The 70671-nt window shown below is 34.1% G+C and overlaps 8 protein-coding genes, 1 long non-coding RNA gene and 3 other non-coding genes across 13 annotated transcripts in view; 8 read left to right on the top strand and 4 right to left on the bottom strand.

The window, feature by feature from the left end:
• Nucleotides 1-15214: 15214 nt before the first annotated feature.
• On the bottom strand, nucleotides 15215-16051 carry LOC141684717 (uncharacterized). The gene is made up of 2 exons (XM_074489815.1): nucleotides 15649-16051; nucleotides 15215-15501 (listed from the first exon to the last, which is right to left on the bottom strand). The coding sequence occupies exons 1-2, from the start codon at nucleotides 16049-16051 to the stop codon at nucleotides 15215-15217; spliced, it is 690 nt and encodes a 229-aa protein (XP_074345916.1).
• Nucleotides 16052-20746: 4695 nt separating this feature from the next.
• LOC141706781 (protein RADIALIS-like 3) lies at nucleotides 20747-22829 on the top strand. Its single transcript, XM_074509609.1, has 2 exons — nucleotides 20747-21615; nucleotides 22639-22829. The coding sequence occupies exons 1-2, from the start codon at nucleotides 21338-21340 to the stop codon at nucleotides 22661-22663; spliced, it is 303 nt and encodes a 100-aa protein (XP_074365710.1). The 5' UTR covers nucleotides 20747-21337; the 3' UTR covers nucleotides 22664-22829.
• Nucleotides 22830-24034: 1205 nt separating this feature from the next.
• Nucleotides 24035-24107, bottom strand: TRNAA-AGC (transfer RNA alanine (anticodon AGC)). Its single transcript has one exon. It is a non-coding gene; the product is annotated as a tRNA-Ala (tRNA).
• A 582-nt stretch (nucleotides 24108-24689) lies between these two features.
• On the top strand, nucleotides 24690-24778 carry TRNAY-GUA (transfer RNA tyrosine (anticodon GUA)). Its single transcript is given in 2 exon segments — nucleotides 24690-24726; nucleotides 24743-24778. It is a non-coding gene; the product is annotated as a tRNA-Tyr (tRNA).
• Nucleotides 24779-25167: 389 nt separating this feature from the next.
• On the top strand, nucleotides 25168-30392 carry LOC141705731 (sugar transporter ERD6-like 6). The gene is given in 18 exon segments (XM_074508620.1): nucleotides 25168-25453; nucleotides 26024-26086; nucleotides 26172-26261; nucleotides 26382-26441; nucleotides 26748-26813; nucleotides 26895-26960; nucleotides 27064-27151; nucleotides 27483-27547; nucleotides 27629-27721; nucleotides 27905-27985; nucleotides 28243-28327; nucleotides 28708-28754; nucleotides 28870-28932; nucleotides 29009-29068; nucleotides 29228-29293; nucleotides 29372-29431; nucleotides 29637-29751; nucleotides 29987-30392. Coding segments are annotated over 18 exon segments (1536 nt in total). The 5' UTR covers nucleotides 25168-25198; the 3' UTR covers nucleotides 30100-30392.
• Nucleotides 30393-31113: 721 nt separating this feature from the next.
• On the top strand, nucleotides 31114-31186 carry TRNAA-UGC (transfer RNA alanine (anticodon UGC)). Its single transcript has one exon. It is a non-coding gene; the product is annotated as a tRNA-Ala (tRNA).
• Nucleotides 31187-31215: 29 nt separating this feature from the next.
• On the top strand, nucleotides 31216-34129 carry LOC141706783 (uncharacterized). Its single transcript, XM_074509611.1, has 6 exons — nucleotides 31216-31476; nucleotides 32012-32119; nucleotides 32233-32363; nucleotides 32716-32816; nucleotides 33089-33148; nucleotides 33857-34129. Exons 1-6 carry the CDS (start codon nucleotides 31266-31268, stop codon nucleotides 33939-33941), a joined length of 696 nt encoding a protein of 231 aa, XP_074365712.1. The 5' UTR covers nucleotides 31216-31265; the 3' UTR covers nucleotides 33942-34129.
• Nucleotides 34130-34874: 745 nt separating this feature from the next.
• Nucleotides 34875-36843, bottom strand: LOC141706782 (uncharacterized). Its single transcript, XM_074509610.1, has 2 exons — nucleotides 36315-36843; nucleotides 34875-35558 (listed from the first exon to the last, which is right to left on the bottom strand). Exons 1-2 carry the CDS (start codon nucleotides 36682-36684, stop codon nucleotides 34930-34932), a joined length of 999 nt encoding a protein of 332 aa, XP_074365711.1. The 5' UTR covers nucleotides 36685-36843; the 3' UTR covers nucleotides 34875-34929.
• Nucleotides 35556-36663, top strand: LOC141706784 (uncharacterized). Its single transcript, XR_012568887.1, has 2 exons — nucleotides 35556-36169; nucleotides 36245-36663. It is a non-coding gene; the product is annotated as an uncharacterized LOC141706784 (long non-coding RNA).
• A 4243-nt stretch (nucleotides 36844-41086) lies between the features above and the next one.
• LOC141706785 (DUF21 domain-containing protein At1g47330) lies at nucleotides 41087-50828 on the top strand. Of its 2 annotated transcripts, none has more exons than XM_074509612.1 (12): nucleotides 41087-41465; nucleotides 42976-43052; nucleotides 43132-43215; nucleotides 43336-43449; nucleotides 43792-43878; nucleotides 44056-44195; nucleotides 44281-44368; nucleotides 45954-46027; nucleotides 46941-47062; nucleotides 49458-49681; nucleotides 50143-50189; nucleotides 50517-50828. In XM_074509612.1, the coding sequence occupies exons 1-12, from the start codon at nucleotides 41288-41290 to the stop codon at nucleotides 50596-50598; spliced, it is 1317 nt and encodes a 438-aa protein (XP_074365713.1). In that variant the 5' UTR covers nucleotides 41087-41287; the 3' UTR covers nucleotides 50599-50828. The 2 variants fall into 2 exon arrangements, with proteins under 2 accessions (XP_074365713.1, XP_074365714.1); XM_074509613.1 differs by having other exon boundaries at nucleotides 41329-41465; nucleotides 42960-43052.
• A 1670-nt stretch (nucleotides 50829-52498) lies between these two features.
• Nucleotides 52499-57385, top strand: LOC141706786 (putative methyltransferase PMT28). Its single transcript, XM_074509614.1, has 8 exons — nucleotides 52499-53620; nucleotides 53725-53874; nucleotides 54306-54576; nucleotides 54671-54763; nucleotides 55287-55461; nucleotides 56186-56428; nucleotides 56578-56772; nucleotides 56956-57385. The coding sequence occupies exons 1-8, from the start codon at nucleotides 52865-52867 to the stop codon at nucleotides 57152-57154; spliced, it is 2082 nt and encodes a 693-aa protein (XP_074365715.1). The 5' UTR covers nucleotides 52499-52864; the 3' UTR covers nucleotides 57155-57385.
• Nucleotides 57386-66173: 8788 nt separating this feature from the next.
• LOC141706787 (glucose-6-phosphate isomerase, cytosolic) overlaps nucleotides 66174-70671 on the bottom strand; it is a 10527-nt gene continuing 6029 nt past the window's right edge. Inside the window, exons 15-24 of the mRNA XM_074509615.1 lie at nucleotides 70664-70671; nucleotides 70346-70399; nucleotides 70136-70264; nucleotides 69657-69720; nucleotides 69441-69514; nucleotides 68474-68527; nucleotides 68317-68385; nucleotides 67800-67889; nucleotides 67535-67639; nucleotides 66174-66696 (exon numbers count right to left, since the gene is read on the bottom strand). The exon at nucleotides 70664-70671 is cut by the window's right edge and continues 49 nt beyond it. Of these exons, the coding sequence (XP_074365716.1) occupies nucleotides 66643-66696; nucleotides 67535-67639; nucleotides 67800-67889; nucleotides 68317-68385; nucleotides 68474-68527; nucleotides 69441-69514; nucleotides 69657-69720; nucleotides 70136-70264; nucleotides 70346-70399; nucleotides 70664-70671 (701 nt within the window). The 3' untranslated portion in view covers nucleotides 66174-66642. The remainder of the gene's footprint in view (nucleotides 66697-67534; nucleotides 67640-67799; nucleotides 67890-68316; nucleotides 68386-68473; nucleotides 68528-69440; nucleotides 69515-69656; nucleotides 69721-70135; nucleotides 70265-70345; nucleotides 70400-70663) is intronic.

Below are 70671 nucleotides of genomic sequence, written 5' to 3' on the forward strand. Positions count from 1 at the left end.
CTTGCACCTTTTGACTTAGGTAACTTTGAGTCAACCTTGGTCTCAGATGTAGATGGTTGAAGTGTAGGGTTAGTCACAGAATTATTTAGCACATTTGGTTGAATTTGATAAGGCATGGATTGTGCAAACATGTTATTCCACATAGGCATGTTGTATGGCATTTGAGGCATACTAAATGCAGCAAAATAAGGATTATTAACATATGACATGTTTGCAAAATGTGCATGAGGATTCTGTTGAGACAGAACAGGCATGGCATGCAATGGTGACATAGACATGTTAGGCATGGAAGAAGTTAAAGGCATGAGAGCATTCTTAACAGATTTGCAGTTAGCAGATAGATGATTAACACTACTACAATGCACACAACTTTTCCTAGGGGCATACTTATCAGGTGTGTAATTGTTATGTTTGTTAATCCCTACCTTCCCATTTCTATTGGATTTTTTTTTTGGTTTCCTTTTTATCCTCAACCAACTTAAGCATATTCTTCAACTGATCTAAAGTCATGTGTCTTATATTCACCTTACTAGCATCTTTGGATGTGCTAGCTTCTTCTTTGACAAAGTTCTTGGAAGTTGAACCAAACTTCTTACTGAGATTTTTCAAATTATCCTTTTTAGAATCATTTGCATGTTTCAACTGATGAGCCTTCAACGGATGCTCCTTTTCTTCCTTCAACGGATGACTTTCATCATCCGTTGATTCCACATCTGTTGACATTCCATCAACCAATTCCATTTCCTTTTTGTTTTTCTTCCAGGCATTCTCACAGAATGATTCAATTCCTTGAACTTTGACAATTTGATCACTAACATCCCTAGATATTTTCCAGGCCTTGATTACCTCTTGCTCACGTTCTAGTTGTTTAGAAAGAATTTCTACTTTCTTAACAGACTCTTCTAGTTCACTCTCAACAGATAAACATTTGATTTTAATCTTTTCAAGCTCAATTACCTTACCCTCTAACATAGCATTCCTATCACTTAAACAGATTATTCTCTTTAATTCTCATGTTCTCTTTAGTTAGTGATTTAAGGGAAACACGTAAATGATACAATTCAGTAGACATATCATTTATAACTTCATTGCACTCATCTTTAGAAAGTTGAGAGAGGTCAGTAGTGATTACCTGGTTGCTTGATGAACTAGTTTCATTCTCTTCAGAATTAGCCATCAAGGCTAAGTTGACATACTCCATATCATCATCTTCATTGGCTCCATCAGCTGCCCAGTCATTTTCCTGAGTCAGAAAAGCATTTTCCTTTTGTTTGAGAAATTCAAAATATTTCTTTTTGTAATCCACTTGCTCAAATTTCTTCTTTTCAGAAGTTGGCTTTCTGCACTCACTTGCAAAGTGTCCACTTGTGCCACAGTTATAACACTTGAACTTAGACTTGTCCACCATGTTCTTGTTTGGCTTAGTGGTTCTAGTGTTTTTCTTGAACTACAAAATGGGTACAGAGTACAGACAACTCGGGGAACTGGAAAACTGGACCAAACCAAATGAGTTGGATCGAGGTTCTATCAGCCTTTAAAAGTTTAAATGATAAACTTTTGAGTAAAATGCACTTTGCACCCTCAGATAAAGTTGAAAAAATAATTTTGTACCAGAACTTTCGGAAATACAACTTGCACCCCTCAACTTCAACTTACTAATTTAGTATGCACCCTTTTACAGATTATAATTAAAATAATAAGGGGTAAAACATGAACTTTATTTTAAAATGTAAATAAATTTTAGTTAGAATTTCAAAAATAAGTTAAAATATTTATAAAAATGATTTCTTGTATACTAAATATTAATATTAATCATAATATTTTCATTAAATGCACTTTAAAATCATAACGACGTCAAATAATTTAAAATGAAATAATTACATTAAATTAAATATATAATTAAAAAATATATATATATTTTTTAAAATTAATTTTGGTAGAATTATATAATTTCTGGCAGTAATAATATAACTAAAATTCAAAACTCAACTGTATAATATTATTCAATAAATTTAAAGTTATTATTTTATAGCTATAATAATAAATTCAGTTTTTAATATAATCTGAAAAATAAAAAAAAATAGTTTAGTTAATATTTTACTGAAATTCTCATTCTACCCCTTACTTTTTTAATAATAACCATCGAAGAGGTGTTTTCTGAATTGGTGAGTTGAAGTTGAGGGGTGCAAACTGAGTTTTCAATACTCTTGATACACATTTATTTTTGAAATAAAATAAGAGGGTGTAAAATGCATTTAACCCTAAACTTTTTGAATACTTCATACAAATTTTGGATCTTACTTTTTTTAAAGAAAAAAATAGATATTATCTCAAAAAAAATGTGCTTAATAGATATTTTAATCCGGCTTAATCCTTTAAAAATATTTTTAATATTTATCTGATTTTGAAATATTCAGAAGTTTTCCCCAAATTTTGGAATTTGGATAGAACGCGAGTTTTACGTATAATGCCGTATACGAGTTAATTATATTTTGCATTTTGAATTTGACCCAAAATCACTACTATATACTCACTTTCAAAAATTGCAATTAGATTTTTGTTGTTTCAAACTCGATAAAACTAACACTTTTTTTGTTCAAATATTTATGCATGTTAACATTAATTGTACTAAGAATAATATTGGTATAAACCTTTTCAATGGTAAAAGTATTATTTACATCAAACCATAATTTAACCTTAAAACTAGTTGCACATTGCAGTAATAGAGAAGTAATAACAGAAAGTGTGAAGAACTTCATTGATCATCATCTTTTTACTCAAATCATCATCATTACAATATTTTACATATCTTGTAGACGAAAAAATAAAACTAGAGATGGGAAGAGAGGGAGGGGGGGAGAGAGAGTAGAAATAAACTTCTAACTAACTAACTCTGTTGTGAACCACTACTTATCTCTAAATGAATACGACAAAAGCAGTTGTCCATCCGAAATACAGTTGTCAATAATTTGTGATGTGATGAGCTCAGCATCAGGATATGAATATATGAATCAGGATCAGAATATGAATCAGGATTCCTCAACATCAGGATCTGAATATACGAATCAGGATCATGATATGAATCAGGATTCCTCAGCATCAGGATCTAAATCAGGATGTCAATATGCAGGGTATGTTCCAATAGCCCCCTCAAGTTGGAGGATGCAGAAGAACGAATCAAAGATTCTTATGAAACTTTCATTCCCAACTTGAAGAGTGTTATTCCCAAGGAACTAACAATGAGATTTACAGAAGGGGGGTTGAATGTAAATCTCAAAACTTTTTAAAGTTTTGAGCAGTTTCAAAGGCTAGGTGTATAATGAACAGATGTGTGTGAATTGCTTTAAGCAAGTGCAGACATGTGTATATTCAAAACACAAATGTAAAGAACATAGAAGCTTTTAAAATTTTTCTGGTGGATTTGTTGTTCCACCAGAGATGTGTATTTCAGAAAATCTGTGATACAAAGAATTGTTCACAGCTGCTTCCTAGTACAAACTAGATGATTTTCTCTCTTAATTTTTCTAAATAGCTTTTGAAAGTTCACACCTAATTACTAGCTGCAACTTGGTTTATATATCACCAAGTTTTACAAGTGAAGACAAAGATAAAATACAATTATAAAATAGTCCTTCACATGTTTCTTCTTCATTTCTCTATCCAATGCAATCTAAGATAATCTGTGAATCTTTCCTTGTTTGCACCAGAATGGAAATGCTGCTTTTTCTTGATTCCTCCAAGAGGCTACCACATTCCAATTGTCTCTATCAACCCATGTGCCTCTGTCAGCTTATGAATTGTCACTATCAACTGCTATGGAACTGAGCATCCATTGAATCTTTCATTCGTTGGTGGCTTTATCCGTTGATGCTCTTATCCGTTGATGCTTTAGCAGTTGAAGCTTTATCTGTTGATGCACTCATCCGTTGATGGATGTTATCCGTTGAAGCTTTAGAGACATCCGTTGAGGCTTTGTTTCTCATCCGTTGAAGGCCTTTAATTTAGCAGTTGATACTACTTCATTTATACAAAATTACAAGGCATGAAATATTTACAATTAGCCCTCCTATTTGCATATCCACTAGTAGTCAACATGACTTATAATTTCCTACAACTTCTAAGAATTATAACTCATTTACAAAGACTGAAATGTGCTACAATACTAAACTTATTTCTAAGTAAAACTAATCCATCAACGGAGAACCAAAGTGGTCTTATCCGTTGAGGTTACAAACACTAGTTTTCTACTTAAGTGTTTTGTTTAACTTATCATCAAACTAATACACATATATTCATAACAAAGAGCAAATCCTTGAAGTGAGAAGATGGGACAATTTTTGTCAAAACATCAGCAAACTGGTGTTGAGTTGGCAAGTAAGAAAGTTGTAATAAGCCTTCAAGCATTTTATCACGAGTAAAGTGACAATCCAATTCGATATGTTTTGTTCGTCCATGAAACACAGGATTATGAGCAATGTGCAAAGCTGATTGATTATCGTAATGTAAAGTGACTGGTGTAAGATTCTGAGCATCAAATTCTTGTAATAAACGAACTAACCATGTAACTTCAGAAGTAGTGGAAGCCATAGCTCGATATTCTGCTTCCGGGGAGAATCGAGAGACAGTGCTTTGCTTTTTGGATGTCCATGAAACAGGTGAATTACCAAACAGAATAACATAACCAGTAAGTGAACGACGAGTATCGGGACAGGAAGCCCAATCAGAATATGAGAAAGCTTGCACAATAAGAGAATCTGAAGCTTTTAATAAAATTCCTTGACCTGTGGATTGAGAAACATATCTTAAAGTATGGGTGAGTGCCTATAAATATGGTGAACGAGGAGCTTGCAAAAACTGACTCAAAGTCTGAAAATATAAGAAAGATCTGGCCTAGTATTAGTAAGATAGTTCAATTTACCAACCAGAGATCTAAAGATCTCAACATCTTCTAACAGATCATCATCAGATAAATTTAGCTCCATGTGCATAGGAAAAGGGTGACAACTGGTTTGTAAATATCTAAAGAAGACTTGTTAAGTAATTCCTTGGTAAACTTCTTATGAGTTAGAAGAATACCTTCCTGAACATAACCAACCTCAATGCCTAGAAAATAATGCAAAACACCCAAATCTTTGATACTGAAAACTCTATGCAAATGTGCTTTCAAAGAATCAATCTCAGCTTGGTTATTACCAGTGACTATAATGTCATCTACATAAACAGCCACAATAGTAGAATGTGAGTCTTCATTTTTGATGAAAATACTATAATAATTTTTTCGACTGAGTATGTTCTTGAAAGATGAGTTCCTGCGGCAACTTAGCAAACCATTCTCTCGAAGCCTGTTTAAGTCCATATATTGATTTCTTTAATCTGCATATTTTGCCTGATTTATGTGGAACTCCCTCTGGTACCTTCATATAAACTTCTTCTTTTAAATCACCATGCAAGAAAGCATTATTCACATCAAGTTAGAACAATTTCCAATTTCTGCTAGCTGCTAAAGCAATAAGACATCTAACTGTGGTCATTTTCACTACTGGAGAGAAGGTCTATTGATAGTCTATACCATATTTTTTATTAAATCCCTTTGATACCGGTCTGGCTTTACAACTCTCTAAGGTACCATCAACCTTCAATTTAACTTTATATACCCATTTGTTTCCTATGTCCTTCTTACCAGGGGTAAATCAACCAAATCCCATGTATTATTGTTGTTGGGTCCCAATGTGTTTGTAAAGGGGGGGTTGAATACAAACAGCACCGAATAATCGAATTAAATGCGGAATAAAAAATGTGAAACAAAATTCAAGTTAAATAAAAATATTATTAAACTTGAAAGGTGTTACAACAACTGTATCGATTACAAGGTATTAATCTCAAATCAATTATCACAAATCTAGAATAAATTCGACATGAACTTTTTCTATTTTTGCAATAATTAGAATCAAATGCTAAACGCGATTTGAGATTAAGTTCTAGGGATTTTGATCCGCTAGATTGTTACACAAGAACAAGATAAAGATTTCTAGTTGATTGGATTTAACTTTACAATCTAGAAATTGATCTTGAAGTTTGCAGAGAAGAATGTAATATTGTTCTGCTTCTTTTTCTTTTGTTCTCGGGTTCTGTATGTTGGATGATTGAGTTATGTTTTTTTTTCTGCTGCTTGTCTGCTTCCTTTTTAATCAACAAAAGAGAATTGACCTGGCAAGACAATCCTGAGCTCAGCAAGACAATCGGTAGGACTATCCTTAGAACTAGCAAGACAATCAGAATGAACTAGCAAGACTTTCGGTATGACAATCAATTGTCATACCGATTGTCATAGTAGTTCAAGAAGATTGTTTTTGCTGAATTAATAAGTGATTTTACTCTAATAATAATTCTGGTAAGACAATCAACTGAATTAGCATGACTTTCGGTATGACTATTGATTGTCATACCGATTGTCATACTAATACAATCAGTTGTCTTTTTGGAATTAAAACAGATTTTAACCAATTAAAAATTCTGAAAATTCTAAATATTAATTCAGAATTAATTAATCAATTAATTTAATTAATCAATAAATTAATCTTTGCAGATATAATTTATTTTCTTAATTAAATTATATGACTTAATTAATTAATAGAGAATTAATATTAATCCTGAGCAGCAACCAATCTTCTGAATATCTTCTGAAAATCATTGAAATTATGAATCAATTCCACCACTTCAATGTTGACACTCGATGTACTGTCTGGTTCATGAGTGACTAACTTCCGTGACGTTTCTTCATGTCTTGACTTTGACACTTTGATTTTCTTCAGATTAAATCCTTGTAATTAATTGATACTCTGACGAGATCTCTGTCATTTGATTAAATCCATGATCTTGATTTATATCACTGAGGCATGATCAACTTCTTGAACTTCTTCCAGTGAATTAACTCCTCAAGTCTGTAGATGAACCTTGTTTCTGAATCCTTTGACAGATATTACTTTGCGAGATCTCTCTGACGGTCGATCCACTATTTACTTATTACATTCTTATTTGAGTTGAGTTGAATCCTCGAATATACAAATAGGCTATGACATATGACTTACAATCTCCCCTATTTGTTTGTTAGGCAATAACACACAAATACCTAGAGGATAACTCAACTAACAAATAAGAAAAAGATATAAACATACATGCAAAGTAAATAGTAGAAAAGTTCTGGACTAGATTTAACATTTTCCAGATTCCAAGTAGATGTTCCTCTAGACTGAACATATCTTCAAGTAGTTCCATCTTCATTTGTACAACCACATTTCCTGTTAAGAAGCCCATATCTCTTGCTTCTCCCCCTATGAGAATCAACTGATTAAAGAAGATCACCTTCGTTTTACCACCTCTCCCGTACAATAGGATCCGCAGATAAAAACCAATGGTACTCCCCTAACAGCTTCTTCCCTTACTAGGAAATCACCTTGTGTTTACCACCTCTCCCGTACAATAGGATCCGTAGTTACAAACAACAATGGTGTGGTGTAGTGTACATATGATCTTTTTCTTCCTCCCTGCTATTTCTCCCCCTTAGTTGAGGAATCCTCCAAACTATTACTTAAGTTTTTATCTCCCCCTTAAAGAAGGAATGTATGCCGTCGTCTGAAGGAGTTCTCATATATCACTTGGTTGGAAAAGAAATAACAAGAAGTTTCTCTTTCTTCCTCACTGTGAGTGTGTGATTCTGTTTAGTGTACCTCACATGTGTTTCACTCTTCTCTCCACTCGTGTTTACACTCATTCTCACAAGTGTATCACTCTTCTCTCATAGCTCCATAATCCAGCTGTACCTGCAAGGAAAATCACCTTAGCCATCCTTAAGGAGGTCACAGGTGGTGCAATGGGAGTTCGCAAATCCCCATCCTTGTTAAACTCGTCAGATGAATCTGAGTCATAATCTACAAGTTGCTAGTTTCCCTTTTAGGGTTCCAGATTTGAATTCTGGGAAGGTAAACAATGATCCAACGAATTTAGCATAAAGATCAAAGTTCCCTTCTAATGTCTGTGAAGACATTTCCTTGTGACTCATCAGGTAATATCTGAATCATTGTCAACAAGTTGCCGATCTGCACCTATGTCAGATCCACTATCCGCAGATGCATCCAGGGGATTTAAGCCTGGGGAGGTAGACACTGACCACTGACATATGGCTTTTGGATCAGTATCCTCTCCTAACACCTGTAAAGGCAATTGGTCCACTAACGAACCTTGAACAATCGAATCTGACCTTAAAATGGTCGAAACTCTTGTTTCCGTCAACTCATCCTTTGTGTGTGTAACCTCTCCTTGTGCATCAAGAATTGATTATGTTTGAAGTGGTGACACTACATCGGATACCTTGGCCGACAGGCAAAATTCAATAGACTCACCCTGTTGAGAGAATGAATCTAGTAACTGTTTTTGTGCCTTTTCAGCCATTACATCTTTTTGAGAAGATGTATGGGGGCTAGCAGTTGTCTCGGTTTAAATACTACTCATCTATGTATGAGACAGAGCCACTGGGTTGACTACAGAACCTTCCTTATGTCGTGCACTAGGCACTATCTCCCTCACGCTCATTCATACTATATTTAGTGGTAAGAGAGTGTTGGTTGGTTCTGTTTTTGTGTTTGTCTTTACAGTCTGGGATAGACGTTGTGGGTTTTCAACCTCATGACTGTCAATGAAAGAAAGTCATTGGAGACTGAACCTGTAACACAGAACATATGGTAATAGAGAGAAAATGATTTACAATAGTGATTTCAAAAGATTTTACATGAAATAAGAAATCACTAATGTAGAAAGAAGTTTGATTTTGTTTTTCAATATGAATGAGTTTTTGATAAAACATTGATCACTTAGGGTAAAGTCTAAGTAATTCTCATTCATATCAAAAGCTTACAAATATCTGCAACATAATGTTAACAAGATATCATTGACCGATACTTGTCAAGTACTTTAGATACTAATTGTTATGTTGCATAATAAAAAAATATACCACTGCACATATAAAACAATATGATTGTGCCTAGTGATAAGATAGTTATTAATATGACGACTCTACTTATTCATATAAAACTGTAGCTGCAGTTAGAGTGCCATACCATGTCGTTGACGATTGCTTGAGCAGTATACTAGTTCATACCAACCTGAAGTGAGATTGTGAAGAAGAGATTGCATAGTCCAATAGATCTGCTACTGCAAAGTCCATGAACTGTGGTGCACTGACTTCCTCTTTTAACTCACCAACCAGGAGTACACTTGTACACATCTTACTAGAGTACAATTCCAAGTGTAATGTGCAGCAGGTGTCTGATATGTCGTAATATTCTCAAGTCTCGTCACTGGTGCTATATGTTAGATACTGCTTCCTGATAATAACCTAGCACAATATACAAAATTACAATGATAACATTCCCAGCTTGCAAACAGCCATATCCCTCAGATAAACCTTTGTTGTTATCTCCAAAGGTAACCAGGGGGCCAGCTTTCTCAATCCACATTTGATAGCAGGGCTCTATCTCCGGTCATATGTCTTGATGATCCACTGTCAAGAATCCACACTACCGGTTACACCTGTTTAATGCCCTGCACTTCAAATGGATTAGACCTTCTTCGGAACCCAAACTTGGTTGGGTCCGGCATACTTGTAGAACTGTCCTTTGTCAGGCAAAACAACATTTTTAATTTTAATTGTCTCAACTTTCTCAATGACTGAACATTTGACCTTGTAAACAGCCTTAACAAATTCCTGTTTAAGCTTAGGCACAAATGTCTCCTTTCTAGCCTTAGAAGGACTAGCAGTCTTAGACCTATCATGCTTCTTGTTATTCACATGCTGACGAGGAGTAGTCTTATCATTAGACACATGCTTACCATTAAAATAAGCATACATCATATTAAAAGCACAAGACATACAATTAGAAACACCACATGCTTTATGAGAGTGATTAACAGCAGGCAATTTATGCATGGTAGACATGGCATTATTGTTATCCAACTCATGTGTGTCTGAGTTAGTCTCAGTTGCTTTCACAACTTTGACTGGAACTTTCGACTCACTTGACTTGGAAATAATCTTCTCATTAGCATGATCCTCAGCACGTATTTCTTCTTGAATAACAGAAGAGGTCGCATCAAATGGTTCAGCAATTGATGCTTTATAGAGGGGCATCAACACCCTTAAGCACATGTGGTACTTCCCTCCCTTTAGCACAGACATGAGGAGGGGAGTTTATGCCTAATTCTCCAATAGCAGCATTGTAATCATAACCTATTCCAGATGTTTGATTAACAGCTTGCTTACTGTAGAACTCTTTAGCCTTCGAACAAGAATTGAAGTAGGCTCTAACCTTAGTCTCAAGACTGGTGATCTTGTCTTTGAGAATAGTTTCGAGTTTTCTATAACAGTCAACTCTATTCTCTAGAAAAGATACCTGTTCTTTTAATTTGTCTTGATTAATGTGCACAAGTCTTAATTCATTGACCTCTTTCTCAAGGTCTGTGATCTGTAAACTTAACAGTTCATTATCACGACATGCACATTACCTCTTAGATGATAAACCATTTCAGCATCAGAAAGTTTTACCTCTATTCTTGACGATGAAGCTTTTCCATCAACAGCCATAAGAGCAAGATTTCCTTCTTCTTCATCTTCACTGTCAGTATCATCCCAGCTTCTTCCCTTTGCCAGATAAGCCCTTTCAGAGTTCTTTCTTACTTGCTTTGGCTTCCTACATTCTGTGGCAAAGTGTCCCAACTCATTGCAGTTATAGCATCTAGTGGTGCTCCGATCAACCATCCCTGTTTTGTATCCACCACTGCTGGTGTTAGAGGATGAAGATCCACCTTTCTGGAATTTGTTGTAGTTGGACTTGTACTTAAGCTTGGGATTCCTCTTGAATCTGACATGGGAGAATCTCTTGACAATTTGGGCCATTGACTCGTCTTCCAATTGCTCCAGCTCTTCCAGGGAATAAAAATCATCACTTGATTGATTTGTAGTAGGAGGATCATATTCTGCTACTAACTCATTTTCCTCACCCTTGGAAAACTGTACCATTCTTTCTAACTGTTGAGATTGTTGTTGTTGTTGACCTTCAGCTACAAGTGCATTAGATGTGCTGACCATTCTATCCTTCCCGTAGACTTCCTTCTGTTGAATCTGCTCCAACTCATAAGTTTTTAACACTCCATAGAGCCTGTCCAAAGAAATCTCACTCAGATCTCTAGCTTCTCTAATGGCAGTGATTCTATGTTCAAGATGAGCTGGCAGTGTTAAAAGGAACTTTTTGTTGACCTCCCTGATTGAATAATACTTTCCATTGATGTTCAGGTTGTTGATCAACGCATTGTACCTCTCAAACACTTCAGTAATTCCTTCTCCTGGATTTGATTTGAAATGTTCATATTCAGAGGTTAGGATTTCCAACTTGTTCTCCCTAACTTCCTCTGTGCCTTCATTAATCACCTCAATAGTTTCCCACATGTGTTTGGAATTTTTACAGTTCATCACATGTCTGTTCATCAAGGGATCAAGGGAATCAATTAATATTAATTGAAGGCTGACATCCAAGGAGGCTTCTTCCTTCTCAGCAGGAGTAAAATCTTCAGGCTCTTTTGGATAGGTTCTAGCTTCAGTAGTCACCACACCATCTATTATTACCTCCGGTTCAATAACCATCGGAGTTTTTATACCCTTCTTTAACAAGTTTGAATATTTGGGATTTGCAACTTGTAAAAATAATAGCATCTTCTTCTTCCACATGATATAATTCTCTTTATTAAATTGTGGAATTTTAACGGTTCCAACTTTATGTGAAGTCATTATGAATTTTTGAATAAATAAAAATTCAAGGAGTTGAAAAATCACAAAAGTCTAGGATCTTGATTTGTTCGTTAATCAGAAGGCTCTGATACCAATTGTTGGGTCCCAATGTGTTTGTAGAAGGGGGGGTTGAATACAAACAGCACCGAATAATCGAATTAAATGCGGAATAAAAAATGTGAAACAAAATTCAAGTTAAATAAAAATATTATTAAACTTGAAAGGTGTTACAACAACTGTATCGATTACAAGGTATTAATCTCAAATCAATTATCACAAATCTAGAATAAATTCGACATGAACTTTTTCTATTTTTGCAATAATTAGAATCAAATGCTAAACGCGATTTGAGATTAAGTTCTAGGGATTTTGATCCGCTAGATTGTTACACAAGAACAAGATAAAGATTTCTAGTTGATTGGATTTAACTTTACAATCTAGAAATTGATCTTGAAGTTTGCAGAGAAGAATGTAATATTGTTCTGCTTCTTTTTCTTTTGTTCTCGGGTTCTGTATGTTGGATGATTGAGTTATGTTTTTTTTTCTGCTGCTTGTCTGCTTCCTTTTTAATCAACAAAAGAGAATTGACCTGGCAAGACAATCCTGAGCTCAGCAAGACAATCGGTAGGACTATCCTTAGAACTAGCAAGACAATCAGAATGAACTAGCAAGACTTTCGGTATGACAATCAATTGTCATACCGATTGTCATAGTAGTTCAAGAAGATTGTTTTTGCTGAATTAATAAGTGATTTTACTCTAATAATAATTCTGGTAAGACAATCAACTGAATTAGCATGACTTTCGGTATGACTATTGATTGTCATACCGATTGTCATACTAATACAATCAGTTGTCTTTTTGGAATTAAAACAGATTTTAACCGATTAAAAATTCTGAAAATTCTAAATATTAATTCAGAATTAATTAATCAATTAATTTAATTAATCAATAAATTAATCTTTGCAGATATAATTTATTTTCTTAATTAAATTATATGACTTAATTAATTAATAGAGAATTAATACTAATCCTGAGCAGCAACCAATCTTCTGAATATCTTCTGAAAATCATTGAAATTATGAATCAATTCCACCACTTCAATGTTGACACTCGATGTACTGTCTGGTTCACGAGTGACTAACTTCCGTGACGTTTCTTCATGTCTTGACTTTGACACTTTGATTTTCTTCAGATTAAATCCTTGTAATTAATTGATACTCTGACGAGATCTCTGTCACTTGATTAAATCCACGATCTTGATTTATATCACTGAGGCATGATCAACTTCTTGAACTTCTTCCAGTGAATTAACTCCTCAAGTCTGTAGATGAACCTTGTTTCTGAATCCTTTGACAGATATTACTTTGCGAGATCTCTCTGACGGTCGATCCACTATTTACTTATTACATTCTTATTTGAGTTGAGTTGAATCCTCGAATATACAAATAGGCTATGACATATGACTTACAATTGTCAAAAAATGCTTGGAGTTCCTTATTCATTACCTCTATCCAGAGAAGATGTTGAGATGCCTCTTGATAGCTTTGTGGTTCATGAACAACATCAGTGATAGACAAAAAGGCTTTATGTTGAGAAAAAAAGGAAATATATGTGACCATGTTAAACCAGTGAAGAGGATTGTGTAAGGATTCTAGTTGAGTGAAATTATACTTAGAGGAAGAAAGATAAGAATGTGGTTGTCTAACTCTGGTGGATTGTCTGACATGAACATTAAATAATGATGTATCAGTAGTATTAGAAGATGATGAATGTGATGAATCAGTAAGAATATTATATTTATTAGAATTAGAAAAAAAATGAGGAACAAGAGATTCAAAAGTAAAATATATGGTTATGGTGTCTGAAAAAATATCATCTGTTATATGGGTATTTGAAGTCATTTTAGGTAGGAAAATAACAGATTGATATGGATTAGTGTGTGAAGAATGAGATAAAATATGATATGGAAAATGATGCTCATGAAAAACAATATCTGGAAATCACAATTGTCTTGGTTGACAAATCAAGAACTTTATATGCCTTTTGATCGGGTGGATATCCAATGAAAATACAAGGAAAAGATCTGGGATCAAATTTAGTTCTGTGAGGTTTAATGGTTGACACATAACACAAATAACCAAATACTCTCAGATTATCTAAGTCAAGTGGTTTTTTTATAAAGAACTTGGTAATGAGACAAATTGTTAATACTGGTAAGAGGCATTCTATTAATCAGATAACAAGCACAAAAGAATACATTCTCCCTAGTAATGATCAGGTAATTTAGATTGAAAGTAAAGTGACTTGGTAGTATCAAGAAGATGCATGTGTTTTCTTTCTACCACACCATTCTGCTGTGGTGTGTAGCTACAACTGGATGCAAAATACTGTTAGAATGACAGAGTTCTTTCAATGGTCCTTCAACTAACTCTTTTGCATTATCTGATCTAATGCAAGTAACAACGATTTTGAATTGAATTTCAACATACTTAAGAAACTGAGAAATAACAGAAATAAGATCAGACTTATACTGAATCAAATGAACTCCCATGTATATCTACTAAAGTCATCAACAATATATAGTAACAAACTGATTACAACCATTGTGATTATTGGTCTTATAAGGACCCCAAATATCCAGATGGATCAACTGAAATACTGTATAAATTTTAATACTACTAGTTGGAAATGACTGTCTAGATTGTTTGACTTTTGGACAAATATGACAGATAGTGGAATCATTTATACAATCTGTGACTAAACAATGTGGCTGCAAAAGTTTAATTTTCTGGAATGGAAGATGTTAAAGTCTCGAATGCCATAATTTTGCTTCTGTTGAAACACTTAGTAAAACAGATTTTTCGTTGTTAAAACACTATCGAGATGCATCATTTCCTTTTGTGAAGAAATAGTGTATAAACCATTCTGCAAATTACCAAGAGGAAGTGGTTGTTGTTTCAGAAAAAGGTCCCGAAGGTAACATTGTGTGTCAGAAAAAACACAAATTAGAGTTCATGTCCTTGCACAATTTATGAACAGAAATCAACTTATACTTGAAGTCTGGGACAAGCAAGACACTGCGCAAGATTATCCTGTCATTTAATTTCATAGTTTCGGCGTGTGTGACTTTTATTTATCTTCCATCTGGTATAGTAATGTGATTATCACTACCATTAAGTATCTGAACTTTCTCAAAATTTGATAGAGAATTAGTGATGTGATATGTTGCACCACTATCCAACAACCATTTAGTAAAAATCAGACATTATATAGATTTTACCTGCAAGTAAGGCATGGTCAACAATGTCATTTTTCTTTGATTGAGTTGGATTAAGTAAGTTTTGTTTGCTGATGAGTTCAAGTAACTGATATATTGTTACATTGATACATGAGTAGAAGCTGGTGGATTATCTTCAACATTTGCTTGAGAAATTGCAGCAAATTTTTTGTCCTTAAGTTTGAATCCAAGCGGATATCCATATACCTTAAAACACCTTTCAAGGCTATGTCCTGCAACTTTGCGGTAAGAACAATAGTATGAGCTACCAGGTTTCTGATTAAAGCGTTTGGGTGCAACAACATTTGCTAGATTTTGCTTGTGAAAGTTATTTATAGGTCTGCGAGTAGATTGAAAAAATGTAGCACCATCAACTCTTCTTTTATCTGCAACAAATGCAAGATTCTCATTTTGGTTTGTTGTGTGACAAAAATTCTTATAATTTTCCTCTTGTGCAACCATTCTGTAGACTTGATTTAGGTCAGGTAATGACATCGTCATCAGAATATTTTCCCAAATCATAGAAAACTAACCATTTAGCTTCATGAGAAACTGCAAAACTCTATGATTATGTTGTAATTTCTTATAATTTCCAGCAAGTTCACAAGTACACTTATTGCAAGTACAATTTGGAAAGGGATCTGCATCATCCAATGAGTCCCATGCAGGCTTGCTCTGTGTGTAAAACTTAGACACATACAACTGACCTTGTTTCATTTCAGAAAGCCTTTGTTCTAAAGTAAAAACCTGAGTAATATATGTATATCCAAATCGATTTTCGAGATCTCTCCAAATCTCCCTCGTAGTTTTGAGAAATAGCACACTTGTAGCAAAATTATCATCAAAATTATACATAATCCATGAAATCACAAGATCATTACAACGTTCCCAAAGTTTGTTGTCAGTAGAAGAAGCATCAGCTATCAATTGTTCCATTAACAAATCCTAATTTGTTTTTAGCAGAGAGAGATAATATGATGCTCATCTTCCAATTATTAAAGTTCTCTCCATTGAATTTGACTGAAACAAGTTGATTTGAACTAGAATTAGATGGATGTACAAAATAGATGTTTGAAGGATCTTGAGTGACTCGTGTAGTCATTATTAATTTGTAATTAACAATTTTAGAAACAGATCAAACAATTTTTGATATAAACTATTTAAATTTGACAGATTTTAACAAGACAAACAATTAGATGCAGTAACAAATCAAAATCAATTGACAATTTAATAATATCTTGTTGTTTAGATGGGAAAATACCTAAGATTAGTTATCGAAGACGACGAACAACGAGATTAGAACAATCGTACGGGATTCAGATCGTAATAACAAGCTCTGATACTATAAAACTAATTGTAGATTGTAGTAATAGAGAAGCAATAACAGAAAGTGTGAAGAACTTCATTGATCATCATCATTACAATATTTTACATATATTGTAGACGAAGAAACAAAACTGGAGATGGAGAGAGAGAAAGAGAGATATAATTTAAATAAACTTCTAACTAACTAACTCTATTGTGAACCACTACTTATCTCTAAATAAATACGACAAAAGTAATTATCCAGCTGGACTACAGTTGTCACTAATCTGTGATGTCGTGATGAGCTCAGCATCGGGATTTCTCAGTATCAGGATATGAATCAACATTAGGATATGAATATATGAATCAGGATCAGGATATGAATCAGGATTTCTTAGGATCATGATCTGAATATATGAATCAGGTGCAGGATATGAATCAGGATTACTCAGCATCAGGATCTGAATCAGGATGTGAATATGCAGGATATGTTCCGATAAACCTAAATTATACTCTTTTTCATTATATTTCATCTCATTATTTTTCAAGAATGCGTTTTTATCGACCATCCAAATCTGCAGTACAACTTGATCCAATAAAAATCTTGATCGTCGATTCATCACTTGCTTCCTGCAGTATACTAATCTTCCTCTCATTTTGATAGGTTACCGATCCATTTGAATTTTAGGGTACTAATCTCCCTCTCATTCTGAATGAATTTCGGTGTCGTATACATGTACAAAATTGTGCTTCAACGTTGCAAAAACTAAAACTCATGTTGACAAATGTTAAGGTCAAAATAAACGAAAAAATGCAAAAAGAACGTTATTTGTATATGATTTGAAATAAGAGACTACAAACTACAATTTGTTAGGTATATAACATTGATTTCAAGTTAAAATTAAGCGGTGCAAAATATAATTCATCTATACAAACTATAATTTGTTTGATATAAAATATTGACTTCGAGTCAAAGTTAAGTGGTGAAAAATATAATTTCGTATTTCTATTCAAAATTAATAAGAAATTCTTTCAATTTCTTTTGGGATCAAAATGAATAATTTTCGCTAGATGATATTATCATGTTAAGTAAAGTCATGCACCAAACTGTATACCAAAATTTAAAATAACGTGAAAAAGTGACTTAGACAATTTGTAAGGATAAGGTTTATTTGAATATAGGGGTTCATTATTATAATTATTTTGAACCAATTATACAGTGACACGTGAATTTAAAACCATTTTGAGTATAATATGAGGCCTTTAACATTTTCTTCTCACGTTATTATTGGTCTGAATGTGATTTTTTTTCAAATCTTAAACCATTTACCAGAGATTAGATTGAAACCGACTTCTATATATGATGATACATGGTTCGTTGAAGGTCATTCAATTTGGAGTTGATCCAAATATTTTTTTAATTTCTTTTATTAGGATTAGATTGGATTGAGATCCATCCACGTTTCTTTTTACTCCCTCCGTCCGTTGATTTCACTACGGTTACTATTTGCACGCATTTCGAGACCTCTATAAAATATAATTTCGTGATGTTTTTTTTAAATTTTTCTTTTTTTAAATAAAAGTTTAAACATAAAACTTTTATACAGAAAAAAAAAATTTAAAAATATAATGGAGTTATACTTTAAATGAGTACTGAAAAGCGTGTCAAAAAGTGATGTAGAGAATTTAATGGGAGGGAGTAATAGTTAGATTTATATATTTGTTAAATGATCACATGTTTTAACAAATCTTGGAATGAACGAAAATCGAAGACTAGATGAGATGATGATTCGTTATTATCTAAGCTATCTTATCGCGCTCTATCCATCCGCGTCTTTCATCTACTACAGTGGTGATCTAGTAGCAGATCACAGATGTTGCTCAATTTGCTGCTACAGTCCTGAGAACTGAGATATATCTTGTAGCATGCAAATATTTGAAATCAAACTCTAACCAAGAAAAATCAGTTCTTACTATTTACTTGACAAAAGATAACCAACTTTCATGTCTATATATGACTACAAAATCTTAAGCAAATCTAATCTATTTGAATATGCAATCAAATCATAATTATAACTGGGAGACACAGTCTCTGTCTAATCTAGTAAAGAGAATATGTTTACATGGGACCTGAGCTTTTATTCATCTCTTCACTCAGGACCAGCAATAACATAAATATCTACTCCTTTTTATACCACAAATAGTACTCAAATCATTTATGCAATGCTGTGGTAGCTAGAGATGCTATATTTATATCCCCGTGACGTAGCGTAGGATCATGTTGGAGTCTTCCTATAAAATCTTAAAATTTTAGGGCGTATCATGTCTCAATTTAGGAAGGGTCTCACGTACGAATATTTTAGATGTACTGGTTACTTAACAGCTAAATGTCTGATTATATTCCGCTTTAGCCTACATTGTTCTCTCTGATCATTGTTTTAAAAATATAATTCTCAACTGAAATTATGCCATTCTTATTGGTTGTTCATGTAACTTATGCCTCCCCTCAAATATCCCCTTATCATCTGGAAGAATCCATCACCAAGAGAACCTTTTACTACTTTTGCATATAGATATAAAGACTTGAGATCCTCACAGTATTTCAATCTTCACTTTATTCAAATGTAGGGTTCTCAAGCTTATTCCAGTAGTGGAGTGGACCATGTAAGTTGCTAAATGTCAGTTTTTAGGTTCACTTATCTACCATAATGAAGAGCCTAACTACTTTAGGTCCTAAACTGTCTGAGACATGGTCATGCCAGGGCTTAAAACCGATATCTAGTTATCTAACAGACAGATAAGTGTGTTAAAGAGTATAAGATCTTGTTCAGGCATTCCTCTACCACCTTAAGGTTTTTGCTGAGCTGATTACTCAACATGGTATCAGAGCTATGTATATTGGTATTGGTTGTATTTGTCGTTGTCAATCGTAGCAAAACGTTACTCAACAAAGTGCTACCTAACAAGAAAAATCTGTGTTTCCGAATTTCAGATTATACGAGCAGAGGATGGCTGTGTTTTTCGGTTTCATACTGAGGTCCATGCACCGAAGGACTCTACGTATAAGAGATACGACTATGTTGCTGTACAGACTCCAGAGCAATCACCTGCATATCAGTATCTCACCTATAAGCATGGCCCTCCAACTGAATGCTGCAGGTATCTTAATTCTTAAAGCCAGGGACCCCTGCAAGTTGTCTACTTGACAGAACTGTAATTACATTGCTGAATGTATTCTTGATGATCTGTAATAATAAAATTGCTGCGTCGTATGATGCAGACTGTTGTACAATGATAGTATTCTTTAACATACTTTCTGAATCAGCTAAATTTGGATACACTGAATAGACTTTACACGGCCAATCTTCCAGATTTCGGATGAAGGCCTCAATATTTTGATCATGATGTTTCAATGAACTCGAGGCATTTCATTATCAGAATACACTAACAGCATTAATTTTTTAACAAGACAGGGATATATAGTGCATTGAAGCTCCGCTAAAACAGTTGGGCAGAAAATACTGGTATTTGCAATCTACTTGATATTTTAAGCACTGAAAAATAACAACGTTTGATGTTTTGATCAGAAAGTAAAAACGTCGATGACTGCATTACTTAAAGGTCTCAACTGTGTAAAGGATGTGAAGTCAACCAAGGATAGTGTGTCTGCATAAAAGGACCCAATACTTCAAAGTAAAAAGTTGCTACAGAATAACTCAAAAGGATTGCAATCCCAGCTACTTTAACTACCAAGTGAACTAACTCAATATCTCCATAAAATTAGGAAACAAGTTGGCTGTACTGAATCAGAGACAATAAGATCCAACAAGCAGATCATACAGTTGCTTTAACCGCCAACATAAACCTTTTCTAATGCTATTTAGAGATAGAAGCATAATAAGGCATCATTCCCACGTATAATGACGTGCATTAGTGCATACCTCAAGCATATATTCTACTGAGAAATAGGATAATATAAGTAGATAATAAGAAGATTAGAGTGGGGGAGAATATCTGTGACCTAATTTTGTCCAAACATGTTGGCCTTGGCATCTCACCATGTAAATTTTCCGTTGTGGTGTGTAAAAACTGAGTATTGCTAATGATTGATACTAGACATTTACGCGCTGGGGAATTTGGAGATCTCAACTATATATTTTGGCAACTGAGAAGTTAAACATCAGTGTACAAGTATTAACAGTGCATTTATAGGCTAGATGTCGTTTGAACATCTTGAATATTAGCAAAGAAACATGAATAGAGGATTAACGTACTTCAGGTTGATGATTCTGAAGCACTTCATTGCAAATTAGAGGGTGTGGATCAAAACTTCAACAAGTTGGTGTGAAATTGAAGCAACAATATCCCCCAAAAGCTGTCAGAATATCTAAGTGTGTTATATCTGTGGGCATAAGAATTCAAATTGTTGGCGCATCTATCTTGATAAGTAGGCTTTGAATTAAGAATCTAATCCCACCAGCTGGGTAAATTCTCTAGGAAATAAATCCACTTGCTGATGATCTAATAAAAGACAAGAAAACGACTTTCTGCAGAATTCATAAAGGGCTTGTCCTTTGAGACTCTCTTCAAAGAATCTACTTCACCTCTTGTGCCTTAGAATTGTATAATGTAGTGGCTCACAAGAAAACAAATCACATCTTGTAGCACCTCCCATAGCGATAAAATATTCACCAACTTGTTCAATCGACCACTTCTTCCTCCAGTTTATAAGGAGCTAGCATGGCAACCTGTTGTCCATACCATCTCTTGACTCGAGTCTTCTCCCTTGACTGAGGCATTCCTTAGCTTTCATCTTTTCTTTTCTTAATTCATCGATTGACCCTAGTTACATTACTCTCTTAATATCTACCTTGCTATTACCTCCAACTTCTCTAAAATCTCTTTCACCTCACAGCAATGGCATCGAATTCTATCACTTCTTCGCGTAACTGTGGCTCTACCTGGACACAAAGGCAAAACAAGCAATTTGAAGAGGCTTTGGCAACATATGATAGGGACACCCCTGACCGATGGCATAACATAGCCAGGGCAGTGGGCGGGAAGTCCACAGAGGAAGTGAAAAGGCATTATGAAATCCTTGTCAGGGACATCATGCAGATAGAATCTGACCAGGTGCCATTACCCAACTACAAAACCACTGGAAACAACGGCAGGGGGTTCAATAATGAACAGAGGTACTCTTTTTTCTTTTCTGTAACTATCTAAATATATTTAACCATCTAGGCATCTACAGATCGAACTGAACTGTCTGATCTCACTCAATGTCAAGGACATGCATGACTTGCTAAGTTAGGCCTATTAACAGAGCTCGTAGTTCATTTAGAAATGCCTGGTATTTCAGTTTGAACAAGTGCATTGCACAAGTTCTGCAGAATATACTGTAAATCACACTACTATAGTCTAATATGTCAAAATTTAGGCATTCTTACCATTTACAGATCCTTCCTAAGATAGAAACAAAGTTTATTTGAAGAAATGGTGAATCTGATTATATAATTATGCAGGTCATTTCAGATACCTAAAAGACACACATGAAATCTAATCTTGCTAGTTTCAGATAACAATAAAATGCACATGATATTAAAAAACAAATATCCTACCGTCACACATAAGTTAAAATACTCTAGCCGGTGCTACTTGTCCTGATAAGGCTAACACATGCAGTTCCCCATATTTAATATAGCTTCTCGCATTCCTTGAACTTCTTTCGTTAATCCCAACTCACGAGTCACGACAACCCTAGTGTTGGATCACAAAGTGTTTACATCATAGTAGTTATAAAGGTCTGTGGATATGTTTTGTTTGTTAAATAACCAGATCATCTAAAACCTTAAGGTGAAGAACTCGAACATGAGTCCCTCCCTAAAACGAGCTCTGATACCATGTTAAGTAACCAGCCCATCTAAAATCTTAAGGTGGTAGAGGAAGACCCGAACAGGATCTTATACTCTTTAACATTGTTTTCATAAAGGCCCTCAACTTTTAAGAATAATGGGAATGCACATTCCTTACATATGACAGACACCGAAAGCTATTATAAGCCTACACTTCTTGCACTGTAGGAAGATGTAAGAGGTTAAAATATTGCAGATAATGCTAGGTAATGCAAATTCGAATATGCATTATATTCGAGAAATACAGAAACTAAACTACGATGCTTTCTGCAACATTCTGAACCCTTTGTTCTTGTGTGACAGGCTTTTCAAGAACCTAAGGCTGTAGTGAAGTTGATGCACGCATGAACAACGAAAAGCTTGGAGCAAAACTACCTATACTTATGTCATGTTCTTAATTCAGTTGTGTTTGTGTCAAACATGTTCCAGGATCTACTGTATAAGACATACATGTGGCCTGTTTTCTATCTTAATGTAACTTTCTAGTTTGTAAATCTTCGAATATCTTGTGTGCAATAAAATTGCAAATTCTCAGTCAAGTAAATGAATAGCCTATTTCAATCAGGTACTAGAACCAGCAGCAAACAAGCACGCTCCGAGGATTTTATAATGAACGAAACAAGACAAAACGAAGATATTTTAATTATCGAAGTACTGAGTAGTAAGTACTAACCATACCAAACGTATCCAGTATTTACTATACCGATTGTGCTTGGACGTGAGATGCAAGACGAGAAGTTTATAAAGTTTGTCAAAATTAGTTTACCGGGAAAATGAACTTATATTAATTATCGAAGTTTTAACCAAAACCAAACATATCCGGTATAACGGTATTCACCGATAGAATGAAACATAACAAAATTTACCACAGATGTACATAAGATTTGTAAGGATTATAGATATTAGGGGTGTACACGGATCGGGTTGGGCGGGTTGGGAGAATTTAGCAACCCAACCCAATTAGTTCGGGTTTTCAAAATTTCAAACCAACCCAAACCGTTTAAATTTGTAACCCAAACCAATTTGTATTGTTCGATTTGGTTCGGTTTGGATCGGTTTGATCGGTTTATTAAATATACAAAATTAATATAAAAAATTATAATAAAACATAAGGTTTCAAAGTTTAAAACACTTGAAAATAGTTCAAAACAATATTACAATCCTCCATATTAAATAGTCTTAAGCATCTAATTTTCGACATCAAAAGTACTAATAATATTGTTTACGCTTTAAATATTGGAATGAATCATAAATGCAAAAAATATAACACTAATCAAACATCTATTGTTGTTACGAAATGAACTATGAACACGGAGGTTATAAGTTACATTTAGATTTAGAGATATATGGATTTATGTAAATGGCCTAAACATAATTTTGGATTAACTTATTAGCATGTACATATATATTTTAATCGAGTTGGGTTGGATTGGTTTAAAATTATCGAAAACCATATCCAAATCAATTAAATCGGGTTGACATTTTTTCAACCCAACTATATATCGGGTTGAAAAAAATCGGTTTGATTCGGCCGAAATAGGGTCGGTTCGGTTTAGATTGGTCGGGTTGGCCAAACCGTGTACGCCCCTAATAGATATATATATCTTTGCTGCACTAAGAAAACGTTATGCATAATCTTGATAACTGAGCATGGATTTGTGAGAACTTATCAATGTTCCAGAGAAGATAAAAAAAAATATGGAGATGCGGGGTATCGATCCCCGTACCTCTCGCATGCTAAGCGAGCGCTCTACCATCTGAGCTACATCCCCATGTTGTATGTAAAGTTATTTAAATATACAATTTATCCATACTTACTCAATTATTATTCGTATTTTAGTACGTCTTATAAAGAAGTAAATAGATTTTTTTTTGCCACGTAAAGAAGTAAATAGATTAGTTAACAGAAAATGCATGTTTATTAATAAAAACGCTGAACGTACTTTGGATGGCTACATATTTTGAGAGAAAAATTGCGATACAAAAAGCAGTGTTAACTATTTTTGACATTTTATCATGGTTATAAAAATTAGCTAATTTTTCAAAAATCGCCGATAAATTATTCAAAATTTGAAATCACCCGTTTTTATAAAAATTGCCCAATAAATCACAAACCAGAATCTCAACCTTCGAAATCCGTAACCATGCATTTTACTAACATAAATATTCTACTAAAAATAGAGAAACTGTACAAAATGCTAATAATTGTTCATGGGCCAGACCAGATTACAATCCCTCCTGCTCCTTGATATTTGGGTCCAGGGGTCCAGGGGTCCAGCCCGATATTAAATGTTTACAATTTTTACCAAACTTGTTATAATTATATATAAAATAAGCCAAAGTCCAACATCCATCCGACCTTAGCTCAGTTGGTAGAGCGGAGGACTGTAGTTGTTGTACAATAGCCATCCTTAGGTCGCTGGTTCGAATCCGGCAGGTCGGAATTTTTTTTGTTTTTTAATTTTTAAATTTTCATAGCAAATCAACATGCTAGGATTGTTCTATTGTTAAAACTTCAACCAAACCGAATTTTTCGCGAATAACGTGACACGATTTTTAACTTGTTTTAATTTGTGGGTGTATATTTAAGGCCGCGGAATTTCATCTTATTATAATTGGGTTTCATCTTATTATAGTTTAAGGATCCCAGTCATTAGTTTGTAATGTATTGGTGCATTTTTACCTCTAAAATTTTTTGTTTGTTTGGGTAGAAAGTTAAAAAAATATTTTCCGAAAAGAAAACAAAGATCACTTCTGAAAACCAAAAACACAAACCATAGTTATCATATATCAGAAGATCATTCTTTCTGTTCATTGCCATTACCAATTTCCCTAATACAAATTACACACATTAAGTATTAACATGGCAGATCAAACAAGACGCAACATTTACATAAACATCGCGATATCAATAAAGAAGATGAATTACAGTGAGGATAGTGAAGACGGGTTTCCAAAAGATCTACGTAAGCCATTGTTACATACCGGAAGTTGGTATCGAATGAGTTCCAGGCAGTCTAGCATGTTAGGTTCGTCGCAGGCTATTCGCGACAGCTCCATTTCTGTTCTTGCATGTGTTTTGATCGTTGCTCTTGGTCCTATCCACTTTGGTTTCACTGTATGTTGATTTTTAACAACTTTCTGTGGACATTTTACTATGTTTTTAATTTATTTGCATGCATCTTTGATTTTCGAGAATTATTAGCTAGCCCATGCGAGGGATTAATTTTTATCGGTGCAGCAGTTGTTTGTGTATCTGGTTGTTTTTTTCCCAGTTTTGGGTTTCGGGTTGTGTTTGTGTTGATAAATGTGTCAATTTTCAGTCATCGTAAAATTTAGATAAATAAAAAAAGTAACGAAAACATAAAGCCAGAGAAAAGGGTAGATTAGAAGTTAATGTTGTTATCCAAATTCTATATGCTTTTTGTTAACTACCTGAAATGAGAATGTAGGATTACTAATTTTTCCTTGAATATACTTTTGGCAGGGGTGACCCTGGTTATAGGTCAGCAAGACTTGCGCCCAGGAACTCGAGTGTGGGCACCCAAAAGTTTCTAACTTCTTTAACTAAATATATAAGAATTACATGATATATGTATATTAGGGTCCCATAAACTGATTTGGACTATGACCACTCGAATTTCGGGGCCGACACTGACTTTTGGTAACTCTTTTGTACTTGTTACAGTGTGGCTATTCTTCTCCTACTCAAGATACACTCTCCAGGGACCTCAGACTTGCTGTGTCCGAGGTTTAAATTTATATTTTTTCGATAACTTGTAAAATTCTCCTTAATTTATTTGGAAAAAAATTACTAACTACGAGTATTTGGTCAGTTTTCTTTGTTTGGTTCTTTGTCGAATGTAGGTGCTATGGTTGGGGCAATAGCTAGAGGACAGATTTCTGAGTAGATCGGACGGAAAGGGGTACTTTCTTTACTTTCTTTATAAACATGTTTATCAATTTATTATTTAATTTTTTGCCTTCTGCATAGTTTTGGTTCATACTTGCTTTGTCAATAGTAAGTTTAAGCTTTTTACCTGCAGTCTTTGATGATAGCAGCGATCCCTAATATCATCGGTTGGATTCTTAAATCAATCACGAAAGTGAGATTCTCCACTGACACGCTCTAGCACAGTCTGGCTATGTTTGTTGGATGGCGATTATAATTCCCCGATTATTATGACATGTTATGCCTTAAAATATTCCCATTGATTGTTGTTCAGCATTTTGTAGTTAATTTGTGTGAAAGACAATTAAAAATATTGAAACTTACTTCATGGCATAAAAGATATGGTAAAATTTGTGAAAGTGGCCTTACTCGAGGGTATAATTCCCATAAAACAAACATGGACTCTAAACTAATGCGTCTTTATGCAGAGTATCTAATCTTTGTAATCTTGTTTCTTTAGGATTCTTCATTTTTATACATGGGTAGGATAATGGAAGGATTCGGTGTTGGAATTATTTCTTACACGGTACTTCTATGTAATAATGCAAGCCTGTTATGCAGCAGATGGGGCTGCTTAATACAATTCTAACTTTTGTTTTGAACATAGGTTCCTGTATATATAGCTGAGATAGCACCCCAGAATATGCGAGGAGGATTAGGTTCAATGAATCAGGTAGCCTGAACTAAATTATTTATTTATTCTTACACTTCACCTGTGTTTGGTTTTACTTGTGAAATTGTATTACAATTATTCTTTTTATATTTTGGTATTTAAGCTCGGGGTCACCATTGGAATAATGTTGGCCTATTTCCTGGGGCTGTTTGTTAATTGGAGAGTACTAGCAGTTTTAGATGCCACGGTATGTAGATGCCCGTATAAATAGGGAGGTCAGGTATATGTAATGGAAAACACTGGAAAACATATGATGCATCAAAGTGAATCGATAATAATGGAAAGAGGTCCATGGCCCCTCTATTAGGCCAATAAAGAGGACTAAATCGAATAAAGACCTCTGCACGACAAAGCCACTAAACTACTTGGATTGATGGTCAACTAGTTATCTCACTTGCTATACCCGTCTCATGTTTTCCTGTTTTCCCATTAAGTGTGTTCTACATGCACACAAGTACATGTAGTTTACTAATTATCAGTCAATGTGTCAAACAGTTTATTTACTTTTTCCTCTGCTGATAGGAACATTGCCTTGTCTGGTGTTGATTCCTGGACTCTTTTTCATCCCAGAATCTCCTCGTTGGTTGGTACGTTTTGTTAAAAGAGTCTCTATTCCATGCTAGTTATACATGATCGCATTGTTTGAGTTAAGTCTTGGTTGAACCTAGGCAAAAATGGGCATGACCGAAGATTTTGAAATTTCCCTGCAAGTTCTTCGCGGATTTGACACTGATATTTCCCTTGAAGTGAATGAAATAAAGGTGCACTGCATTTTACGCCAACTTAGATTGCTAATCATGTTGTAGTTATAACTAAGCAATACCTAAAATAGTTTTCACAATTACTCTGATTCGTGAGGAGTAACTTATACATTAGCAAATTCAACTTCAGAACTTGCATCATTTTGTCATTAAATCACGTTGCTTGTCTTAATTACTGTTTAGAGGTCTGTGGCATCAACAAGTAGAAGAACTGCAATCCATTTTGGGGACCTCAAACAAAGAAGATATTGGTTTCCTCTGATGGTAAGATTACAGATATTCTAATGTTTTCCTTCTCTTCTATTCTCAGTAAAGGTAAATTATAGTAATTTAAATACTCCCACCACATGCCTCCACTGAGGCACGAACCGTCAACCTCTTCTTACCAAGAAAATAGGGGTATTTACCGGGCTGCAAAGCTAGGAATTAGTATTTTTCATTTTTCTCTTTATTTTGAATATTTATGCCAAGTATTAATAGAAGAGACATGCACTGTACTTTTCCATACTTGTAACCTGCAGATAGGAATTGGATTGCTTGTCCTTCAACAGCTATCTGGAACTAATGGTGTTCTATTCTATTCAACTACCATTTTTGAATCTGCTGGCGAGTTGTTATGTTGATGCTGATAAATTATCTTAGTGGAGTAATTTATACTGTGGAGCATTTTTCATAATTTATCAGTTGGCTTATATTGCTTTAAGTTTGATGTTTACATCAGTTTGTAAATGGTGGATGGATTATAGAATTTATTCTTGCAGCAAGTTACATGTCATGACAAAATGTATGTTTTTATATTAAATCTTTCAGATGCTTAAACCTGTATAATTTGTTTATATATAGTAAAAAAATGCGGTTGTACATAGCTTAGCCTGCTTTGCTTTGTGTAATTCCCTCGTTAACTGTTCTTAAACTTATCAAGGAAAGGGGTAAATTATTTTATAGTATATTAACTGTTAGTTACAGAATTAAACTCTATTGAGTAGGGATTTCATCAAGCAATGCTGCTACTTTTGGACTTGGGGCTGTTCAGGTACATTCTGCTGGATAGCCTGAAAGATGGTTTCTCATTTTTTATATATATTTTCATCTCACATTCACTTCGGTACACCATCAGGCCATCTGTAATGATCTTTTCTACTATTTAGGTGATAGACACTGCAGTTTCTACATGTTTGGTGGACAAAACAGGCAGACGAATTTTACTCATAGTAAGTTAAATAGTCATCTATTCTAAATAAGGTCACTATAGCAGTTGATCCGATGGGAAATAACGGTTTGTTATAGGTCTCCTCCTCAGGGATGACTATCAGTCTCTTTGTTGTTGCAGTTTCTTTCTTTGAAAAGGTAGTGCTGCCATGATTTCTCAGTTTGAAATTAATTAATCTTGAGACTAAGAATCAGTATAAAACTTATTATCAAGGTTCAAGGCTAACTCACTTGTCTGCCTGTTAGCTACTCAGATCACTACCAAAAGAAAAATCTTACAATTACAAGTAATTGCAGGGTTTTGTGTCTCATAATTCTACCGTCTATAGCATCCTAGGCATCCTATCATTGGTTGGGGTTGTGGTAAGTTTACCGAATCTTCCACACTAGTGATCTTGGTCTTGTGTACATTATATTGTTTGTTTATACATTACTTCTCAGGGAATGATCATTGCATTTTCTCTTGGAATGGGACCTATTCCATGGATTATCATGTCTGAGGTAACCACACTGCATTACTATATTTCTATGCAGTCTGTTGATCATTTTATACGACTTGTTAAAAAATTGTTTAGTACGTGGTTGTATCTGTAGAAGATTGAAATTGTGCTAAGAGGTATGTTCCCGATACATAAACTTCACTACAATTATGTAATTGTCTTCTTGATTCTTCTTCTTTTTTCTTTTGATTATATTTTATTTTCAGATTCTTCCCATCAAAATCATAGGCCTTGCTGGAAGTGTCGCAACACTTGCAAACTAGTTCATTGCCTGGTTGGTCACAATGACTGCACCTTTGATGTTGTCTTGGAGTAGCGGAGGTTCCCCCTATTCCTCCTCTCCGTATATAATATCTTTTTAATGATATACGTACAAATGTGCAGTTTGTAGTTTGTACACAACACCTAACTATGTATTAAGCGCGATGTTGTTTGATTTTACATGTAGCAGGCTATTGCTCAAGTCATGTTGAATCATTTTGTCTAATGTCTTTATAGTACCTGCTAGATTAACTGCAACTATTCTTACTATTTGCGCTTTCTACATGTTTTACAGGAACCTTTAGTATTTACATGCTAATGTGCGCTCTCACACTGGCATTTGCAGCCATTTTGGTCCCTGAAACCAAAGGGAAAACCCTAGAAGAAATTCAGTTGTCTTTCAGATGATTTCATTCTTTGTGATTCAAGTTGATGTCTTCCATTTGCTTCTGTATTCTTGTTGTTATAGCGAATTGGTCCTGTGCTCAAGTCAGATTTACGTCTATATAAAAGCAGCAGGCAGCTGACATGTGGTACTCGAATATTTGGGGCATTTACAATTATTTTCCAGAAGAAAAATGATCGATTTTGCCTGAACTAGGATCTTGGTGTCCTCTCTCTTGTTTAACTTTGTCATTGTCAGCACACTAGCAAACATTTGTTGAATGGCATAGAAAGTTAGCAATACATAATTTTTAAGAAAAAAATCCACTTGATGATCATGTAAGCAGAAGGTACAAAAAATCTGAATATTTCAACACAAGGCCAGGTAGTAACTGAAGATATTGAAATATTATGACTACATGAAACAACAATAATATAAAGACATCAATTTCACTTTAAAATCAATGTGGATTGGTGAGGAAGTTATGAGACAGAATTCACAGAACAGAGTCTAGACTACAGATGATTAGTACCACCGTGCTACGAGACTGCTCTCGTGGTTACTTAGTAATGCAATCTTCCTAGGGACCATTACGAGATGTTATGACATTCACTAGCTCTTGCCATACTGTACTACATTTTGAAACTCTTCCCTTCGCCTCGACAGAATTTGATTATGTGTTCTTACACCGGTGAGAGCCACTCAACGTGTACCGGTAGAAGTTGCAGATTCTTCTCATGCTCATCAATCATCATTACCTTAGTTCCCTTCCCCTCAGCATGAATGCATAATTGATCAAAGCCAACTAAAAATCAGGGATGTAAAGTTTCACTTATTTTATTCTCTTTGTTTTCATAGTTTAAAAATTTTCACGTCCACTTTTATATCAATGACAATCAGAGTGGCGCAGCGGAAGCGTGGTGGGCCCATAACCCACAGGTCCCAGGAACGAAACCTGGCTCTGATATTTTTTATTTTTCGTTTATTCCATATTATTTTTGGATATATAGAGCTTCAGATTGAAACTTACCAATCATGGGGATGTAGCTCAAATGGTAGAGCGCTCGCTTTGCATGCGAGAGGCACGGGGTTCGATCCCCCGCATCTCCATATTTTTATGTTTTTTCATCATATTTCTCTATCTTTTACCAATTTTGAAGAGCACATCAAATTCAAGTCCACTTCCGCCATGACCCCGCCAATAATCACCCTTATCCAATCGCCCCCTTCCACCACTTTTCCCGCCTTATCTCCGCCACTGCACACCACCACTTCACCACCACCTCCCGTTCAACAACTTCATCTCCGTCGCCGAGACGCCGTCGTTTTACTCTCCATTTTCTCCCTCTTTCCTTCTCTCAATCATCCTCTCAACGCCTCTGCTCTCTCCTTCGGCATTTGTGCGTCTCTCTCTCTCTCTCTCTCTCTCTCTCTCTCTCTCCCTCTCTCTCTCTCTAGTAATACTTTGTAGTTCATGTCTTGGATTTAATTTATGTCTTATCTCACAATCTCTCTGCTAATACTTAATAGTAATATCTATTGAATTATATACATTAATCTCTCTCTCTCTCTCTCTCAGTCTCAAGTAATACTGTAATAGTAGTTAATAACTTTGATTAAAAATATGTTTCTCATCTCTCTCTCTCTCTCAAAAGTGTCACTGTGCATAGTTAATAACTTCGAATATGTATACTCTCTCTCTCACACACACACACACACAAAAGTCTTACTAGTCTAATACTCCTATATGCGCTCTCTCTCTCTCTCTCAATGTGCCTAATACTTTATTAATAATCTCAATTGAATTATAAACATTGTCGTTCTGGAATCTGGATTACTGAATAAATTCTTCGATCAGGAGCCTATTAATCTACGGAGAATTTACTTTTACCGTTATTGTTATGGTAATAATGTAAGTACATTATCAAAATGCAGCAGGACCAAAAGATTGGCTAAGAGAGCAGAAGAAGAAGGCGTCTAAATTCGTATTAGCACCTATTGATGCATCTCGCAATAGTCTCCAGTTTGCTTATCTTTCTCTCAGTTAATTATAACACTCTCTCTTTTCCTTTGTAATTTGCTATCGTGATATGCATAAGTATTACGTACTGTTAATTGAAGTGTTTAATTGCTTCTTGTGTTGTTGAATTTGATAGCAAATGGCAAATTAGATTATACTGCTAAGGACTTGGAGGATGTTCAGAAGCTGCTTAAATCAGCGGCTAGGGATTGTATTCTCGAAGACCGGGATTCGTTGGTTACGTTTCAAGCTAATACTGGAGTTGAAGTATGTTAATATTTGCTTAGTCTTGAACATTTCATTTGTTTGCATATACTGTAACTCAGTATAGATAGTTTGGTGTGTAAAAACAAGACTTGAGTAATTAAAAAAAAATTGTCGAAGATATATGTAAGATATTAGACGAATCAGCCTTCCGTGGATATAAGTAGGTCAGAGTTTTTTTGCTTTACTACCTTGAATGTGAGCTGCTAATATAGAAGTTTCTGATCTTTATTTGGGATATACACAGCTATTGGTATAAATGAGTTGCTAGTTTAATTTTAATATGTTAAACGAATCTGAACTACGTTTGGAATGGAAGACGATATAATATTAATTTATTTATTTTTAATTATAGGTGTGCACATTTAAGCTGGTTGTGAACAATGCAGCATCATTACTCGATGATAAAGATCCAGTAAAATTGGAAGCTGAAGCTAAACTCAGTGACCTTGTAAGGTAAAGTAGTGTGAAATATCTCCTATTTTTTTTTATTTTTTTTACTTTTCACAAGTAACTATAATATATAAGATTAGAGTGAAGATGCCAAACATCGTGTACAATGATTATGAAGTTCATATTTGATGTGGCATCCCTTGGTTGCTTTTGCTTTTACTTTAATTTATCTCGCTGGTTAATATCAGATATAGATGGGTTGTAGATGCAAGTTTCTAAATGGCTTATTCTTGTGGAAAATATTAGTTGTCTAAATATTTACCCTAAATTTTCAGATCTTTCACCTCACTTAGTGGCGTGGCAAATGCTGCTGATATTCAGCTTGCCTCCAACAGGTAAACATCATGATAAGGATTGTATTCGCTTTAGTAATCTTTGGTTTTGTTGTTAGTGAGATTCGAACCTAAAAATTTATATATATCTTTATAAATAATAATATAAATATTTGTTGTTAACGAGATTCGAACCTGAGAACTTATATGTATCTTTATAAATAATAATATAAATGTTTGTTGTTGACGGGATTCGAACCTGAGAACTTGTGTAATGTATTTTTTTAGTATTTGGATCTAACGACTCTGATTATTTGATGAAGAAGATCCGACGGTTAAGATGAAAAGAGATAACCAAAATGAGGGGTTAACCAAACAACAAATTATACCCCATTCCGGTTATTATAGTTTAGTATAGATGTATCATTGATGGTTTTCTTGGGAAATATAGGTGTCTAGACTTAAACTTTCAAGTTTCAACTAGTAAATGTTGGAGGATTAAAGGTTTGAGAGTGACTTGTGGCTCTTTGCTACTATAAAAATGATACTTGATTAAATTCCTCAAAAACAATCTTACATGTCCCCTGTTAGTTTCTCTTTGCTACTATTAAATTCAACAGAAGGTTTCATCAAATATCGAAGAGGGGTCTACTATGGCATACAGCTACACTATACCTCTATATAAAAAATTGTCTTACATTGAAGCAAGGGATTGTCTGAGAACCCACGTCTTACTCTTTCTAAAGATTGGTTTACTTGCCTCTTCTGCAGACAAAAGATGGCAGATGCACTCATGGACACAATATCTTCCCTCAACAGTTTTGAGCAGGGTATTAAGGATTGTCTTGAAATTTGATCATGTTGATTCCTTAGTACGGATTTTTTGGAATATGTTACCATAATTTTTGAAGTAGGTCTTCTTTCTAATTTTATACAATATCTTGTATATTAATTCTATTTATGATTGCTAGAAGGAAAAAAAAATCACCTTATCCAGTATTGAGTGGAAGGGCTTAATTAAAAATATGCTTGTTTGTTATATCACATTGAATTTTTGGAGTACTTTTTAGAATAGTTATGGTACATTTGGATTCACTGGAGTTATTCCAGCTTATGTGTTTCGCCGCGGTTGCACCAGAAAAATGCACCTTTACCTCTATCGTTTGAATTATCTCTATTGTTCCTCTAGCAAAGATACATGTTCACTCAATTTTTTTGTGAAACATTCATGTATCAAGTTTGTCAGAAATTTTTTTATATTAGAATGTACGAGAATCTTCTGCTGAAATTTTATGCAGAGGGACTTACCGTTCCATCACAGTACTATTAAATTATATGAAAGTTTTTTATTTGCAACACTGATGAATATTAGCCTGGAATGAAACTCGTGGCTTAGGAGGTCATGTTGTAAAGTCTACAACTATTCTGTTAGCTAGCCTCCAAATTCTAGGAGGTTAAATCCTTCAACCATCACACTATAAACCTTCTTTTGAGCAATAGCTTACGTAGTGTCTCCTACTTCCTGAGCGGAAATTAAGCCATCTGTAAGACATGAATTATTAGCTTAAATACTATGTTGATATTTGGACAAGGAGAATTTCAGCATTCTGAAAATGTCCCCTAAAGTAGAAGTCATCTATAGATGTAATAAGCTGTTCGCAACTTGATATATTTCTCATGCTGGTTCGTGAGCTGCATGAAGATAAATGGCCTCATGTAGCAGCAATGTTGCTATTTGTATTACTATGGCCGCACAAAATGTATGATGCATAATTGCATACACCTGCTGTGGATTTGTGAATTTGACATGTATAAGGACTCAATTCACTAGAGTTTTGAGTCTTTTAAGGAATTACTTGGCTTGGTGATCCTGAGCCCTGCACCAAATACAAACGACGGCATGGTGTTCCATCATCTGGGTGGGTTTGGAGATTTCTTGGCAAGCTGCGGAGCTTATTGAACAGATTTAAGGGATCAGGTAATAAGCCATAATTGGCATCAGGATCACCAATTTGTGAAAGCTTAACATCAGAAAATCCTAAAGATGGTAAGAGCTGATCAGGCCAGTCACTATAGAAATGGAAGACAGAACTGGACAATGCTGTAGACTGCTTGTTCATGAAGTCCGCTAGGAGTATTGTGTGGGCTAGAGTGCAATTTTCCGCTATTGTCTTTAGCACTCCCATTGCTTGGGAGTGGGGAAGGTAATAGAGAATACCTTCCAGAATCCACACCGTCTTCTTCTGTGGCACAAATCCAGATATTTGAAGTTTTTCAAGCCAATTGTCATCTTTTATGTCACCTGCCACTCTGTTTAGTGATTTTGCTGCTACCATTAGATGCTGACATTCAGTTGTTGAATTCATTGCTGCTTGTATTATCGTGTTTTTCATTTGCAAGACCTCTGCAAAGTCGACTTCATAAACATCGCTTTCTTTCAAGAAGCTCAAACGATAAGCCCTTGCATCCATTCCTGCAGGTAATTTACCTTTGAGTTATATTTATGTTTAATATTGTACTCTAAAGTAATGTTAAGTACTGTGTAGGGAGAAGGGTATTTAATCAAATTCTTTTTGTAAGGACTGCTAACCAATTTTTTCTATTCAGCTAGGGCTTCAGCCTGAGTAAAGTAAGGCTCTTAATGGTTCTGCCACTGGCTACACCTATCACAATTCACATGTGATCTGTATATGCAAGCTGTCTTCAATAGACACATCATTATCATGTACAATTGCCAATTACTGCAGAAACCCCACAGATGAGTCATGTTTGAATAGTTGAATATTTTGGCTTTGCATTACTTAATTTTTGTTAATTGTTTTTCATGATCATTTTCTCTACACATTATATAGACTGATGATAGGTTAGATTTTTTATTTTATTTTAATCATAAGGTTGTGAAACAACCATGTATGTAACAATAGTCACATCTTGAAAGGGAAGTCTGCCATAGTGAGTAGTCCCTTGTCAACACAGATCGATTTATTGTTGTAGCTTACAAATGGCCATTTTGTGCTGCCTACATATAAATCTTTGGATTTTTCATGTTAATTTGTATAATACGAAGTAGCTTAAGACGGGAAGGTAATTATTTAATTTAATTATTGCAAGATTTATTTGATGAGCGTTTTGTTTATAGCTGAGTACCTATGCTTGCAGTGGCTAATGCCTAATATCAGCAGTGGAGTACAATGCCAGGAAAAAAATCGAAAAAAAAATGGGGACCAACCTGCGCCAAGAAGAACAACCTGTGCTGCTCCTCCAAATGAATTAACTGCAGCTTCAAGGTTATTATCAAACCAAAGCGTCCGTACAGCAAGAATGACACCAGATATTTCCTTGGCATTGTTGATCCTGTCTTTCTTAATCTTCTCATAAAGGCTTTTCAGGTATGTTTCTCCAGCAAGAAATTCAGCTAGGGGGTCATGGATCACATGCTTCCACAACGCTCTTCCTGCTGCAGTTTGGCATGCGGATCTCCTAAGGGAATCCCAATCTTTTTCAATAGCTGCATGAAGCTCTTGGATGGTGTCACTGTAAGGTAAGTCAGGTTCTGGCCATTCCAGGTTATCAAGCAAGCAAGGTTCTTGCTCTGGCATGGCTGTTTTCTTTTATTTTCCGCCGATTTTCGAGTAGTAATAGAAGAAGAAAAAGGGAAGTGATAATGCATGGGAATTTATAATGTTAGAATGTGTGTTATAGGTGATAGAAGAGACTGTAGGAAAGAGATAAGGAAACAGAACCACACACAAAACCAACGTCCCAGAAAATAACTCAATCGTAGCCAGTTTCTCCACCTTTAAATGACATGCCCCAGACTGAAAGTACAAAACATAAAGTATGCCCTATCTCAGGAGCTCTTTTCCCTCTCTTAACATGTCCTTTTTCCATATCAAGTTGCAAAAATCAGCTAAATGTGAGTGGTCCCTACAATGTATGATATTATTAAAACTGTGACAGTTTCCACTTAAATTGCCCATTTTTGTTGATATAGCTGCCTAGTTTATCTAAAAGAATTCCACATGTTATGTACCGAGATATTATGAAGGTTTTAGTTTAACTGGAGTTGGACCTAAGGAATTTGTGACATTTTGTAGCCCATATGGAATTTGGCTATCACTACCTGTGTAAACATCACTAAGTGAACCTTGCACTCGCAGGGCGAATTCAGAAATATCTAAACATGTCTCACTAAGAAACCAAAAGATACATAAACGTGTAACTTAAAATACACGTTTGATTCGGTATGATCTATAGTGACGATTTTACAGTGTGATTCACTGTATATATTTGATTTGGTATTTATTACGATGATTGTTCAATTTATAATAATTATATAATAATCAACTGTATGTGTTTAGTGACGATTTTGTAGTGTGACTAACTGTATATGTTTGATTTGGTATTTATTACGATGACCGTTCAATTTACAATTATATAATATAATCAACCGTATATGTTTGATTTGTTATGAATCATTACTACTGTTTGTACAATGTAATAAACCGGACTGATATTTCCATGTGAGTTGACGTGTCTCGCCTTAAAATCATACCTAGGCTCTCATGACTCATCTAGTTCCACATGTTTACATGCACAGCCATGTAACATGTGGCAATATTTCTGTAACTTCTTCCACTGTCGCACGGTATGTAGAAACCGATGGCACTTCATACCAATTGGACAAAACTAAATAAGCTCGTGCAATCTTTATGACCATTATTTTATTGTTATGCTGTTTCGGTGGTACCTACCAATCAAATTGACCAAATAATATGCCGGTAGTTAAAGGATATGCGTTTGTGAAGTACAATGTTGATTTGTATAAATAGGTAATGACAACAATGACATGATGTAAATTAGCAAAAAAAAACAATATTATGTTTAAGATGACAATAAAAACAACACCAAAGACGGGTTTTATATAATCCAGTGAGCTGGCGGAGGATCTTAGACATGTGTTTGTCTACTAATTAGGACTTGGGTTAGTGTTAATCTCTCCTTAATCAAGAGTTTGGAAGCTCAATGAATTCTTGTTATAGTAGTGTTACTGACAATAATTTCATTTTAAATAAAGTAATCCTTCGGTCCCTTTCAATTGTTTACATTTCTGAGAAAGTGTCCGGCACACATTTTAAGGTGCATAAAAAATATAGTTATGTAATTTATTTTTATAATTTTTTTTTCTGAATAAAAGTTAAATGTTTTAATTTTTATTTAGAAAAACAAAATTATAAAAAAAAATTACAGAATTATACTTTATATGTACCTTAAAATATGTGTCGGATACTCTCTAAAAAATATAAATAATTAAAAGGGACAGACGGAGTATGTGTTTACTAATGTGGTATAAATACATTATCAGCGGAATTACGAACAATTGATGTTGATATATGCGGTTAGGATTGTTACTTTTTTTTCATGTAATTCATGCAAAAGGAATGAGATCGGGTCTGTTTGGCACCAAACTTACAAGCCACTTATAGCTTATGAATCCGTAACAATTTATTTATGAGTGTTTGTCGACCCAACTTATAATAAGTTGAATTTACAATTTATAAGCTGATAAGTTGAATGTTGGTAACGACATACTTTTTCTCAACTTATTTTGATTTTTCGCTGATTTATTAACCTCAATTTTAAAATATGTATTTTTAAATGTTAATCTAAATTAAAATTCATGAATTTAGATAATTATATTTATTAATTATTTATTTTAGTTTATTTAAGAAAAAAAAAATTCTAACCTATAATTAAAACTATCCAAACACTTATTTAACTTATAAGTATTCTTTTCCTTATCACTTATAATTCACTTATCCATTTTAAGTCGTAAATTACTTATTTTCAGATTTACCAAACAGGCACCGTGTATAGTTCTTTAATAACTTATCACTGGGCTTTGTGAGGAAGTGAGAGTATTTTCAATATTTACAATAACATTATTAACATATTTTGATTTAATATTTACTAACTATCATTTGAGAAATGCATGCTTACACCCGTAAGGTGATCATCGAATCGCAAAAACCGTCCGCATTGTCCCACATTGCACCGTAAAATGCGGTTTTTATTTTTATGTGGTGCAGTTGCAGTTTGAGTTTTTGACAAATTTTGCGGTGCGGTTTGCGGTTTGACATTTTAACATTGTGGTTCAAACCGTATCGCATATATATATATATAATATAATATAATGTATATATAGATATATTTATACGTTATAGATTCATTTCTTGTTTACTATAGTTTTGCCTAAATGCTAGCTTACAAATTTTTAAATTATCAACATTTGTTTATTTTTAATCAAAAATATATTGTTTTAGCTTCCTTTTTAGCTAATTTTTTATTATATTTGTATATAAATATTAATATTTTTGAATAAATAAACCGCACAAACCGTATAACACCGCACTGCATTTTCATGGTGCGGTTTATATAATTTTTGAGGTTCTGCACCGCCCGCACCGGATCACCCCTGCTTATCCGAAATTGAATTTCAAAACTATTTGAAAATGTTACCTGACTCATCATCGTACAATTAACCCATCATGCAATTAACAGAATGGCTATAAAATATCAAAATGTCATGCAAAATTTTTAATTTGTCATTATATAATTAATAGGATGGACCCTATACAATCATATTAATTTGCCGATTAAAATCTACATTGTATTATTTTAGAACTATTTTATGTACTCAATTTTCGATTTTCCTTACTTTTTGTTAAAAACAGGTAAGAAGATATTTGATATTCATTTTACAAAAAGTGTTTTTCTTATCTAAATATTATATTTTGGATAAGGCTCATATTTCTGGAAAAAAAGACCATTTTTTAATTTTTACAAAAAAAAGTACTGATTTTACGATCAAAATTGATGTTATCATCGAAATGTATCAAAAACAAATATATTTTATATTAATAGTTAATATCAAGAAAATATTAGACCCGACTAATTTGAACACGACACGACTTACGCAACACGAAAAATGTTTGCCTATTTAGTACACGCCACAAAAATACACGAACACAAAGGTACACGGTCGAGATTTAGTATCGGTTTTGTATTTTCCCTTAAGTACACGACACAACACGAACTATACGACATAAATAAATATAACAATTAAATATTTATATTTATAATGAATATGTGTATATTTATAATAGATATATGCATATTTATTTTTAAAATAATTACTTAATTTTATAATATATATATAAATGTGATCTAAATATATATATATATTATATTTCATAAATTTTTACCTACAAATCTTATATTATTTATTTATTTTAATTAATATTAATATTCAGTTTTACACGAAAATACGATACGAAATAAAAGTACACGAACACAAAAGTACACGGATCGTGAACATGTTGATTTTGTTTTTAACTTTCAAGTACATAAAAATACACGACATAAAAGTATACAATACGAACGAATTGTAAGGTCTAGAAAATATCAACTAAGAGAATCTTCAATGGTGTTGGCCAAATTGGACATATAAGACAATATGTAAAATTTGTTGAACCTGTATAAAAACATTGTACTTCGATGATATTGACTATATTGTTTAGCTATATTTTAAAAATAGTATGTTACTAAAATTTTAGATCGTTATAAATATAATATATTATTTCAATATGGTAAAAGGTAATTAGAAATGTTTTTACATATTTCTTACATATATGTAGTGGTTCAACAAATATAATTAATATCAAGAGATTAGCTAAATTTATAAATAAGGGGAATGTACCATTGAAAATAAATTTTTTTTTACATAATGTCTATATTTTATTTATATTTATAGTATGTATTAATGTTGTTTAGCTAAGGATTATAGGGGATGCTCTAATTTACTACTATTATTTTTTCATTGTGGAGCCTAAAGTATTTTTCTTGAGTAATTAAAACTTAAAAGTTAGGTACAAGTCCGGAACCGTCCCTTAATAGCAACAAAAACATGGTTAGATAACATAATAATCAGTCTTAGATTAATACAAGAATAATAAATCAGCGGACCAAAATCAAATATAGAATCATCTCTTTTGTTCTTCCACTACATGTTGCCACTCCATGTTGCTAATAAATGAAAGAATAATTGTACCTTCTCCCATGTAATCAAGAAAACACCTATACATACAATAAATTAGCTATAGATACAAATATAATAAAGCCCATCAAGATTTCTTGAAGAAGATGGGAGCTGATACACCCTGTTGTGGAACAGAGTTTGTGCTGTATATATTTCTAAGTATAGGTTTGGTTTTGTTTGCTGGGCTTATGGCCGGGCTTACTCTTGGTCTTATGTCTCTTGGTCTTGTAGACCTTGAGGTTCTTATCAAGTCTGGTCGTCCTCAAGATCGTAAGCATGCTGGTGAGTATCAAAAAAAAAATTCTTTAATTTTTTGTAAAATTAACTGGGTTTGTTATTTGTGTTATTTCTTGATCTGGGTTTGTGTTATTATGATCAGATGATGAGAATTTGGGCTAAAATTGAGTGTTTATGCTTAAAGTTAAGAGTTTTATTAGTTTTTTGGCTGAGTATAATACTTAGTCACACTGTCTATAAATTTTTGGGTTTTCTATTTATGTCATTTCTTGATTTGGGTTTGTGTTATTTTGATCAAAAGATAAGAACTTGATAGAAAAAATTAAGTGTATTTGCTTAAAGTTAAGAGCTTTATTTTGGTTTCTTAGCTGAATAGAACACTTGCATAGTTAATTAGTCGCACTATGCGTGAAGATTCTGTAGTACTAATGTTAGAGTTTATCCTTAGAATTGTTGTCTAGTGGATATTTATCTTCTTTTTGTAAAGAGGTTGAGGATTCGAGACTCGATAGAGGCATGTGTGTGTCACTATTTTGCGTTTCTGCGAGCGAACTTTACCTAAGAAAAAATGTTGGAATTGTAGGCACTTGAACTTGTTTATTTGGGTTTGTGTTATTTAGATCAGAAGATGAGAATTTGGTCTAAAATTGAGTGTGGTTGCTTAAAGTTAAGAGCTTTATTTGATTTTTCAGCTGAGTATAATACTTAGTCACAGTATCTATAAATTTTTAGGTTTTCTATTTATGTTATTTCTTAATTTGGGTTTGAGTTATTTTAATCAGGTGATGAGAATTTGGTTGAAATTTGAGTGTGTATGCTTTGAGTTAAGAGCTTTATTGGTTTTTTAGCTGAGTAGAATACTTGCATAGTTACACTGTGTGTGAAGATTTTGTGGTATGAATGTAGGAGCTTATCTAAAGCATTGCTGACAATTGGATAACAATTTTCTTTTTGTAAAGAGATTGAGGTTTCGAGATTCGGTAGAGGCATGCATGTGTCAGTATTTGCGTTTCTGCAAGTAACATTTAGCAAAATAAAGAAAAACGTTGGAATTGTGGAAACTTGAACTTGTTAATTTGGGTTTGTGTTATTTTGATCAGAAGATGAGAGTTTGGTCTAAATATCGAGTGTATATGCGTAATATTAAGGGCTTTATTTGTTTTTTTAGTTGAATAGAATACTTAGTGACACTGTGAGTGAAGATTCTGTGGTATGAATGTAGGAGCTTATCTTAAGCATTGTAGGCAATTGGATAATAATCTTCTTTTTGTAAAGAGATTGAGGTTTTGAGATTTGATAGAGGCAGGTGTGTGTCAGTATTTGTGTTTCTGTTAGCAAACTTTACCCCAAATAAAAAAAATGTTGGAAATATAGGGACTTGAACTTGTTGATTTTTACCTTTTTAAGCTTTACAGATTAATGTGATTTGATCCCTTGTATGCGGATGAAACTAATGAATAATGTTGTTATGAAATTTGCATGTTATATTTGTATATTTTGATATGAATTAGCGAATGATAGTTAATGGAATTGTTGAAGTGTTTTCTTTTGACAGCTAAAATTTATCCAGTGGTAAAAAATCAGCACTTATTGCTTTGCACACTTTTGATCGGTAATTCTTTAGCAATGGAGGTTAGACTTGCTTCTAATTGCGTATTTGATTATGCTAATATTTCTAAACATATGCGATTAAATCTTCATTGTCTTGTAGTCTCTTCCCATATTCCTAGACAAGCTTCTACCTCCATGGGCAGCAATTTTGCTATCAGTGACGCTTATCCTTATGTTTGCTGAGGTAGAATATCTTTTATAATGAATTAAAAAGCTGTTTTTAAACGAGAGTGTTCAGACAATAGATCATTTTTATTTCCTTATTATTTTTTTTTGATTTGTGGTATTCATTAATTACTAACAGATTATGCCTCAAGCAATCTGTACCCGTTATGGATTGACTGTCGGAGCAGCAGCGGCACCTTTGGTCCAGCTCCTTTTATGGTTGTTCTTCCCAATTGCCTACCCAATCAGTAAGGTGTAACTGATAATCTTCGTACATATGTGTTCAGTTATTTTTTGTGCCAACTGCATCCAATAAATGTGAAAAGATTGAGTGAGTTATTGTTTCTGTATATTTAAATTGTAAAGTTATTAACCGACATTCTTATTGTAACTTTCATAAATTTTGTACCAGCAAAAAACATAATTCAACTGTTTGTTGACAAGATACAAGTTTCCTTGACAATATTATTTGTGTTTCTTCCCTTTGCCCTTGAATTGGTAATGAATTGAATGACTCAAGAATTCTCTACTCTGTAACTTGTATATTTCTATTACTATAGTTGATAAATTTTGTTTAGCGTTGAATTACGTCTAGGTTTTGGATTGGATGTTGGGCAAAGGACATGCTGCTCTTCTGCGTAGAGCAGAGCTGAAGACATTTGTAGACTTCCATGGAAATGAGGTACTTTTTCCAATCCACTTTCCGTGTAACTGGTTTATATTATGTAATTTAATTTTAAAGTTGAAGCTGCCAACTCCCAGGAGCCTCTTCTACAAGCAATAAGCGATAGCCATCACTCTCTCTCTTTCTCTCTCTCTCTCTCATGCTGCCTATTTTCTTTTTGTACTATATTCTTAGGCTGGTAAAGGAGGGGACTTGACACATGACGAGACAACTATAATTGCTGGAGCACTTGAGCTGACTGAAAAGACAGCAAAAGATGCCATGACGCCTATTTCAAAGGCTTTTTCCATTGATCTAGATGGAACTCTTTCTTTGTAGGGCAATGGCTTACTTTTTACTGTCTATACTGCTTGCCCTCATTCTATGCTTGACTACCTTCTCCATTTCTCTCTCTTACAGGGAGACCTTGAATGCCATAATGACAATGGGTCACAGTCGTGTTCCTGTTTATTGTGGGAAGCCAACAAATATTGTTGGGATTATTCTGGTAATTTCTCGAATGTGCCTAGATCTTATTTGCAGAAGCTTAAAGCATTGTTGTCACGGCGGTCGACAAGTCGCGAGTCGCGACTAGTCGGTTTGAGAAGATCGACTGAAAATTCGACTTGCGAATTGTCTACTAGTCAGTCGACTTGGTCGACTTGTCGGTCGACTAATGCAAAATTCAATCAAAATTTAAAACGAAAAAATAATAATTTAAAAACCTACTAAACCTCAGCAAAAATCAACATGCTAATTTTAACTTATATATCTTATGTGGGTGTGTTTAGGTATGTATAAATTGATTAAAACTGAATATACACGTGGTATAATCAATTAATATATTGGTATACTCAGCTTATCTATGTGAGTATATTAATAAAAGGGAAAATAGATATGTTTGTGTTTAACATTTCTATTTTGTGATTGATATACATATGAGTATGAGAGTGTTAGACTTTTATTGTGGAAAGCCACGCATATAAGATGTATTATTATATATTACATAATTAATTATTATCAATTTGCTTAGCGACTAGTCCACGACTATTCGACTAGTCGACAAGTTGGACCTCCATCGACTCGACTCGTCTCATCGACGTCACAACCATGGCTTAAAGCATGCAATGCTGGATGATTTGTCTGCAATTCTTATTAGAAACATGACCTATAAATAAAATTTAACAAATTCACGAGTTTTTCATATTTAAGTGGAACCCTATTAGAAGTAAGTTTCATAAAATGACACTCAATGGCTGCAGACTACTGGCTATGATCAATATGAAGTTTTCTTGTGAAAATAAATTCCTTGGTAATATTATAGCTGAAAATTTGAGTTTTGTGATGTATGCTTTAGGCATGTGGGATTTATTCTTAGGCTACAGGCGTTGTTCATTAACCAGCACACCTTGTCTACGTAGCTAATTATTTAAGGAACTTTTATTAGTTTGCGTTAAGGTTAATTTCTAGCAATTTCTTTTCTTCATGTTCAATATGATTCATGTTTATAAGTGGTTAAGTTCGGTACATCATATGTGCTAGTAACGGTGTTCTGATTTCTAGAATGTGTATTTTTTAGCTTCATTCATCTATATTTGCCATTGATCTATCAATCAACTGGGCCAGTTTGTCATTATGTCGGGCAGTGTTTAGCTGCAGTAGAAGTGTAAATATAATATTGTGCTACAAGTGATTCTTTCTTTAAAAAAATTGTGAACTTCAGATAAGAGGCTGCTGAGTGCCGTCAATAGCAAGTTTCTATGTATATTAACCGTGATTTCAGTCATTTCAAAATGGTAACAACAATGATTCTTTTCAGTAAATTCTTTTGGTTTTGCTCTTTTGGGGATTATTTGAGCCTTTATAATTAGACTGCAAGGTTCTCTCAAATGGAGGAGATTGTTCTTTGTTGATTATGCTTTATCTGTGATTATTTTTTCATTTCTCTACAAATTCTTGGCCTCCCTTTGTCATATCAACAAATTTACTTTACTTTGTTTTCACCGCCAACCATTCTTGATCTTCTCATAGTTTTATCTCATGCCTGAGATCTACATGTATATTTTTCGCTCACCAATATACCCGCTGTGCAGGTAAAAAATCTCCTAACAGTTGACCCTGTTGATGCGGTTCCTCTCAGAAAAATGATGATTAGAAAAGTTCCTAGGTATGAATCAGCAGGTGCTCTGCTCATATCTCTTGAGTCAAGATGGTTATAAATTTAGGACTTGAGAATCATAAAATCATATGTTCATGAATAGGATAATTTGATAACTCTTTATTTAGTTTGCACTTTTAGACATCGTTACTGTGATGGATTCCTTATCTATCAATTTTGATGACAAACTTTCTTTTTTATATATTAATGAGCCATCTCTGCCTGGAGTCAGCTTCAAAGAACCCCAAGTATTTACATATTTTCTATAAAAAAATGTGCATCATAATCATTTGAAACAGATTGGAAATATTTGATCATAATTTTATCAACAAAATTCCATGAAGTTAGGTTATATTAATTTGACCATTATATTGGGTTTTATTGACTCAATTTTTCTCACTTGCAGTTGTCTTACTAAACTCAACTTAGAGGATATATAGATTATATTGAAGAAGAATTGGTGTGATGGTGGTTCATGGTTGTCTTTCATAGTATAATCCTTTTATTCTCCAAAAACTTTCAAAAAAAATCATAATAATGGTTCTGGCAACGCTAATTAATCATCTGTGGGTCCACCTTTAGTCATGGTGAAGTTTCTGTTTATTTGTTTATGTTTCGAACTTCAATTTCTCGCATGTAATTATTCTGTTACTCAAATGCATTTGTAAGCATAAGTTGGTAGCTTTAGTGTAAATATTATCACAGTATAGTAAGTACATAAAACCTCATTATAAACCCTATCGATTGGTTCAGGAGGGATTCCTTCTCTGAGATCCGTTTTGTTATTCTGTGACAACAAATTATTGTGTTATGTAACAGTTGTTTCTTAGTTTTTTCTCTTGAAATAATTGTCATGAGGATTTCTAAGCTATTTTTTTTTACATTAAAAAAGCTAATAATTTTTCTTGTCCTGTTCCTTCAGGGTTTCAGAAGACATGCCCCTTTATGATATTCTGAACGAATTCCAGAAAGGTCACAGCCACATTGCTGTCGTATATAAATCTTTAAATGAGACAAAAGAGTTTACAAAGAAAACGATTGATGGTAAATTATTTTTCTGCTGAAGCCAAGTCTTGTTACAAAACGTCTACTCTCATTACCTCTTCTTTTAAACAAAACTTGTCTAAACTCTTGCAGTTTCTGACCTAGATATTCGTCGCTCACTCTTCAACTCCACAACAGGGCCGTCTAATACATTTTGGATGCCCTGTTCAAAATGAAAAAAGGCCCCGAAATCTATTTTAACAATTAAATTAAATATATTTTAAAAAATAAAACTGGATTCAAATAGGAGTTAAAGTTATATAACAATGTAGAGAAAGAAGAGATAAGAGCTGAATAACTTCAAGATGTGATTGAAATTTTGCAAACTGTGTTCTAGATTCAACAGTGTAGAATTTGATATATTTTTATCAAAATATACGTGTGACATTTGGTTGATAAACTCTGGGCCTTTGGACAGAGTTGTTAGTTTTCTGTTTATACATACATGTGATATAGTTGTTCATTAAAATTTTGGGCCCTTTTAAGTTTGGGGCTAGAGCTGGCCACTTGTGCGGGTTTGGACCGCCTGTTTGGGACCGACTCGTGCAAAACCCGATTTTATTCGGCTCGAACCGGGCCGGTTTAAAACCGCACAAGTCGTTGACCATTGACGAACCGGTTACGAATACAAAGTTGAAAGTTCGGGACCGAACTCGGCCCGCACGAACCCGCACAAACCACAATCCACACGAGTCGAGCGGCACGAACCCGCCTAACCCGCACGGCCCGCACAGCCCGCACGGCCCGCACTAAGTTGCACCTTGCTGTTGTTGAGTTGCTAGGTGCTTATCTATTAATTATTAAGTTCACATGTATTCAGGTTTGGTGCTTGTTCACACATACACTTATTTGTTTATTATGTGTAACCTCTAAATATTGGTATCCTGTTTTCTCAAGATTCAATCCCTACTTTAATTGTAAGTTTTTTTTAAAATTATTAAAATTTATAAGAGGTATTATCCTCTTTTAATAAAAAAAACAAAACAATAGAATTTATCAATTAAAATTAAATTTATTTAATATAATTACTGCTGTTGATTTTTTAAATTAAAATCGAGACAAAAATTAAAAGAAAAATATTTCAAAACACTGCAAGTTTTAGTTGGACTAATTATAATTATTGAGGAACATAAGTTATGCATGTCTGTCTGCTACTTTTGCATAGATAAAAATTATAGGCACCTGTCAGTCTCTCACTTACTAGCCCCTTTAAAAATTGTCAGCAGCCCGCGAAGCTCGTATGACTCAGCCCGCACGGCTTGCAAGTCCTGTGCCGGTTACGAGTCTCTATTTTTCTGTTCGAACCCAGCCCGGCCCGGCTCGCTTATCCTGCGTGGCGGTTCAGTGTTTATAGTTTGCATGCTCAACCCGTAATTAGCCTGGCCTGGCCCGGCTGGACCGCACAACTGGCCAGCTCTATTTGGGGCTCTGTTCCATTGCTCCAACAGCACATGCAATAAGCCGGCCCCTGCTCCACAATTTTCTGCAAGTCTACTAGGAATCACTATAAATAGAATATAATGATAATGTTGTGCATGTATTACTTTTGCATGCATAACTTTCCCGTGTTTCCATTTACCATTACATCTTTTTTTATTAATGTAACGTATGTAATGTATATAAAAAAGAAGTAACGTATATGGAAACTTAGGAAAGTAATGCACGTGTATATATCTGCGTGTTGAGCGTGAAACTGTTCCAAGTGGCTTTCACGGGCGTCTGCTGAAAAGCTTGGCGGTGCTTATAGAGATATATATACACATTATGCAGACATCCTTCACTTACAAGAGACCCAAAAATCAAATCTTCTCATCATACACAAACACTTAGACGATGTCTAGTATGGCTGGTAATATCATTCTTGGAAAACCACTATGGCATGAGAAGCAGGGTAGCCATAGGCGGTAGATGAAGTGGATGTTTAACCACTACAGAAAATAGAAGTCAAGAAGCTAGAGAGTATAGGTGCGGTGTGACAGAACTAATATGCAGGGACAAAGTGCTTACTGGGAGAACCCTCTTCTGTTGCAAAAGCTTTCGAGTTTTGAGTTCCGAGTTCCCTGGTTGAGTTCTGTTACACCATCTCCTATACTCTCTGGATTCATAACTTCATATGTATGCAAATACACACATAATATTATTGCAAATACAAGAGAACACCATACTAATAATTATTCTTATCAAGGGATCAGTGTTTTATAGCAACTAATGTTCATTTTAGTAATAATTGTAGAAGTAACCATCATTGTTAGGGAGAAGCTTACTGTTATCTACACATTTATGTTGACTGCTGCTGATTAGATAACTATTTAATAGTGTTAACTTTTCTGGATATGCTAGTTATATGTTATCTTTATGTTCGTCTTGTTGTGGTGAATTTGTGATTTTAATGCAGCTACACAAAATATGGCTAGCAAAACACGCTCTCATTTTGCTGACAGGACCGATGGCATTGAAAATAAAAATGGTCCTTCTGCTGCTCCCGCCTTCAAAAAAAGACATAAAGGTTGCTCGTTTTGTATCTTGGATTTAGAAAATACTCCCATTCCAGAGTTTCCACCACATGAAGTTGTTGTTGGTGTAATTAGCATGGAAGATGTAATTGAGGAGCTTCTTCAGGTAATAGTTAAGCATATACGTCAATTCCTTATAGTTGGCTACTAGCATATATTATGATATACTCAACAAAATTGAGAATGTGAAAATGCATCGCCAAGGTGGCAGATGGTGCGGCAGTACTGCTTTGTCTTTAGAATCAGAGTGCTGCTTAGTTTTTTGAATCTTGTTTTAAATCATTTTTTAGTAATTACAAGTGCTAAATCTTGACAAGGTCCCAACACTGCTAAGATTATATACACAATATATTTTGATTGTTGATCTCCTAACATTTGGCCATGATATATAATAGATGAACTTGTGATTTGTGAAAGTAAGTTAACTTTACTAGTGTGTTTGTTTGTGTGTCTTACCACGTACAGTATGCTCCTTAAATCTTCAATTTCAGAACTCCACATTAAATTAATATAAACTTTCCTTTGTTGTTTACTTCTCTATCTGACATCTTTTTTTATTTTTGACAGGAGGAGATACTTGACGAAACAGATGAATACGTAAATATCCATAACAGGTAGTGATTTTTTTGCTGTAATACATAATGCAATTTTGTGTGCACGTGAGGAAGTTTAAATGGATTCAAATGTTTGTTGGACCATAGATATATTTCCTTCGTGCAAACTTTACAAAATAGTGGGTATTTTACAATTATCAGTGACATTATGGTCACTCCATACTTGATACTTCTGCAGAATAGGATGATCAAAGTGATTTTCGCACAGTTTTGTCCAATATGAATTCATTTAGGGGTCTAGATCCGTTATACCAGGAATAAAGCAAATAGAATTTGACACTAGAACATAAATACAAGTGAATCTAAATGTGTATACTTTCGGTGCAGGATAAAAGTGAACATGCATGCTACTCAAGAACAAGATTCCGAAAACCTGGAGCAGTCTTCCCCAACCTCTACTCACCAGTAAACCGCCACAGTTACAAGAGAACACCATACAATCTCCCAAGGAAATTGTTCATTAGCTTTGCTAGTCTTTCATTATTGCTACTACTGTTTTCGGGGGAAAAATACGGTTACACGTAGAGAAAAAACCGATGTAGCTTCGGTTAGATGTGCTGGCTAAAGTGTGTATGTACACATAATGCACCGGATTTATGTATATTGATCGACTAAAAAAACCATGTTACACGTGTAAAACTCTTTCCCGTGTGTCTGGAGACTGGTGATTGTTCGGGTATTGGCCCTTTATATCACTATTTTTGAACAAATGACCCAAAATCTCACAATTTGGGAAAATGACCCTTTTTATCACTTAAAAACGCATTTAAAAAATGTGTTTTCAAAAAACGCATTTATATTTTGCGTTTTTTATTAATTTATAAATATTTTGTTTTAAAAAATTATTCAAAAATACCAAAAAAAAAGAAACGAATTTTAAACTTGCGTTGGCCTTGAAAACGCATCATAAAAGTGTGTGTATAGAGGATAAAAGCATTTTAAATATGGGTTATACAAAATGAACAGCCCCATTTGTCTGGTCCAAAAAGTAAAAAGCAACAGGTTTTGTAAAAAATTAGGAACGCATATTTTAATTCTGTTTTTTCGTGATATTAAGGGTCATTTTGCTGATTTGTGATATTTTGGACCATTTGCTCCAAAATTGTGAGATTAAGGGCCATTTTTCTGATTGTTCATTATTTCTTCTCAGGAACATAGAAAACTATAGAAATTAGAACATAACCATGTTCTGGTAATAATAGATATATCCATACAAATATCGAAAAAGTGTAATTATAAAAAAAGGAATTTATTAAAAATACCCATATTTTCAAACTTATTTACAAAAATACGGTCTATGAGAGTGCTTATGAGGTTGGTCGAAGTTGCATTCGAGATTGTAAACATTGCAAAAGATGTTACTCAAAAGTTGCATACGAGTTTGTAAATGTTACAGATCGTATTTTTGAAAAAACATTATGCAAGAGGCGTATTTTTGAAAAAAATTCCTAAAAAATATTCATTGATGGGTAAAATAGGAAAAGTAAATATTATAATTTTGTTATTAATTTTAAAAAGAATTTACTTTAATCCAAAAACCCGGAAAAGCTGCATTAAAAAGTGTGTTTGAAATAAATTAATACACTTCCTGTCTGAATTCTTTGAAAACAAAAATCTATTTTGGGCCTACAAAACCCGAGCTTAAAGAGCCCATAAAGTAAGGAAATAACGAGGCCCAATAAAGCGACTCATGGTCCCGCCAGCTTTCCGTTCACGTTATATATCATAAATGTGACAGCCCCACATGCTCTTTGTTTTTTTGTTACCATCTTTACTTAAATTAGAAAATACGTACATGATAAGACAAGCAAATTGTCGTAAGTATCTCTCCGCTCTTTGCTATACATTTAAATATCGATAAAATAATAATTGATAAATTATTAATCTCGTGAAAATAATATTTTTCTCGAGTGTGATTGGATAGTTCATGTGATAAGGAGCTTATCCTCTGTTGTCGGATTCGACTCTAGCTCACCCGAGAATTATTGAGAATAGATACTCATTTGTAAGGTTATATTAGTCAAAAAAAATATTTTTCTTGTTTTTATCTCGATACTAACCTTATTATTTTAAAGAGATTTAACTGTAATTTTACGTAAATAATTTGAATTCAGGAAGCATGTCGGCTATCCATTTTTAATTTGCACTTTTATTTATTGTTTATATTCAAAATAAATTATAGCAGACTTATCATTAGCTGTTAGCCTTCCATTAAACAAATCATCAGTTAATAAACAGGGAATATGTAAGGTGCCATCTCATCTCAAAAGTGCTTTTTTTTGGTTAAATCATCATCTCTGTCAAAGTTACCAAACAAGCCCAACTCAAATTTCTTATTTACCATTTTACCCTCTAACTCTCTCTTGTCTCTGCTATTCTCTTACATTCTTGAGTTAACTAATGATGACTTCTCCAACTAGTTAAATGCTAATGTTTCTTGCTTTTATTTTCTTACATCATTTCACTTCAACATAACTTCACTACACACACACACTTATATATTGTTGTTTCTTTTTTATTTTTCTTGTATGAAGTGTGCTTATAGATCTTTATATTAGATGCTACACTATAATATCAAAAAGATTGAATTTTTATTAGTTTTTGTGATCAAGATTGAATTTTTATTCATATTTTGGAATCAAGATTGGATTTTTATGAGTGTTTAGTGGTTGTTAATGGCTATAGTTGCAAGATTTGGTAGGCAAGTTAAAAGGTCTTATGGGGTTTGTATAAAGACTAGTGCAGTAGCTGTGTTGGGCTTGTGTTTTATTTTAGTTTGGTCTGTTTTTTCATCTTCTTATACTTCAGTGAGTACTCAAAGAAGTACTTTTGGTGAAATTTCTCAGCCTATTTCTTCAAATCAGAATCTTGGCCAAGCCCAGATTCATGATTTAAAAAAAAATGATTTTGAATCTGATTTGGAAAAGTTTGATGAGAAAAGAATTAATGTGTCTGAGGCATTGGTTAAGCAAGGTGATGTGAAAGTAGAAAAAGATAGTGGTAAGGAAAATGAAATTGTTAGTGAAGTAGAGGAAGAAAGTAAGGTTTCGGATGAACCCGAAAATGAGGAGGAAGAGGGGAAAGTGAATGGGGAAGTGCAAGGGGATGATGATGTGAATAATGGTTTGGATTTGGATGGAGAAGTTGTTGCGAATGAAGAAGATGAAAGTAGTGAATCGGAAGGCGAGAAGAAGGTTAAGAAGAAAGTAGGTCCATTGTTTGATCCGAAAGAAAAATATAGTTGGAAATTATGTAGTACTAGGAGTAAGCATAATTATATTCCTTGCATAGACATTGAGAAGGCTATAGGGAGATTAAAAAGTTATAGGCATCACGAGAGGAGTTGTCCTAAATTGCCTCCCATGTGTTTGGTTCCTCTTCCTCGTGAGGGGTATGGAAATCCGGTTAGCTGGCCTGAAAGCAAAGTGAAGGTATGCGTGTAGTTCTATTAAAAGTTTTAATTTTAGTTTTAGGTAAAGTCGAATAGGTGAGCATTAATTGATTGTTTCTTATGGTAGTGCCATAATATTTCCAGATCCTGTATAAGAATGTGGCACATCCAAAACTAGCTGCATTTGTTAAGAAGCAAAACTGGGTAGTAGAATCTGGCGAGTATCTCACTTTTCCGCAGAATGAGTCTGTACTCCAGGGTGGAATCTCACACTATCTTGAATCTATCGAAGAGGTAAATATAAATTATTCATGTACCTTATGAGATTCTTGCTACTCAATGTCTAGTATCAAGAACTATACATGTGCAAGGTCGAAGGTCCTTTCAGTTTAAAGTTCCGGTGCTTCTGGTCAATATATGCCTTTTAACTTTGTAACCGGACCAAATATGTGATACCAATAAATGTGCTCAAGTATATAATTCCATTTAACGGTTGTCACTTTGTACATAAAGGGTATGTAGTCTCCAGCAATCTGTTGATTATGCTATGCTCATTTCCTCAGTTGGCAAATTTGTAGTGTCAGACTTCATACTCCAATTAATCAATCAATATAAATAATATATAGAAAGTTAACCTGGCAGTCAGATTAGTTGATATTTTAATTATAATTATTTTGAATATATAGAAAGAATTGTTATTGATTCATTTGACTGCATCTTATTAGATGGTGCCAGATATTGAATGGGGAAAAAACATCCGTACGGTTTTGGACATTGGATGTACTGATTCAGGCTTAGCGAGTTCTCTGCTCGACAGGGACGTGCTTACACTTGCACTAGGCTTGAAAGATGATCTAGTTGACCTAGCACAAGTTGCCCTTGAGCGTGGTTTTCCTGCTGTAATTAGTGCTTTTGGATCTCGGAGACTTCCATTCTCCAGTGGTGTTTTTGATGCGATTCATTGCGGAGAATGCCTAATGCCATGGCATTCTAATGGTATGTGTTACAGAGGATACCGTACTTTTAAAATTGATCTTTTTCTACATTGTCATTTATTTATTAGGAGGTTAATAATTCTATTAACTTTCAGGTGGTAGACTTCTTCTGGAGATGAACAGGATTTTGAGGCCAGGAGGGTACTTCATTTTGTCGAGTAAACATGACAGTATTGAAGCTGAAGAAGGTTGGCAATGCACATTCCTTTATCATAAAATTAGAAAGTGACAACATTATACATTTCTCATCAACTATACGGAGATACCTTGCAACATTGCCTAGTTTATCACAATTGTATCATGGCTTGGTACATGTTTTAAAAAAGGGGATCTGGTGATATCTATATTTTAAATTGGCTTCATAGTAATTAATAAATCTCTGTGTATATCTGCTAAGTATTAACCCTCCTATTTAGAGATTAATTTTTCAAATCTGATACAATTACTTGGCATTAGCAACTATATCATTTAGCTTGTTACACAGAACAAGCACGCATGCACTTTTGACCCGGAGGTTATAGTTTTAGGACATTTATGGGTATATTGCTGGAGACAGATTATATGACCAAGCTGTTTGATTCAGGGTTTTGGTCCTCGACATCAGTTAACCTTAACTTTTGGCACAAAACTTTCCATTTAATTTAATTATTGTATCATCCAGATTCAGGTCACCTAGTTTTCTTGGCATGACAAATAGTTTTCTTTGTCCAGCCATGTCCCAGCTTACTGCAAGTATTTGTTGGAATATCTTGGCTCATAGGAGCGATGAAATCAGTGATATTGGTGTTAAAATATATCAGAAGCCTGAATCAAATGATATTTATGAATTGAGAAGGAAGAAAGTTCCTCCAATGTGCAAAGAAAATGAAAATCCAGATGCTGCCTGGTAAGCAGATAATTCCTTACCTTATTTTTTAGCATCTTAACCTCTGTATCCATTGATTCGATAAAGTTTAAATACCTTTACTACACTTTCTGTTGGTTAATATAAACAAGTAAAGAAAACATAGGTAAAATAGATCATTAAGTGAAACTTAATCTAAATTTGTGAGGATATCCACCCTTTGGTAGCTACACTACACTTCTATCACTCAGCCAGTCTCCTTTCGTAGGCCCATCTCATCTGAAGCTACATAAATCATCATTGAATACACCGCTGACATGAACAGTAAATTCTAGCATTAATATATTTGTGTTCTGGTAAGTAAGAACTAAGAACTATATGAAGAATAAGCGTAGTACAGTAATGTTAACTGTTACATGTGTTCAATTTATCAACCTACAAGCTTGGTCCCACTTAACATGATTGAAAGTCTTGTTCATGGATTTCAACGTCAGACTCAAATTTACAGAACTTGACAAAAGTTTCTTTATCTTATATATTTTTACTAGAAAGTAGGCCTCTTTTGTGTACTTAGGGTAGAGTACAAAAAATTATATGCCCCGTCTGGGTTTTCCTAGATCTTCTTCTCAGTAACCTCATGGCATTATAGTTCATTTTGATGTATATATCAATTAGGTTTACCAAAAGATTCATTGTACAGACAGCGTAGAGCTTGCAAAAATTCATTCCACAGGACTATTGTTAATTGTAGCTAATTGTTCTACAGGTATGTCCCAATGAAGAACTGCTTGCATGCCATTCCGACTGCAATTGAACAGCGTGGGACTGAGTGGCCTGACGAATGGCCTAAAAGGCTTACAACTTTTCCGGAGTGGATAAACAACAGGGAGAAGTTAATTGCCGATAGTGAACACTGGAAATCTATTGTTACCAAGTCCTATTTAATCGGAATGGGCATTGACTGGTCAAAAATCAGAAATGTAATGGACATGAAGGCCATCAATGGAGGGTATGCAGATGCACTTGCCATTTAATATGCAAATTGAGCTCTCATTGCAATTTTACCTCTTACTTTTGTTCTTCACCATCCTCATTTGATGTGTATAACTTTTGCATCTGCCCAAAAAAAAGAACTGATGCCTTCTGTGGTTTATATAGATTTGCAGCTGCTTTATCGCAGCAGAAGGTTTGGGTGATGAATGTGGTCCCTGTTAATGCACCAGACACACTTCCAATAATCTTTGAACGAGGTCTGGTTGGTGTCTATCACGATTGGTGCGAGTCGTTTGGTACATATCCAAGATCATATGACCTTGTACATGCAGATCATCTCTTTTCAAGACTCAAGGGCAGGTTAGTTAGACTATCTTTATTATTATGAATTCCTCCTAGTGTTCTTTCATTTCTGTCTTATCTGCTTGAACATTTAACTACAATTATTTGGTACGTTAAAAATATAAACAACCATTTTTCGAAGAAGCCAGGCAATCATAATATCTGACCACTGTTTCTGACCACAATCATACGATTTTGCAGGTGTAAGCAGCCGGTGGGAATAGTAGTCGAGATGGATCGTGTGCTAAGGCCGGATGGATGGGCAATTATACGTGACAAGATGGAAATACTTGAAGCACTAGAGAGTATATTCAGAAGCATGCATTGGGAAATCCGTATGACATTTGCGCAGGAAAAGGAAGGTTTACTCTGCGTCCAGAAAACCCCGTGGCGACCTTGAAATTATGTTGCTGAGTTGTTTTGTATTTCCTGATCTCGAAAACAGTATATCCTCTCCACCGTACAGAATTAGAGTTCATAAGTAGGAGCCAACTTAGTTTGTTTTTTGTGAGGCATACAAGTCATTAATTCATCATTCTTGACAATACGTCAATACTATATTTTGTTGGTGTTGGTTTAAATTTTGTAGACAATACATTGCTTTGTATCAGAAGTACGTTTTGGCACATAAGCATGCATTCCTATGCATTCGTATAAAGTTAAAACTCTTTAAAGTAATGACCTTATATATAAACCATATTTTAGGATGAACTTCTCTTTATTAATACTTTAATTTTCCTCCTTTATTACAAATGGGCCTATATTATATCTCTTTGGGCCTTACTATACATTACATATCATTTTCCCATTTTCCTATTCTTCTAGGCCGCCCAACAAGTAATATGGTAATTTATTATTACTTCATTGATGTTCGACCATGAATGACTGAGTCTTGTTTTTTTGGGATGTTCATTTATTTTCTGATATGTCGAATTGACATTCTGCAACAAAATCTGAAAAGCTTGGGCTTTCATCGCATTTCGAGAAAGATATTCAATGTGGAATTGACTAAATTTGATGAGTCCATGTAGTAAGGCGTCCCGTCATGTTGGGCCTATGCAAGATGCGCTTCAAAGGTTGATCAGTCATGACCTTAATTGGTCGTCCTTGAAAATAGTGGCGTAATTTTCTACTTGCTATAACAAGAGCATACACTAGCTTTTCCACTAGAGGTAACGGGTGTCAGCGTTCTTCAGAGTATGACTAACATAATATACAGGAGCTTCATGCCCTTCGAGCTCTTTTATCAGGACGGCAGCTACCGACCCTTCAGAAGCCGATATATATATTTTTAACGCTTCATGTGGCAGCGCCCTAGCAGTACTTGTCAAAAATATTTTCAAATTTTCAAAACTGTCTTTGCACGCACTATTCCACACCAATTTTTTTGTTCTTTGAAGTTTCTTTGATAACTTTAAAGAAGGGACCACAATTTTTGGAGGCTTGTGGTATAAACCTGCGAAGGGCCGCGATACAACCCGTTAGTCGCTGAACATCCTTAATTGTCGATGGATCTTTCATTTCAGTTATAGCTTTTATTTGGGCATGGTCTGCCTCGATTCCCCGCTGTGAGACAAGAAACCCCAGGAATTTTCCCGACGCTAAACCAAAGCAACATTTTACTGGATTTAATCGCATGTTATTATTGCGAACATTTTCGAACATTTCTCGCAGGTCGAGGGTATGACTGTCAGAAAATTTTGACTTTGTTATCATCTCGCCTATGTACACCTCAATGTTTCGACTGATTTGGTTCTTAAAGATGCAATCCATCATACGTTGAAATGTTGCACCGGCGTTTATGAGATCAAAATGCATATTTCGGTAGGCGAAAACACCTCGGTGTGTGATGAAGGTTGTTTGCTCCCAATCTCGGTCGTACATTTTGATTTAATTATAACCCGAGAATGCATCCATGAACGATAGTAACTCATGACCTGCTGTTGCGTCGATGAGTTGATCTATATTTGGTAACGGATAATAGTCCTTACTTCTTAGTGCATGCTTTGTTGAGGTCAGAGTAATCGATACACATCCTCCACTTGCCATTGCTTTTCTTTACTAGGACGACATTCGCAATCCATGTTGAAAATTATACTGGCTCCATGAAACGCGCCCCTAAAAGTCTATCAAGCTCTTCGTCGATGGCTCGGCATTTTTCTTCAAGAAAAAGTACGCTTCTTCTGTCGGACAGGATTTTTTAGGCGGTCAACATGCAACGAAGGTCGTGCAACATCGACTGAGATACCCCGGTATGTAAGAAGGTGACCATGCAAAAATTGTCAGAGAATTCGTGAATCAGCTTTATTAACTCACTCTGTATGTCGGGGCTTAAATCTCTCCCAATCTTAATTATTTTTCTGGAGAACCTTCGTTAACTTCAATTTCAATTGTTTCTCCAACAAGCGAGAATGCAGGATCCCTTGGGATATCAAGAATGCCTTCGGGGTCCATCTCTACCACTTGGTTCACCGACCGGGCTTTATCTTCTTGTTTCTTATGAACAACTGTAGTAAAATAATATTGTCGTGATACTGCTTGGTCTCCGCACATCTCTCCGACTCCAAACTCAGTTGGGAATTTCATTTTCAGGTGAGGAATCGACGTAATGGCTTGCAGTGCCGAGATTGTCGTTCTTCCGAGTATAGCATTATGGCTTGAAGTCGCGCTTACGACATAAAACTTGACGATTTCCCATACTTGGCAAGGCATTGTTCCGAAGAGGACTGGTAAATCAATCGTACCAACCACTTTTACTTCGTTTCATGTAAAGCCGTACAAAGGAGAATGAGTATTGTCTAGTATTCTGTCTCCTGTGTCCATCTCAGCCAAAGCATGGTGATATAAAACATCGACAGAATTGTCATTGTCAACAATTTTTTTTTACTGTATTTGTGCCGATTTTGGTAGTAATGACTAATGTATCTTGGTGGCCTCGAATAATATTCGGAGTATAATCTTCATCTGAAAAAGATATAACAAGAGACAGAGATGCCTTGTGTCTTTTAGGACATTCGGGATTGATGTTCAACACCTCTCGGCCGTAAGACTTCCTGGAATTGTTCGACATACCTCTGGCCGCATAGCCTCCAAATATTGTGTCTGTTTGAGAAATTTTAAAATAAGTAACTTATGACTTAAAATTAATAAGGGATTTATAAGTGATAAGTCGATGGATATTTATAAGTTAAATAAGTGTTTGGTTAAATGTCAATTTTTTTTTACTTAACTGAGCTAAAAATAAATAAATTATAAACACAATTATCTTAATTCGTAAATTTTTAATTAGAAAGACATGTAAAAACATAGATTTTAAAACAAAAGTTAATAAAAAATCAAAAAATCAAAAAAAAGTTGAAAAAAGTACGTCGTTGGTAACATTCAACTTATCAGCTTATAAGTTATAAATTCAACTTATAAGTTGGGTCGACAAACACTCATCAATAAGTACTTACGGGCTTATAAGCAAATAAGTTACTTATTTTGTTCGGCCAAATAGGCCCATTACATCTACTATGTCGTCTTGTCGTTGATGAACTTGGCCTTGCCCTTCAATGTAATGAATAAAGTGGCCTTTTCTTATCTTGGATTCGATTAGATTGCATAATTGATGGCACTGTTATGTGGTATGTCTGGTGTCCTCATGATAATCACAATAACGAGAACTTGGAGGACGTTCTGGTTTCATCGGCCTCGGGGGTCGAAAATCATGTTCAGTTTTCAGTATGGCTAGAATTGTGGCCTTATCGACAGTGAGTTTAGTGAACTGTTTTTCTTTTCTTTCACGATTATGATATTTTTGATCTGAGAATGATCGTCGTTGACGGTCATGATCCATCAGAGAGTATTTTTCTTCACTTCGAGTGTCTCTCCTTCCTGGAGAACGCTGAGGGGATTTGGAGTTATATCCTCGTAACATCGGGGTACAGGGGCTGTAAGCCCTTGATATGTCATATCTTTGACTGCAACGCTTCGGGGATCGTATGCTTCCCACAACCTTTTGCAGCGTCATTCGATGCTCGATAATCTGAAAAGTTGCATGGAGATGCTGAGGATGTTTCTCAATAAGTTCTTCCAGTAGTATGGCATGTCGACTTCCATCAATGTCTGCTGCTAAGTAATTTACTGCCAATGGTTCTTCCAAGTCTGTTATTTCAGAGATAGCTTGACGAAAGCGACCCTAATAACTTCGCAAGGATTCGCTAGGTCGTTGTCGCATTGTAATCAAGGATGATGTAATTTTCCCCCCTTTATAGTTGCTTGAAAATCTTGTCTGAAACTTGGTTTTCAAGGTAGTCCAAGAGTCGATGGACCTAGACGGGAGGTTATTGTACCAATGTAGGGTTGTGCCTTGCAGGCATGTAGAGAAGAATCGACATCGTGCGGCCTCTGAGTGTTCATAAATAGCCATCTGACCGTCGAATGTATTGAGAAATCTTGATGGGTCAAAAGATCCATCAAATTGGTCAAGGGCCATGGTTTGTAATGTCCTGTCAATTTTTGCTTTCTCGATACTCCGAGATATAGGGCTTTCTGTCGGGGCATCAAATCTCGACTTTGTACGAACTAGATCTCGTGGTTGGGCCATATGCTCATGCATCTTTAAAAACTTCTCTTGTGAGATTGTTTCTGTCGATTCTGATCTTTATGAAGTATTCTGTGACGAGGTCGTCTTAGGACGGAGAGGTCTTGAATATATAGATTCCGTAGAAACCTCATCCTCATCATAGTAGTAATCATCGTCCTCCAACATCTCTACATCCTCTTGATCCACATTGTTTCCTCTGTTGATCGAGACCTGTTGTAACTCTTTTTGTAGACGGCGAATCTCCCTTAATTTCTCCAACTTCGCCTCCAACCGTCGAGTTTCAGCCTCTAACATCTTAAGTTCCTCGTTTGAGCCTTCTACACCTTCTACTTCCTGTTCTCACAGGAGTTTCCTCTATTGCAGGTTTTGTAAATGAAACCTAACATCACTTGAGAGAACCTGTTTCCCCTTTTCTGTGAGGATACGAGTGCGAGTATCTCTAAGTACCTTCCTCTTGTGCTTGATTGGTTGTTTCTGCGCATGAGAACCTTCATATGGGGGATTTTCCTCCAATGTAAACAACCGCCTTGGCTGTAGGGTCGATGGTGCCCTATCATTTTCTGCTGGAGCAATATGCTCTGATTTTTGAACTGTTCGAATTTCTGCTGTATTTCCGCACTTTTCTTGATCAGTTTCTTCGATAATCATGTTGGAGTATCAAATCAAAGAGTTCCTTCTAGCGCCAAATAATGACCCTATATATAAGCCATATTTTAGGAAGAACTTCTATTTATTGATATTTTAATTTTACCATCCTTTACAAGTAAGACAATAGCCTCATATTTATAGGGAATCCGTAGCTTCCTTTATTACAAATGCGCATATATTATATCTCTTTGGTCTTACTATACATTACATATCCTTTTCCGCTTTTCCTATTTTTCATGGCCCAACAAGTAATATTGATATTCGTCGTGCGAACCATAAATGACTGTGTCTTATTCTTTTGGGATGTTACCAGCTCTTTTTTCAGGAGTGCTTTGTCAGCTGATTGATCAAAACATTTCACATTATATATACAAGGTTTTAACTATAAAATATCAACCAAAGATTTTTTTGTCATTCAACAAATCCAGTGACTTATGTATGCTCATACTCAACTCTGGAGAGTATTAGGTTGCTCCAAAATGTCAGCTAAAATATTTTTTTTCTTCACAATTTGTATTACTAAGAGCATCTCCAACCATCATCACCTGTTAGCTAAAAAGTCTGTATGGCAAAAAATTTAGATATTTTGTATCTCATCTTCTATATTTGTTGATCTTATAGCCATTTGCTAAAATATCAACTTTCTACCTTATTTTAACCTAACTTTGCATATCAATACACATATATTCATATTACTCTACATTTATATTATATATATATATGTTGAAATTTTTATTTCATATTTAATATTTTAACTTTATGTTATATTAAGTGTCAAAATATGATTTTTTTATTGACCAATTTTATTAATTATTATAATAAACATTACATAATTATAAAAATATTAATAAATCTAATCTAATATAATATAATAAAATGTAATATAAATTTAAATATAAAATTTTATTATACATATAAGTATATATTTTTTAACACATATAAGTGTCTTTTATAATTATATAAATATATATTTAATATTTTTTCATTAAATAAATTTTTTATTTTTACTTGTATTTAATTAAATATTTAGATTTTTTTCAATATGTGAAATTTTCATATATATAAAATAATTTGAAAATACATATAACATATTATTGTTGAATTTAGCTAATCAATATAATTAATACCGCTGGACCAAATTTAGATGATTGTGATTTAGCTAACCATTTGAAGGTGCTCTAACATAAATGATTTTAGCCATGTTACCAAAAAAAAGTACAATAATGATTTACAGCATGGAAAAGTAATTATAAAAATCAGTTTATTTCAAAAGATGTAATTTTTTTGAAAAAATTTGTTAAAATAAAATAACCACAACCCAAAAAATGAAGAGAATTTACCAAAATTATTAATTTTTCAAAGTTTTTTTGCGATTTTACTATCTTCTGATTTTTTTTGCAAAAATACAGAATCAACCAAAATCAACCATATGCAACTAGTTGAATAAAGTTATTTTTGGTTGATTTGAGATTGGATATAGTTGCAGAAACTAGTCAAAGTTGATATCGGTTGCCAAAAAACCGTATTTTTGCAAAAAAAATGAAAAATAGTATTTTTGTAAATTAAAAAATATTTTTGCAATTTTTTTTAAAAAATGACGGTATTTTTGCAAAAATATTTTTAGCCTTGGATATTTTTCAAAAAAACCCAAAAATGAATTACCCTCCATAGATTAAAACTTTCATACCAAATCAATCGCTATAGTGAACCAGAGCAAGGAAAGTAAAAGATATTCGAACACAGCTTTGGAATGAAAAACAAATTTAAATTTTATACATGTTCATGCATTTCTAATTTAGTCACATATTTCTCATGACTTATCATTATAATTATAAAACTACATTTTATATTTTTCAGTACAACTAACAATTTATTATAAGATAAAAAATATTAAATAAAAAATATACAATAATGTATCTAAATTTAAATATGGGAGGAAACTAGTTTTTCAAATGCAAAGATGTGAAAGATTATAAAACATTTGAATGTGAAGAAGTATCAATTTAAAGTAATTTAGGTTTATAATTTCTTAAGTTATAATTTTTAATGTTTTCTTTAACCAAATTAACATAATAAAATTATAAATATGTGTTTGTATAAAAATTACAGGTCTTTTCCCACGTGATACTATGATAAATGTGTGATATGTATCACAAAATATAATCTCAGACCAAAAACAAGTGTTTAAACAAGGATAAACACGCTAAGGATTGAGCAATTTTAAATAACATAAAATCAAAGTTGGGTTACTCAGCAGTCAGCACTAGTAAATTTAGGAAACATAATGCTTGTGGTTGCATAAAATAGACTCTGATTAATATCAAATCCTAGATATTAAATGCATGAAAACCAAACTACATTAGGGCAACATGATAGATATAACATGAATTAATTAGAGCATCTCTAATAACGGATTATCAAAATAATTGTCAAATCATCACATATATAAACTTTTTATTTTAGCACAATTTCATGTCAATTTAACAACATTACACTTCAATAATTAGCATCTTTTGAAAGTTGCTATGTGATCCCATAAATTAAATTATAAATAATTCTTAAACTAAAAAAAATATTAATGATATATACTTTTTCCACTTATTGACGTCTTGAAAACCTTATTGGAAATGCTCTTGGGTGCTACTCCCTCTGTCCCTCCCATTTGTTTACACTTACCTGTTTGAGATGTCCATTTCAATTGTTTACATTTCAAAATTTTTCAAAAATAGTACAGTTTTTATAATTTTTAAATTAACTACATCCGCTACTTTCCTCCACTATACCCACTTTATACATATAATATTAATTGATCACACTACTTTACTCACTTTTTCAACATTTGGGAGGGACGGAGGGAGTACTTTTAACAGGCTTGCAGCTAGTTCATGCCTCTTGTTCCGTCTTTCTTGCCTTGAGTTGGTCTTCTTCTCCGTGGTCTTCTTCTTCACTTAGTTTTGGTTTTTTGTGCCCAGTTCATCTTCTTGTTCTAGTTATGATGTTTCTTATTCAACTTTGCAAGGTCTTCCTCTTTTTCTTGGAGTCATAATCGGGTCTTGATGTGCTCAATGATCAGTTCAGTAGCTTCATCTTTGTTGACTAGAAATTGTACCCAAATATATATCATAACTTAAACATACTTCAACATACTTCTTCCTTTACAAGACATACTTCTTCCTTTACAAAGATATCACTTTAAGAGGACTAAACATATCCATTTTAATTAGTTATAGAGGCTTGGATATAAATGAGACAGTTTTCAACTTGTGACTTGCTCTTTGAAATTTTACATTTGGATCAGTGTTACAGAAATCGGTAATCGGGGAAGATCGGTCGCGTGACCTTATAAGGATTAATCGGTGAATCGGGGATTAATCGGAAGATTAATCGGAGCGGAAATCGGATATGCTTTATTAAATTTAATATAAAAATTATTTATAAATTAATAAATATAAAAACTTATATGTGTATTTTATAAATTTTATAATATAGTATAAATTTAGAGAGGCTACCGGATCATAATATTGGAAATCGGCTTGTACTATACGGTCCATGGATTTGAACAAACATAACCATGTAACTTTGCATTTTCTATCTTCACATAATCACACGAATAATTTAGTTTATTATTAGTTGTTGATGCAGGCGCCATGTACATAATACATCTTCCCCAGTTCATCACTCAATTTTTTCACCTCTTCCCCAGTTCATCACTCATTTTTCTTATATCTCATCGTCTTTTTACTCTTAACCATTATAAATTATCATATTAATCATATAAAGTCAACTCAACAAGATCTCATGATCTATTCGCATATTCATAGCAAACTCTTATTCTGATACTTTCAAGAAATACACAATATATACACACATATATGTATATCTAGGGTTTTATTAGTGGATCATAATATATGAAATACAACTTTCAATCTTTACAAAATTAAATAATTCAGTAATTATTATAAACGTTTCAGTTACCTTGCACAAACATGAAAAATACTGAAGACTTAAAATAAAATAAAAAAGGTTCTAGAAATTGTGAAGATTTATTTATCCTTCTATTTATATGGTCGTTAGACATGAATATATAGTCTACTGTTTATAAAAAAAATTAAATAATTGTAAAAATGTTCATTGAACTGGTGGGAATTGAAATTTCATTCTGCATGAAGAAGAAGAAGAAAAGGGTAATGGAAGATTGTAATATGAACAATAGAAAAAGTAACAGCACCCTGCAGGTATTATGATTTATAAACACGGCTAGCGACTAATAATAGTCTGACATGATCTTAGCCATAACTGTCATTGACTTAACACTCTACTAAGCCAGCCTATAAACCGAACTGGTTGAATAAAAATCCAAGTCCATGTGATGTACCGTGCCACCACATTTGTGCACCTGAGAGATACTCTAAGGGATAGGCGTACACACAGATCAAACTGATCTCACGAAATATCGAAACAAATCAAAGATGTTAACAGAAATATCATATGCAGAGGACACCTAGAAGAACGCTTAGTATTAGTCATATCAGTTTCTAAGGAGTAACAGCTCAAGTTCAACGAGGTCGTAGTTATAGAATGTCCAAGTGTTGGTAAGTAACAGATGACTACTTTGTTGCTGAGATATTCAGACTGTTGCTCGTAAGATGCAGTTACATCTTTGGTATATGAGTAGAAGAAGGTTCTGAAGGGACATCCGCACTTGCCTGGCAAAAAAATCGAGGAAGGTAAGTTTTTCACTCAAACAATGCACACTGAAACAGGTCTCAGGGGGGTATTTATATATAAAAGAAATGATTGATTGATTCTTTGGATTTTACTCTCTATAAAGGCAATTAATTAAGCTGTAAGATTGTGCAAATGTATCATTGATTATTCGACCATTCCAAAACCCTCCTTTTTATCTTAAAGAGGGAAAATGAATTTATAACTCATCCTGTCTCACAGGAACATTGCAAAATACAAATAAACCTTGTGCAACTAATGATTTCAACAGAACTATTAAGCAATTATTAAAATACGTAAAAAAGCCCGGCATACATTTTAAATGCATAAGAGGCTCTATATATTATAGTTGAGTTGGTAGACATACATGTACACAAGTTCTTTAGTCATGCTGATGATACTGGGATTTTTTTATTCTAGATGCAAGAGCTTTTGTAAAAGTTAGTACCTCATTAAGACAAAAGATGTACTTCCCCAGGTAAATGATACTCCGCATAAAATGTAGAACTAAAAACATAAGCTAATGTACCTGTAGTGAACCTATTAAACTTGGTTACAGACATTGAAGCTTGTAGATGCACCTAATACACTTGGTTACAGATTGAATCTAGCAGAGAAAATTTTCAATTTTAATAATCTTTTCTCACGTAATCTTCTGCCAACTACAGTTGCAAAGCATACTTATAACATTCTTGCTTACGGTCACTGACTCAATGTTCATGAATCATGATGATTTTTCCAATTTAGCAGGTTCTGTGTATAGATTCATCTATATGTTACTAAAAACAGGTAAGCAAGAGAGCATGACTTTCCCCATACCTCTAAATATTTTGTCAACATTGTTGTGGTACTGAAATTGAAGCCTTCGACCGGATCTTTCTTACGTGATGCATGAAGTTGCTTTCTAACTTGAGAAGCCAATGACTGCATTTCAGACATTCTTATTCAATAACAAGTATAGATGATAATTTGACAAAGTTTGCATAACAAGTTTAAGATTCTAGTAAAGTAAATTTAGTTAGTACAATTATCATAAAAGAAAATTTTATTTTATTTTCTGAATATCCTCCTAAGAAATGTATACCTTCCCTAACTCGACTCCCCACTGGTCAAACGAATTAATTCCCCAAATGAAGCCTTCTACAGCAATTCTGTGTTCATAAATTGCCAACAACTGGAGCAAAGATAAAAAAGAAATTAGTCGTGAAAAAGTACTGATCTAGATCAAATCATAACAAGAAAGAATTAAATATCAAATGACAGTGAAGTAAACTATGTATGGGTGACTCAACCCAGCGATCGACACTTATATTTGTTGCGGCTAATCAAAATTTGTGTAAGGCCCTTCAAAAAAATATTCTAAAGAAAATCACAAATAAAATGCTAGCAGGATATACTAAATGAAGTCTAGAAGGTAAAAACAGCCTTTTCGAGATTCTAGTGCAAACAACTACTGATAAATAATCAGTAGAAATCTCATTATAGGTCTTTTTGCACCAACAGCACAGCTTAGCATAATCCTACTACTAAAGATGGTACAACATGTAAAGCCGTATTCAATGCTTAATAACAGGTAATTACAGGTTCTGAAAGATGCAGACCTGGCCGATATTGTATGCAGTTAGAGATGGAAGAAGAAGGCTGAGAGAGGGGCGATTCCCAGAGAAAGTCTGCGAAAGATTAGGTCATTGTCAGCACATACATACTTGTAAGCAGTAGTTTCATATTATATGCTGAAAGTGAAATTTTATACATCACCTTATGACTGATGAGATTCTGCGCAACATTTTCACTAAGCAACTGTTTTGGGGTCTGAAGAAAAGCAAATTTTAATCAAGCCTCTAAAGAAACAAAAGTTATGGCAATTCAGCAGGGACGGTATTATTAATTCTTGAAACAATAGGATAATGCTACGCAGACATTAGACACCACTTCAATAAATGTATAGAGTTCATGACACTTTCGATTATATTAGTGGCAACTGAAATACTGAATTATCAAATATTTAAAACTACATACTTTATTTTGTGCTGCCAAAACCTGCAGCGTCATAACGATTACATCTAAAAAGATTTAAAATAGCTACAATCTGCAAATAAAATTCAAATATTTCTGAAAACTCCTGAATTTTCATGCAACTTGGCTTCATCAACATGAAATTAGGTGGACAAAGAGAGTAAAAATGAAGCTGCTTGTCCTTCATTATGCGCAGAGACGAGGCCAGGGGTGGGGTAGAAGTGGCCTATATATAATAATTATTTATTGATATGATTATAATCCGTGGCCTCCGTTAAATGCAAATGTGGCACATTAGTAATTACCGACTCAAAATTGTGTTATGAGAATTATGTTTGAATAAGTAGTATCATAACGCCACCTAAAGAACTCACTAAATATCGACTATGAAACATTTTTTACTCGACTTTAATAGTGTATACGACATGTATATGTACACTATTATTTCTTGTTCAAAATTTTCGATTTTTGTTATAATTTAAATTGGACCCCGTTCAGAAATTTTTTGGCTTCGTCTCTGATTATGCTCATTTTCATTGTCTGTCATTTTCAAAGTCCATGGCTCTCATCTTTGCCTTTCTTAATAATTCAAATCAAATGAAAATAAAAAGCTTCTACAATTTGGTAATTATGAAGCCTTATCTATTATTTGTCCCCATATGCAAATGGTAACTAATGTACCTTTCTTTTCTCAAAAGAAATAATGTACCTTCCCATAAGCAAGGGCATCTGGCTGTGCAAAAAAGTTGGACATGAGCTCATCATGATTGCTAACTACTTCTCCTGCAATAAAATAACTAATAATGTGAAAAAATAAACGAAAAATATTACTTAGAAAAATTGTTGCGAAAAGGATAAGGGAAGATGAGGGTTGGGAGGGGGAGGGGGGGAGGGGTAATGGAAGTACAGATTATAAGATAGGTACCTTTAAGGTAGACAGGCTGCTGACTTTTTACCACCCCAATAAAATCACAAGGAATAATACGACCCTAAAAATGTAAAACACGTGTCATAAGGATACATGTTGTAAATGAATCTAAGTAAAATATTGAGCAGCATATAGCCAGTGTAACAATGAACAGAAACCCAGAACATAATCTTATACTTTCCAATTGAACTATACTTGTATAGATTATTTAACACTATTAAAGTAATGAGACAGTTTCAAGTTTTATTTCCAAAAAAAAAAATGCTAAGCCTCAGAGAGAAGCAAGGTTGCAGAAATTTATGAAGGTCACAGTGATGGTATAGAGGTATAGAGGCGTATAGTATACATTAAAACCTGCATTATTTACTATTAAAAAAATCATGGTCCTACAAAACTTTACCCACCTGCAACTAACCTTAAGTTTAACACATTTAGCTTATCAGATCAACAAATTACATTAGCAGATACTTGGTTACCTGGTGAATTAATTGGTAAAAGCTGTGCTGACCATTTGTTCCTGGTTCACCAAAATCAATTTCACCAGCCTCAAAAGGAAGGGGCAGACCTTCAATAGAAACCCCTTTCCCATTACTCTCCATGCTAACCTAAATCAAATATTTCAAGGTACAGGAACATTCTTAAGCCATAGTAAACATTTTACAACTGAAAGGCAAACGTAACTATACCTGTTGAATATGTGGTGCGAATTTCTCCAAGGCTTGAGAGTAAGGTAAGATGGCCTGGAACAATTTCAAGGGACGGATATAATAAAGAAACTACCTTAAGAAGCAAGAAAACCAACTTCATATTCTTTTAAAATAAAAATGGCTATGAAAGTGAGACAAATCATAAATTTGCACAGAGAGAACATCACAGACACAGATATATATACTCACACGAGTGCAAACCATTTTCATTGTAAAATAGAACAAGTCATATTCTATGTACAATTAGAGTTAGTGCAAGGAAAATCAGAAAGTTTCTACTCCAACAACTGCACTCACTCTTGCAG

This window comes from Apium graveolens, chromosome 2 (genome assembly GCF_009905375.1).
Source record: "Apium graveolens cultivar Ventura chromosome 2, ASM990537v1, whole genome shotgun sequence".
NCBI lineage: Eukaryota > Viridiplantae > Streptophyta > Magnoliopsida > Apiales > Apiaceae > Apium > Apium graveolens.

Bases quoted from the DNA above. Each gene is read 5' to 3' on its own strand.
- LOC141706782 (XM_074509610.1), bottom strand. From the start codon at position 36,684: ATGCCAGAGCAAGAACCTTGCTTGCTTGATAACCTGGAATGGCCAGAA. The intron at 35,559-36,314 runs GTTGGTCCCCAT...AATTACCTGCAG, and splicing joins GGTTGTTCTTCTTGGCGCAG to GAATGGATGCAAGGGCTTAT.
- LOC141684717 (XM_074489815.1), bottom strand. From the start codon at position 16,051: ATGGAACAATTGATAGCTGATGCTTCTTCTACTGACAACAAACTTTGG. The intron at 15,502-15,648 runs GTTAGTTTTCTA...CATTTGTTGCAG, and splicing joins GTTTCTCATGAAGCTAAATG to ATAAAAGAAGAGTTGATGGT.
- LOC141706781 (XM_074509609.1), top strand. From the start codon at position 21,338: ATGGCATCGAATTCTATCACTTCTTCGCGTAACTGTGGCTCTACCTGG. The intron at 21,616-22,638 runs GTACTCTTTTTT...CTTGTGTGACAG, and splicing joins GGGTTCAATAATGAACAGAG to GCTTTTCAAGAACCTAAGGC.
- LOC141706786 (XM_074509614.1), top strand. From the start codon at position 52,865: ATGGCTATAGTTGCAAGATTTGGTAGGCAAGTTAAAAGGTCTTATGGG. The intron at 56,429-56,577 runs GTATGCAGATGC...TGGTTTATATAG, and splicing joins ATGAAGGCCATCAATGGAGG to ATTTGCAGCTGCTTTATCGC. The intron at 56,773-56,955 runs GTTAGTTAGACT...ACGATTTTGCAG, and splicing joins TTTTCAAGACTCAAGGGCAG to GTGTAAGCAGCCGGTGGGAA.
- LOC141706783 (XM_074509611.1), top strand. From the start codon at position 31,266: ATGACCCCGCCAATAATCACCCTTATCCAATCGCCCCCTTCCACCACT. The intron at 32,817-33,088 runs GTAAAGTAGTGT...CTAAATTTTCAG, and splicing joins AAACTCAGTGACCTTGTAAG to ATCTTTCACCTCACTTAGTG. The intron at 33,149-33,856 runs GTAAACATCATG...CCTCTTCTGCAG, and splicing joins ATTCAGCTTGCCTCCAACAG to ACAAAAGATGGCAGATGCAC.
- LOC141706785 (XM_074509612.1), top strand. From the start codon at position 41,288: ATGGGAGCTGATACACCCTGTTGTGGAACAGAGTTTGTGCTGTATATA. The intron at 41,466-42,975 runs GTGAGTATCAAA...TTCTTTTGACAG, and splicing joins TCAAGATCGTAAGCATGCTG to CTAAAATTTATCCAGTGGTA. The intron at 44,369-45,953 runs GTAATTTCTCGA...CCCGCTGTGCAG, and splicing joins ATATTGTTGGGATTATTCTG to GTAAAAAATCTCCTAACAGT.